The 52,036-nt window shown below is 48.6% G+C and overlaps 1 protein-coding gene and 1 long non-coding RNA gene across 8 annotated transcripts; one reads left to right on the top strand and one right to left on the bottom strand.

Moving 5' to 3' along the window:
• The first annotated feature begins 3,669 nt into the window (after window positions 1–3,669).
• On the top strand, window positions 3,670–51,775 carry Krt7 (keratin 7). Of its 7 annotated transcripts, none has more exons than XM_078014650.1 (12): window positions 3,670–3,840; window positions 36,811–36,904; window positions 37,442–37,507; window positions 38,326–38,443; window positions 38,994–39,205; window positions 41,080–41,140; window positions 41,931–42,026; window positions 44,155–44,319; window positions 45,460–45,585; window positions 48,330–48,550; window positions 51,082–51,116; window positions 51,483–51,775. In XM_078014650.1, exons 4-12 carry the CDS (start codon window positions 38,441–38,443, stop codon window positions 51,638–51,640), a joined length of 1,077 nt encoding a protein of 358 aa, XP_077870776.1. In that variant the 5' UTR covers window positions 3,670–3,840; window positions 36,811–36,904; window positions 37,442–37,507; window positions 38,326–38,440; the 3' UTR covers window positions 51,641–51,775. The 7 variants fall into 7 exon arrangements, with proteins under 7 accessions (XP_077870776.1, XP_077870775.1, XP_077870773.1 ...); XM_078014649.1 differs by having other exon boundaries at window positions 37,439–37,507; XM_078014647.1 differs by having other exon boundaries at window positions 36,750–36,904; window positions 37,439–37,507.
• On the bottom strand, window positions 48,339–50,565 carry LOC144364833 (uncharacterized). The gene is made up of 3 exons (XR_013422909.1): window positions 50,238–50,565; window positions 49,004–49,120; window positions 48,339–48,644 (listed from the first exon to the last, which is right to left on the bottom strand). It is a non-coding gene; the product is annotated as an uncharacterized LOC144364833 (long non-coding RNA).
• Window positions 51,776–52,036: the final 261 nt, after the last annotated feature.

Raw genomic sequence — 52,036 nt, 5'->3', positions numbered from 1 at the left:
GGGGCCGCCCAGGCTGGCTTGGTTCCCTGGGAAGTGCCACATCCTCTCATCTGCTTCTCTCAGAAAGAAATGCCAGTCCCAGCAACAGGGCCCCATGGAGCCCACTCTCTGTGCCACCCACTGTGCCTGGCTCATGTCCAGCCCCGGAGCATGATTTCTACAGCCTTTTTTTCTCTGGTCTCAGACAAACACTGAGCCTCTCCTTCCTCCTGTCTGCCTTTAAGCCTTCACTCTGGGCCTCAGCCCTCTATCTGCTCCTTCCCTCAGGCAGTCTCTCCAAAGAGCCCCCTCATTTGTGCTTTGAGTGGGGGAGCTATCACGAGCCACAGTCACCAGGGCAGGGACTTTGTGTTGCTCACACTTCTGTTGCTACTGGCACAGTCGGTGTGCCAGAAATACTTGTTGAATTATGCAGTGCATCCTCTACTATTTAGCACCAGTTTTTCTTTTCTTTCTTTTTTTTGGTTTTTGTACTGGGGATTGAACCCAAGGGCATTTAACCACTGAGATACATCCCCAGCCTTTTTTTTTTTTAAAGTTGTTGATAGACCCTTATTTTTATTTCTTTATATGCAGTGCTGAGAATAAAACCTAGCGCCTCACACATGCCAGGCAAGTGTGCTATTTGTGAGCTCCAGCCCCACCCCTCCAGCTTTTTAAAATATTTTATTTAGAGACAGTAACTCACTGAGTTGCTTAGTGCCTCACTAAGTTGCTGAGGCTGGCTTTGAACTCACAATCCTCCTGCCTCAGCCTCTTGAGCCTCTGGGATTACAGGTGTGTGCCACGACAGCTGGCTAGCACCAGTTTTGATGGCTGTCTTAGGTGAGAATCTCTTCCCTCCTTCCCCTCATTACACAGGGTCTGGGGCCCCGTCCCCCCAGCCCCCCAAGGCTGGAATCCAGGTTACTGGAGAACCAGCCATGTTCCCTACTCTGCTTTTTGGCCATTCATCCCAGAGATTCTGAGTCTTCTGGGGGCCTAGCCCTGCGCTGAGTAGTGGGATATATACGAAGGTAAGTAAGACAAGGCTGAGGCTGGGGTCCCCTCTCCCCAATTCCAGGGGGTGAGAATAACTCTCACTGCCCTGGAGAACCTCTTTCTGTCCAGCCCCTGCCTCTAGCTGCCCCTGCCCAGCTGGTTCCAGCCTCCTCGTCCTTCTTTTCCTGGCTCTGCACACGGCTATTTAGGAGGTGTCCCTGTCCCTGGGGCTGCTTTCAGAGAGGAACAAAGAGGGACTGGAAGGCTGGGTGGCTGACAAAGGAGGCCATGGGAGTGGTAGGACTTGTGGAGATGCTTATTTGTCAGCTCAGATCGCTCCCAGAGCTCCAGCTACTGCCTTTATCTGGGGTGATAATAGACCGAAACCATGTCCTGCTCCCTGCTGAGAGATCTGCGCACCTGCTAATGTGACAGCAGCCCAGGATGGCACTGGGCACTCCTCCAGCTGACAGGTTGGCTAACCACAACCAGTGGAAGCCCCTGGTCTTCAGGCTGCCCACCATGCAGAGATGTGCCACTCATCCAGGGAGGCTCTTAGGACCCATCTGGAGAACTGAAGCTTCATCTCTCTATTCCCAGCCTGGCCACAGTGCCCGGTGACAGTAGGAGTTCAATGGCTGAACTGTATGGATTCAGCACCTGCTTATTGGGAGCTACTATGTGCAGCCAGTGTTTCTCCCTCTCCCCTTCCCCATCCTTTGACTTCCTTCCTGTAGCATCTGTTGGGATCCCAGGATTCCGTGAGATGGGGCGTCTCCAACACAGCTGGTCTATGACAGACCAGCCTAAGCCAGCCCTGCGCACTGTCTCTCAAGAAGAAGGAGGTGTCCCTTACTTCAGCCCTGTCACTCACATCAGTGCCCAGGCTTATAAGTGCTCATGCATGTCACAGACGTCATCTTCCCACACTGCCAGGCAGGCCTGGTGCTGTTGCTCTCATTTTGCAGAGAGGAGCTGTTGCTCCTCCCACAAGGAGGAGGTCGGGGATTTACACCCAGATCTTCTGTTCCATGGTTTGGCACCCAGCCCAGCCCCCGCTCATGCTATTTAGGGGCTTAATCCCTGAGATAGACTCTGAATTTCTGTAGGGGAGGGTGGGACGAGAGCTGGGGCTGGCATGGGCCAAGGAGGGGTGGCAAAAGGTGACAAGGTGAGGTGCAGGCTGGAGGCCCAGGCCAAAGAGTGCAGCTGGGCTCAGGTCAGGGTCCCTGCTTGGGCTGCTGGATGAGGAGCAGCCAATGGGAATCTGATGATCTCAGCTTCTCTCTGAGGTGCCACAGGCTCCTCTCAAGTGGCAAACAGTGCTGGGCGAGATTGGGGACTAATGACTGTTTTCCAACATGTGATTCCTCTACGTGGGGAGCATCGTCCCAGGTCATCGTTCTGCAGTCTGCACTTACTGGGATAATAGCAGCCTGACTAGGGCCTCCAGCCCTCCCGCTGGCCCCAAGGCCCTGCAAACTTATGGCAGCAGAGGAGAGAGGAAGGCAGGAATAAACAGAAGCAGCAAGCCCCACCTGTGCCCTGCCCCTCTGTTCTAGGTCACTGCAGGTGTGCGGGGCAGTATCAGGGCATCTCCTCTCACAGAAGGATCTCACCCCTGCCAAGGATCTCTGCAGACACCTGTCCCCCACAAATATTGGCCCCTACCTAAGCCCACATGGACAGCTGGCTGCCCTCTAAGGTCCCTCACCCACCTTTCTCCTGGTACACTGCTTCCCATCCATCCTCCGGAAGCTGAAGCAGAAGACAGTGCTCTTGATGGAGGACAGCTTGGGTAGGAGGCCCTGGGCTTTGAGTCTTCTTGTGGCTTTTTAAATTCCCATGACCACACATGTTGTTGGAGCTATTTTTATTTTGCCTCTGAAGATGCTAGGCTCTGCATCTTTAAGTGACTTGCCTGGGGTTACCTAACATGGTAGGCAAGGTAATAGCATCCCAAAGATGTCCGAGTTCTAATCATGGCAAAAGAGACTTTTGTGATTAGATGAAGAAACAAGGATGGAGAGATTATTCTGGATTATCTGGGTGAAACCAATGTCATCACATGGGTCCTTTAAGTGGGAAAGAAAGAGGCAGAAGACTAATGGGACATGAGAAAGGCTCTACTGGCCAAGTGGCTTTGAAGATGGCAGGGGAGTCGAGGAATACTGGTAAAGGGAAGAAAGGGAAGAAAACTGGTAAACGAATTGTCTTCCAGAAGAATGCAGCTTAGCTGACACCATTTCAGACTTCTGACCCCCAGAGATGTGGTAATAGACAAAATTAAGAGAAGTAAGTACGTTTTTATTTTTTTGGTACTAGAGATTGAACTCAGGGGCATTAACCACTGAGCCACATCCCCAGTCCTTTTTGGTATTTTATTTAGAGACAGGGTCTTGCTGAGTTTCTTAGGGCCTCTCTAAGTTGCTGAGGCTGGCTTTGAACTTAAGATCCTCCTACCTCAGCCTCCTGAGCTGCTGGGCTTACAGGCTGATACCACTGCACCCAGCAACAGAAATAAAAAGTAAATAAAATCATGTTGTCTTAAGCCACCAAGTTTATGGTGATTTATTACAGCAGCCACAGGAAATCACGATCCCAGCTAGTGAGTGAGGAACTGGAACCAGAAGTCTGGGCCTCCACCCTGTTCCTTTTGGTCTCCCCTGCCTCACGCCCTGCAGCTTGACAGCTGAGTGCTTATGGGAGAGGACAGAAGATTCCAGACTGAAACAGAGGCTGGGGTTCCATGGCTGCCCCTCCTTGAATCCTCAGTCTCCCCTTCCTGTCTGTGCCCAGCTCTGGAGGTCAGAAGTTCCTAGAAACATGGCTACAACAGCCCATCCTGTGGGTGTTCAGGTGAGGCAGGGTCTGAGCTGGCCTTCGGCCTGGAAGGGCTGCAGTGCTAAAACCGACAGGGCTCCCCCAAAGCCCTTGCGGCACTGCTGCCTCCCTACTTTGCTTGCCTTCTCCTTCCTGGCTGCTGGGTTCTTAAATATATCTTTTAGTTGCCGATGGACACAATAGCTTTATTTTTAAATTTTTATGTGGTGCTGAGGATCGAACCCAGGGCCTCACATGTGCTAGGCAGATGCTCTACCACTGAGCTCCAGCCCCATGGCTGCTAGTTCTTTGAAGCAGGGGTGGGTGGGATGGGGTGTATGGGCCTCTCCTTTAGGGTGTTTTGTCTGCCTCAAGGCAGGGGGTAGCTGTGTGGCCAGTGCCTGCTTGTGGGAGGATCCCAGGGTCCTCTGGTGTGTGTGGGAGTGTGGCAGATGTTGAGGCCCTCCCAAGCAACATGTCTAATCAGCCCCTGTATGCAGGTGTGTGCACATGAGTGTGAGTGTGTGCATGTGAGTGTGCTTGTCATGGTCCTGTGTGTGCCTGTGCAATTGTGTGAACAAGTGTGGGACAAAGTGTGAACATGATTCTCTGTGTTACATGTATGTGTGAGTGTGTATGCTACTCTTACTGGTATGTGTGAACATGTGTATGGTGCCTGCTCACTGTGTGAACACGAGTGTGCACATGGAGGGTGTGTCTGCTCATGCTCCTCTACGTGAGCATGTGAGTGTGCAAATGTGTGCACTCGTGTCCTCACATGTGAATGTGAGTTCGTGGGAATGTGAATGTGTTCATGCTTCTAGGTGAGTGTGCAAGTAATGTCTGCTCACACATCTGCTTATGAGCATGTGAAAGTAAGTGTTCAGGTGTCTCCTTCCTCCTCTGTGTGTGAACCTGGGTATGTGAGTGTGCACAAGCTCCCTGCACCCAGCTCTGTCCTCTCCCCCTAGTTGGCATGGCCTCACCCTGTGACACAGCTGCTAATGACTGTTTGCCATTGTCTGTGCGTGGTGGCATCACCTGCTCTAATGACAGTCTCCCTGCCTAATGACCTGGCTCCTGCCCCATCATTTAGGAGCCACAGGGGCACTGGCCCCGTAGGGAGATGTTGACGAGCTCAACACATTTCCCGCTGGGTGTCAGTGGGGGTGGGGGAAGCACCATTGTACCCCTCCCCCCGCGGCCCTGGGGTGCCTGCTGCGTGGGCTGGGAATTTCAGCTGGCTTCCTGGGCAGGAAGCCCTGTCTCGGCAGGTCTGGGTGGCTGCTGTCTGGGCCTGAGGATGCTCCCTGCTGCCCCTCCCCACAAGTGTGCTGGACCCTGGCAGCAACTTGACTCCATCAGCTACCACACACAGGGTCTGCCTTCCCCCTCTGAAGCCCCAGGCCCTCTGACCTTTGCTAAGGAAGGGGGATGTCCCTTCTGAACAAGCCTCCTGCTGCTCTGATATGCTCTGGTCAGGGGCCACCTCTGGGGAGCAAGAGGGCCTGGAAATGCCAAGGACCCCCCAGGAGCTCACAGGGCTCAGGGTAAGCCACCCTGAGTTAAAAGTTCACACATACCAGTAAGAGTAGACATAAAAGTTAAAAATGGTCTTTGATTCTGAAGGAGGAACTAGAAGGTTCGCTGCTCGCTTTCTGGAGACTCACAGCCCTTCCTTCTGCTCTTACAGCTTTGAAGCTACTCCATCCGGCTGGTGGTCCCCAGTTATAGGTCTGCCTCCTCCTACCTGAAGTTTCCCTAGAGAGACCTACCACTCTCTCTGGTTCCAAGGGATCATTAGAGATTTTCCTGGTTAGGGATTCACGCCTGCAATTAGCTATGTGGCCTTGAGCAAGTGGTCCTCAGTGTCCTCTGCAAAGTGTGGATGCTGTCGCATCTGCTTCCCAGGTTGTCCTGGGAACCGAATAGCTATCTGCAGAGCCCTCTGGACATGGAGGGGCACAGAGCAAGCACACAGTCAATCTTTTTAAAGCCTCCCTATGCCTTCATTTGTTGTCTATAAAACCAGGAGGACGGCGGCTGGCTGCTGGTGCTCGGCTGTGGGGAGGACTGGGGAGCATTCATGGCAAGTGCCTATGGCAGAGGGGACAGTTCTTGGTGTTTCTCCAGGGTTCTCAGTCTTGGCACTTGTCTTCCTACCCATGAGGGGCCAAGCAAGGGAGGAAGAAGGAGCAAATGCACCAGTTGTCCCGTCTGCTGGCTCAGTGTCCCCGTCCTGCTGGGAGCACCAACTCCTTTGCCAGTGCAGGCTGCAGCTCCTCTAGGTCACTAGCAATAGGGTTTCTCTGCCTGTCATTTGTGACTCTCAAGAGGCTCATGAAGGCAGAAAAGCATCCTAACACATTATGAAGGACTGTTTTATGGAGATATGTATGTCTCTGAGTAAAATGTACTTGTCCTGTAGGGAGGTTAAGAAGCTGGAGACACTTGGCCCACTGTCCCTGGGCCGGGGCAAGACAATAAGGACCCCTGGGTTTTGCCTGGTTGCACTGCTCTACCATGAAGCCTGTGCTAAGGGCTCATGTGTGCTGTCTTGGAGTGACTGCTCTCCAAAATGGGCAGGCTCTGATCCATCTGGGGCATATCCCTTCCTGCCCCAGCTACCTTCTGGAAACTCTCTCAACCTTTGCCTGGATAAAGTCCTCGCTAGGCATTTAGGAGTGGCTCGAAGCAGGGAGTATGGGGTGGACATTGCAGGGGGCCCTGTTCTGTGGACCTGCTCTTGGGTCAGGATCCCTTCTTCTCCTATGACCCAGGGCCCTTTGCTAGCCAGACCCATAGTGGGGCAAGGGCATCAAAAAACACTTTCTACCAAAGCAGGCCAGTTGGGAGGGGCGGCAAAGAAATCTCAGCTTTAAAATTCAGGGATAGTCTCTTCTCTTTCCCCAACACCTGAGCTCAGGTCAGTGGTGGGTTAGAGTGGGGGATGCTATAGCACTGAAAACACCAAATTGCACTCGGCTTGCTGAATGATGAATTCATGCCAGCCACCGCACAGGTTGATTTACGTTTATCAGGTCCAATCTTTACCACCCTTGTAAAGAGTTCCTATTATTGTGATCGTTTCACAGATAGTGAAGTTGAGGTCCAGAGCAGTTAAGTCCACACAATTAGGAAGTGCCAGAGACGAGATTGCATCCTCCGCGTCCTGTTGTGGCTTCTGAAGAAGCTGTGTGTGTGCTGGTGGGGACACTGTATTGGCAAAGAGCCTGGTTCCTGAGGCCAGAAAGAGCAAACCCAGTCTTGGAAGGGTTTATAGTACTCTTGAGGAGAAGCTGACCTCTTCCAGGTAGCCTAGAAGATTCCTGCCCCTACATAAACTTATGTGGGGCCTCCCCAACAATCAAAGCAAGAACTTGAACGTGAGGAGAAGCTGCTCATTGTTGGGAGTTTCATCAAGTTTAATCAAGCATCAAGTGAGATTGTATGATTATCAAGAGGAAAAAATTGCAGCAAGAGAGATGTGGCTTAGATTCCAGAGCCTTCCTTGGCACTCCTTAAGGGCAGGGACTAATCCTCTAGTAAAATGGGCTTAATTAACACCGGGGACTCTCACAACTAGTGATGATCATGGAAGGTGTAACTCTGTGAGCACGTTTGCAAAGTAACACATAAATGAGGGCAAATGAGCACGAGGTATTTGGATCTAAGTACTGAGGGGACACAGAAGAAGCTGGTGGTAAGAGTTGGGTGGTGTCCACCAGGCTTCTAAGAGCAGGGGAGTGTGGAATGGGTTGGGGAGGGACAGGGCTTTCTTTGAGGCAGGGGCAGGCAGGGGGAGCAGCAGCCATCATTTTAAAACAAGCCAGTCCTTAAGGGGCCCCACCCCAGAGACCCAGCTCAGTGACCTGCTAGCCCAGGAATTTGTCCTTCCTCCTGTCCAGCCACTCTCCTGCCCAGCCAACTGGAAAAATGACAAGGAAATATCCTGTGGCCCTTAGCCAGGTCCTCCTCTCCAGGGATTTTGGACCCCTGAATATCCAAGAGTCTCCTCCGTGGGGCGTGGGGGGGGCACAGGGAGGAGAGCAGCTCCCTGAGATGGGGCTGAGGGAGATTCTAGGAAGTGAGTGGGGATGCTCAGCCGGCCAACAGCCTCCCTGGGATCCCAGGGCTCCCCTCCCCAAACCTCTGCTTGGCTGCTTCTAGAGCTGGAACCTGGGCCTGGGCTGTGGAGAGACACTCAGATTGCCAGAGCTCAGGAGCTGGAAGGGACTTGAGCCTGCCCCTTTGTGGGGAAGAATGGAGGCTGGGGTTGGGGAGGGGAGGGGATGCCTGTGTGAATGTGTGTGTGTGTGTGTGTGTGTGTGTGTGTGTGTGTGTGTGTGTGTGTGAATGTGTGGCAGGCTAGCATGTGAGGAAGAGATACTGCTGGTTTTCAGGGAGCTTCTGGAGGATGGGGGGGACCAACATATCCCTAGGCATTAATACTTGGAGGTGGGTGGGGAGGGAGAGCAAGTCTCATGGGCCCCTGTAAGAAGAGTGGCCCATGGAGTAGGGCTTTGGGGCTACAGGGGCAGGGTCTGGGCAGGGGCTTCCTGGTGGGCAGAGGAGCTGGGACATGCTAGCACTTGGCTTCTGGGAGGTGGAGAGTAGACCCGAAGGAGCTCTGGCCAGCCCAGATTTTTGCCTGAAAATGAGACCAGAGGACCACCCCGGGCTGGGCTGTCACCCAGGTCTTCTCATGCTGGGCTCAGGAATCGGCACCCTGTCCAACTAGGGCTTGAGGGAGGGGGTCTCTTGACCCCAGATGTAGATTTTGGGGTGGGTGAAGACGATTATTGGGGGATGTGCATCTAGGAGTTGATGGGGACAGAGAAGTTGAAGGTCAAGGCTCAGGAGGACTTTGGGACTGGGGTTGACTCCAGTTTGTCCTACCTCTAGGGACGCCCTGAAACTGGGGCAGAGGCATCTATTTGGGGATTCATAGTCATTTTATAACTGGCATTTAGGTGCATGCCTGCAGCAGTCTCAGGAATTTGGCTCTTCATCTCCTGCCCAGCAAACTCTTTGTGGCTTAAAACCAGGGCATCTCGTTCAAGGGCAGCAAAGAGGAATGGAGGGGAGGGTGCCCCTGGGGAAGGAGAGCGAGCTGTCCTTCCCTTACTCCTTGTCTTTGGAGAGAGGGCAGTAGTGGTGAGCACCAGGGGGCCTGGAGTAGGAGCGCTGGCCAAAGGCCACAGGTGGAGGCCAGAGGGACACCATATCTGAGCCCCGTGGGGATGGCTCTGCTGTTGGCTCTCGGCTGCCTCCCTGCCCCTCCATCCCCAGGCTCTGTGCCCAGTCCCTGTTGTCAGCACCTGCTCTCTGAGCCAGTGCCTGGCAGAGGCAGCCATGAGATCATGGGGTGGGGTAAGTTGGCAGGCCCCCGGATCTTCCCGGAGCCGTGGCAGGTGCATGTCGCAGCCCTGGGCCCGGCGCCTCCGTAATCTCCCTCCTGGCCCCATCTCCTTGCAGGGAGGTGGCTCCTTCAACCAGCCAGTTCGACTTCTTCTACCTCAGCCCTGGACTTCAGGAAAGTGGCATGAAGTCTTGGGATTAGACTCTGAGAAGGCATGAAAGGGGAAATGTGATATAGTTGGAAGAGCTGAGATTTGGGGAACCTGCTATGTCCCCCCCCAGCACACAGAGTCTGAGAATGTTAGACACACACAGAGTCTGAGGATGTCAGAGCTTGGCATGAAGTCTAAAGATGCGATGGTGGGACAAGGGAAGGGGGAAGTGAACATCAAGGGCAGGTGTTAATAATTAGCATAACTCTTGACACGGAGGGAGGGCTCATTCTGTGTCCCGCTGTGTGCGAAGGGCTTTGCAGGTGGTTCTCGTGTAATCTTCACGGCGGCCTGACAGAACTAAGGCTGAGCTTTCACAGCCAGTAAGCAGAGGAACTGGTGTCACAACTCAGCTGGAGTCCAGGGAGACTGGCCACTGGAGGACCACAGGGCCCCAGAGTGCTCACTCCCGCCCATGAGACAGCTTCTGGAAGGCACGAGCTGGAGGTCAAATGGGCAGGAGAGATAAGAACGGTCACGTTCCTGAGGGTGGAAGTCAGCCACCCGGAGTGGGTGGGCCTGTTTCTGTCTGGCACATCTTGAGTCAGAAGGGAAGCAGGGACATCAGAATTGCAGCAAGAGGGGCAAGGTGACAGCTAGACATTCCAACTCTTGAGACTACATGTCATGGGCAGGTGAAGGGTGTGTTTCCTGGAGAGAGAGCAGTGGAAGGGCCTCCATTTGGAAAAGGGGCAGGCAGCCCAAGTTGGGGGTCTGTGAAGGTGTGTGTGGGTGCCCGTGTGTGTGTGTGTGTGCATATGCCTGTATGCCTGTCATCTCTAATGATGTGTTTTGGCCCCACCAGCTCCAGACTCCCCATGGCATCTGTGTTGTACCACAGGCCTAGAGAGGACTGAGGGCCTGCGGGGTGCTCTGTATTTGGTGCAGCGCTGCCTTCATTGGGTTTCATTCTTGTACCACAAATGTTTCCCAACTTGTCAGACCACTTACTTCAATCTTGAAGCCTTGCCCTTACTTATTTCCAGAAGTTTCTCTGCTTCCTTTCTAAGGATGCCATCTCTCCCCCTTTCCCTGGGATTCTAGGCAGTGGTGGGCATGGTCCATTCCTCTCCCTTGAGCCCACAGCCCACCTTGTCCACGTTGTGTTCCAGCTTCCTTGGGACTGGACCCACTGTCTTGAGGCCATACATTTGCAGCACAGATGAATGGGAAGGAGGGACACAGATGGACCTGGGTGTGTAAATGGGACTAACCTTCAGGTTTCTCACTAGGGCTGCTGCCCCCGTTTGCCTCTGGTGTCCAAGCCTGTCCCCCTTATCAGGGGTCTCGTGTCAGATTCGATTTCAAGGCCCAGCCTTGACACACACAGAGTCTCAGGATGTCAGAGCTAGGTGGGACCTCAGAGACCACCCAGGCTCATCTATTGTTCATTCACAGACAAGCTATTGAAAGAGGGCAAGAGCCTTGCCCAGGGTCACTCAGCATGTTGGGAGGACATAGCAGGTTCCCTGAACCTCAGCTCTTCCAACCAAATCCCATTGTTTCCCTAATTAAAAAAAATTTTTTTTTGGTTGTAGATGAACAGAATGCCTTCATTTTATTTATTTATTTTTATGTGGTACTGAGGATCGAACCCCCACCAGCCCCTGCTTCCCTAATTTTGACAAGCCCTCCCCCATCGGTTTGCTCTTCTCCATACTTTTCTCATACTTCCCCTGCTCAAGTTCACCACCCAGACCTTGTCCACATCTCAAGACATAACTGGCTCTGGCCCATTCTGGAACCGTCAGTTTCTCTCCCTGCACTATTAGCAGCATGTCCTGCTAATTCCCATTCCCTAATTGTCTGTAACACAAATTAATGCTTTATTACTTGATGCTCTAATGACCTGGGTTCTACCCAGGTTCAATTGCTTCCCAGCTTCGTGACCTTGGGCTAGTGACCTCATCTTCTTAATCCTCTGTTTTCTTATCTGTAGAATGGGGCAGGCTGCGGCTGGTGAACAGCATGGGTCCTGCACGGCTCAGAGAGCCCACTGGGGAGATGGCAAGTTGAAATCTAAGATGTGGTGGGTGTGGGTGGGGATGGTGGTGGAACAGGTTATGGGGGAACCTCGACTGGGAGGGGTTATGTTACTAGTGGGGGAACCTTTAGAAGGGAAGGAACAAACCCCCTCCTAGAGTTTGGGGTGGCCACGAAGTGGGGTAGGCTTTGGAGTTGCCAAATTTGAATTTGAATCCCAGCTCTGCTACTGGCAAGCTGTGTGACATTGCACAAATTGCTATATCTCTCTGAGTCTCCATTTTCAGTCTATAAAACAAGGACTACCTACTCTATAAAGTTATGGGAAGGATTAAATGAGAAAATGTCTATAAATTACTTAGCTTGGATTTTTTTTTTTTTTTAAGTAAAGCGGATTGAACCCAGGGGTGCTTAACCACTGAGATAAATCCCAACCCCTTTTATTTTAAATTTTGAGATAGGCTCTCACTAAGTTGCCAGGCTGGCCTTGAACTTGTGATTCTCTTGCCTCAGCCTTCTGACTTACTGGATTAGCTCTGAGTCCTGCCTTTTGCAGTGCTTAATGAGGGGTAGCCAATGTCACTGTTGTCATCCCCCACCAGCGTGTGTCCACGGGCCTGTAGGCTGGCTTCGTGTCTGGGCCTTCCTTGGCTCTGGGTGTCAGGCCCGCTCCTCATTTTCCTATCTGGAAGCTTTCCAAGGGCAGGGCTCACAGGCATCATCTCTGTGCTCTAGCTACTGCTGAAAAACAGGTGATGTCACCCTTGGGGCCTCTGGGTGGTTCTGTTGGGGCCCCAGGGATCTGCAGTCAGGTAGGGGTAATTTAGAGTCCTCTAGGCCACCCACTGGCCTTACTGTGTCCAAGGGGATTGGGGAGCCCTGGGGAGCTCGGTGTGGACACGGCCTCTGCCCAGCTCTCTCCTGGACTGTCTAGCCTTCTCTCTCAGGGATAGTCTTGAGGGTCTCAGGTGCTCTGCTAGGCCTGCTGCTGCTCATGAACCCCATGGAGGGGACTATCCTAGCACCCAGAGAGGGAGTCCTGGGTGGGGAGTTTAGGGGATACTGACTGCTGGCTACCCTGCCCCTTGCTGGGAATCTTCTTGGCCCATGAAGACAGAGAGGGGATCCAGACATAACACCATCAATGAAATCATTAGTCTAATAATTATTAGAAAATATTTATAAGACACACATTAGGTGTTGAGGCAGGTGCCATGGATAATCATTTGCAGGTTGGCTGGATCCCTGCCTGTAGAGAGGTTACAGGTTAGAGGGACTCAGACAAGCATTCAGAATACAATCCATTCCCCAGGAAGGGGGTGGTGCCAGGGGCTGCGTGACTCCGAGGGTTACACTTTGGCCTGCCCAGAGTGGTGGGGTGTGGCTGTGTGCGGGAGATGTAACTGATCCCTATCAGCAGAGGGGCCTGAAAGCAGTTTTGTGATTTGAGAGCAGCCAGTGGCCTGGGAATGTCAGCTGGAGATGAAATCAGAAAAGTTCATGGGGGTCTTGAATGCCACATGGAGTTGTGTGCTCTCTGCCTTTAAGGGAAGTTGGGGGCCACTGAATGGTTTTTGAGGAGGGAGAGGTACGGTCAGATGCAGGGATATAGGAGCGGGGAAGGATCGGGTGGTCTGCCTTCAGGTTTCTGGAGGAGGCTGTGATGGGCAGTGGGGAGTATTGTGCTCCAGGGAGGGCTGAGGGGAAGGGCGGATCCTGCCCGCCACGGGGGTCTTACTGGAAGCTGTCCCTTTATGGTGTTAGGCAGGTGGCAGACTGGGTTGACAAGGTGCTGAGGCAGTGTACCCCCTCCAGGGGATTCCTGTGAGTGGAGGCTGGTGGAGGGGATCCTGCCTACCCCAGGAGAGGAGGAAGGGAGCTCCTGCGGACCCATGCATACACATGGGTCCCTGTTCCTGCAATGGAGCTCCAGCGGCTCACCCACACTTGCCCAGCGCCACCACCTTCCATGTGGGCTGGGGGAGCCCTACCTGCCTTCTGGGTCTCAAAATTCAGGGACACTTAGATCCTGGGTCTGGAGATGGGAGGGGGACAGGGGAAGCAGAGCCTGACTCATTCTGTTATGCCTGGGGCTGAGGCTGGTAGGGCAAGGAAGCCAGCTGGCCAGCTGCAGTGCCCTCCTCTTCCCTTCCCAGCTCCTCCACTCTTCGTCCCCACTAGACTCCCCGCTCCTGGAGTTCAAGCTGCCTCTTCTCCCTTCTTGGAGCCCCTGCCCATCCAGGCAGGAATCCAGGGCCATAAGGATGCCTCTCTCCTCCCTCCTCAAGGCTGGTTGGGTACTGGCATGAAGCCCAGAGGTGTCACCTGCTGCCCGCCTGGTTCTCAAGCAGAGGTGGGGTAGACTGTGCTGCAGAGCCCAGGGCTGGGGCTGTGGGCTTGACAGCGGCCCCCAGAGGTGAGGTGGGGGATTGCAGCCTCCTACTGGCCCATGGCCCCTCCCTGCTCATATCCTCATGGCCCCCTGCCCCACCCCCGTCTGCCTCCTGAAGGTTCTACCTGTCTGTCTAAGGGTGTGAACAAGTGTGTGAATGTTGTGTGGTCACTTGGGCAGAGTATGTCACTAGACATACACTTGTGTCTGGGGTAGGTGTGACTTGAGTGTGTTCATTCTTCTGGGCGTGGTGTCTGTGTGTCGGTGTCACTGTCCAGTGCACAGATGAGTGTGCTTGTGTGTGTGTGTTGGGGGGGCAGGGAAGACTATCTTCTACAGTCTTTGCACACCTGTGAGTGTGTACATGCAAGCAGTGGGACAGAACACAGGCATGTGTGTCTGTGGGCACTTGGAGGAAACTTGCCAAGTGTAGGCTCACCTGTGCTTGGGGACTCAGGGAGCGTGGGAGTCGCATGAAGACCTGTGGACACAAGAGGGAGTGAGGGGCTGTGGGTGCTCACCTGGACACATCTGTGCTGGGAGAGCCTGGCTGCCTGCCTGAATTAGGCTGATGTCCAGGGGGAGGGAGGCGAGACGACCCCCTGCCCAGAGGGTCTGTAGTGCCACAGGCACGCGTGAGCCGCAAGGCTGGAAGGAAGCTTTCGGTATGCTCCTGTGGTTTCTAGGCCTGGGTGTGGCTGGGATGAAAGGGGAAGTATTTAGAGATTTGTAAGCTTTTAAAGAAATGCCTCAGCCCCCAATTGGACCCCAGACACCATGAGTCCCCTGAGTCACTAGGCCCTGACTCAGTAGGCACCTGAAACCACAGGAATGAGGGGTGGCTGCCTTGGTCCCACCACCTCACCTGCCCACCCCCTGTAGGACTGAGGCCAGGAGAGAGCAAGGACACCTGCTCTGAAGTACCCACGGGGAGCAGGCCTGTGTGGCCCAACCAGAGACCCCTCCCCAGCCCCAAGGCCATGCTAGTTCTGCCCCTTAGCTGAGATAGGGGTATAGGGAACTTGGTGGACTAGGGGTCAGGGTAGTCCCTTTCCCAGCCAGACCTGGCTCCTTCAGGGGAGCTGGGTGGGCCTCCTGTCGGCTGTCATTTGGGATTGAGTGGCTATAAAGCAGCAGGGAGGGACCCTCAATAAATCTCAGTTGGGAGAATGAAAGAAATGGCAGTTCCTAAGGGGAAGGTACTAAGAGTAATTGGGTGGCTTTGTGCTGGGAGATCGGTCTCCGTATTCACCTCCGCCTGATCTTCTCTGAGCCTCACTTTCCTCCTTTCTAGGAAAGGGACCCCCTCTTTCCCAGGCTCATTATACCAATAAAATATGGCAGTGTGCCTGGTGCTGTGCATGTGGTAAATGTCAGGCAATGGCAGGTGTCTCCTCTGAGTGCTGACAGCCTGGCATTTCCTGAACTCCTTTCCTAGCTCCCCCTAGATCAGTCAGCTACTGCTGAGAAGCAGGACTCCTCGGGTTCCTATTTTGGAAGCATGAGTCAGGCCCGGGCTGAGGAGGGAGGTCACCCTGGGGTCAGATGCTGGACCCAGGCAGAGCAGACATATGTCCAGTTGCTACCTTAAAACTATGGCTGTAGCTAGTACCTGAATCTTAGGAGCTGGGAAGCAAGTCCCTGGGGTTGCACTGAGCACCCCAGCTCTGTGGGCTGAAGGTATGTTGAAATGGATTGCGTGCAGATATTTTTAAGAACACCTGGAAAGGTCCTTGACAAGCCCCAGAAAGCATTGCTTTCATGCTGCTGCTGGGGGCAGGGGCTTCAGCTTTGGGCTGGCCCAGCCTGGGAACTTCCTTACTTTAATCAGAGCCCCCAATTTAGCTTGCTAGTCCAGACCCCTGCCTCAAATTCCCTGACAGCTCAGTTCTTTATCTAGATCTGGCAAACTTCTGTCAGAACCCAGATGCATGTTCCCCAGGATTTTTTTTGTTTTTTTTTTGGTATCAGGAATTGAACTCAGGGGCACTCAACCACTGAGCCACATCCCCAGCCCTATTTTGTATTTTATTTGGAGACAGGGTCTCACTGAGTTGCTTAGTGCCTCACTGCTGAGACTGGCTTTGATCCTCCTGCCTCAGCCTCCTGAGCCATGGGGATTACAGGTGTGCTCTACTGCACTGGGCATTTCCCCAGGATTTGATGGACATCTAAAGGGTGGCTGTTCCTATTGTTAACCCTTTTTCCTCCATCCCTGATTCTGAGTAGAGACCTGTCATTCCCTGCTGTTGCAGACTATGCCCATTCATTACAATGGACAGTAACTACAGGTAGTTGGGGTGGGCAGGGGATGTCCTTGCAATAGGCATATTTTAGTCACATTACACATATTTCCGATGGGTAGCTTCTTGTTTCCAGGGGCTATTGTTTCTCTGGGGCCAAGAACTTGTTGATTTCTTATGGCAGGTCACTATGGCTTTTCCATCTTTCAGCTGCCATTCCAGTTATCTGCATATATGAATGAGCTTATTTAGGACGGGGTGTCTCAGAGAGAAACTGTGCAGGTTGAAAAATGGAGGGAAGCCATGTGGTGATGGGCTTTTCTCTTTGTCTTCCAGATGTGCAGATAAAGTGTGAATGCATACACATGGAGAGAAGCACAGCACTCATTGAGCATTTGCTATGGACCAGCTTTCATTAGGCACTGGGAGGGAGTGGACAAAGATGGCGGCATGAGGTTGATTGGCACAGGCCTTAAGGGACGGCAACTTGCAGTTGGACAGAGGACAGACACATGGCATCAGTAGAAATTGAATTCTTTTTCCATTTTTGACATCTGCAGGACTATTCCAGAAGGTTCAAACCTGTTAAGATATGCAAAAACAAAGCAGCAGCTTTGTTGGGAGGGAAAAAGCCAAACCTCATAAACCTTTGGTGACCAACCATTGAAACTCTGATCTCTAAGGCAACTCACTTTTGGTTCCAGTGGCTACACACCAGTTGGTTCCTGCCTACCCCTGCTGGGGAAGCAATGACAGGAACATGGCAGAGAGGTTCAAGGACAACAGGGTTTGCTGCTTTAAACAAAATCAATAAATACAGGGGCCGGGGTTGTGGCTCAGAGGCAGAGCGCTTGCCTAGCATGCGTGAGGCACTGGGTTTGATTCCCAGCACTACATAAAAAAATAAATAAACAAATAAGATGAAAAGGTATTGTGTCCATCTACAACTTAAAAATATTTAAAAGATCAATAAATATGTATTTATTGTAAACATATCTCCCTGAATAAGTGTATAACTATGTACAGGTATTTATGTAGATACACATATAAACAATTTAAATCTGTATGCATTTTGAATCTGTCTGCCTATCCATCTGACAATACCAGAAGTCAAAGGTTCTGCTGTCTTCATCCTGTCTTCCCTCTCTTCCCAAGCTCCACTTTCTCAGAGAGCTCAGGCTGGCCTGAGGAGAAGGTCCTGGTCCCAGTGGGGTATGGAAAAATTCTGGTTTGCTTCTCCTCCTACCCTAAGCCCCAGAGAATACAGGCTCCTGACCTACTCCCAAAGGGCTGAGGTTCCTCCCTTAAGCCTTAGCCTGTGGCCTCAGCTCAGTCCTCCCCTGCCCAGTCTGGGTCTGAACCCCTGGACAGAGAGGTGTTTGCCAGCCCACGCCTGGCACTCTGTTCCTGACAGTCAGGATGAGCAGGTTTGGCCACTTGAGCTGGCTACAGCCTTTGCTGTTAGTGAGATAAACCAAGAGTCAGATCTTGGCTGTAGCTGAGAAAAGGTTTTTGGACTTTCTTTTTGAAATCTTTTCTAATTTATGGAAAAATTCCAGTAAGAGTACAAGGAACTTTTTCTCCTTAGAACTGTTGGAGAGTAATTTGCTTACCTGACAGCCTTTAACCCCCAATATTTTTAAGTATTTACAAACAAGAGCATTCACTCTCTTACTTAACTATAATACAATCATTGGTATCAGGAATTTTTAAAAATATTTTTTTAGATGTTAATTAACCTTTATTTTATTCATTTATTTATATGTAGTGCTGAGAACAGAACCTAATGTCTCACACATGCTAGGCAAATGCTCTACCACTGAGCCACAACCTTAGCCCTGAAATCAGGAATTTAATATCAATATGGTACTTCCGTTTAATCTTTAAACTCCATTCAGATTTTACCAGTTGTTCCAATAATGTCCTTTATAGCAAAAGGACCCAGTCCAGAATCACATGTTATTGCATTTGATTATCATGGTTTTTTTTTTTTTTTTTTTGTGTGTGTGTGTAGGGATTGAACAATCCAGGGCCTTCAACATGCTAAGTGAACGCTCTACCGCTGAGTTGCATCTCCAGCCCATTGTTATCATGTCTTATTAATCATCTTTAACCTAAAAACAGATCCTCAGTTATGACTTTGTCACCTTTGAGGATGATTAGGCAGTTATTTTTTTACAATGTCTCTCAATTTGGGTTTCTCTGATGTTTCCTCATGATTAGATTCTGGTTATTCATTTTGGGTAGAAAATCACAGAAACCACGTCATATTTTACTATGGCATCCTCTCAGGCATTGTATGATGTCAATTTATTCTGCTACTGGAAGAGTTAATTTAATCACTTGAATTAAGATGTATTTGCCAGTTTCCTCCTTGGGTCAACTATAAAGAGGAAAGTCTTTGTAATTAAGAAGTACTTCATGGCAAGATACTCCGAGACCATGTAAATATCCTGATCCTCATCAAGCTTCCTTCTATTACTTTTAGCATCATTGACATTTCTTGGCTTAATTAATACTATATAGTTGCCAACTCCATTATCCCTATTACATTTATTACCTGGCATCTTCTGAATGGTAACACACCCCCTCCCCCAACCAACAACACAACGACTTTCTTTTTTATGTATTTAATAATAAATAAATTTCATTTATTTACATTAGTATAGACTAGACTAAGGGATCCCTACATTACTCAGTGTTTTCATTTTATTCATTGTTATTTTGGTGCTCAAAATCTTCCAACTTTGGCTGGAGGTGGGTGGCCTTTAAGCTGGCCTCTGTCCTTTTGATATTTCCCTTCCACTCTTTAAGCTCTTCCTAACTTTCTGAAAGGAGGAGTTCCTCTCTTCTTGGGTTTTCCTGTCCCAGCCCTGGAGCTAGACATTTCTCCAAGGAACATTCAATTCTTTCAGTGGAGAATGGTATTTAGATGCCAAGAACTGGGCACTAGCTGTGCTCATTGCCTTTGAGATTTTACTGTGGACCCCTGAGTCAGGAAGAAGGACACTGCTTTCAAGCTTTCACATTCTAGAACAGCAATTCTAAAATCTGTTCAGGTGGTGGACAACATGGAAATAAGGGGATTTTTAATAAAATATGATATACAACTCTCTCTCCATGTCCACAGGAGATTGGATCCACCAACCTCTTTATATGTCAAAAATCCAAGGATGCTCAAGTTCCTTGTCTAAAATGGTGGAATATTTTCATATAAATTCATATTACATCACTTCTAATATTTAATACAATGTAAATGCAATGTATATTGGTGACATTCTGTGTTGTTTGTGAACAATGACAAGAAAAATATCTGTACCACTTTCAGTACAGATGCAGTTCCCCCCCTCACCCACTGCCCAAGTATTTTCAATTCACAGTCGATTGAATCTGAGGATTCAGAACCTGTGATTAAGGAAATCTAGGCTGTATTGATTGAGTAAAAAAATATTTTGCAGGAAATAAAATCATCCCTGGAGGGTTAGGCAATACTGTAAATGTATCTTGCTGAATAAGTGTCTAACTATGTAAAGGTATTTATGTATATACACATATATACAATTTAAATCTGAGTGAATTTTTAATCTGTCTGCATACCCATCTGTTTTTTTTTTTTTTTTAGTGCCAGAGATTGAACCCATGGGCACTTAACCACTTGAGCCTCATCCCCAGCCCTTTTTCAAATTATTTTACTTGAGACAGGGTCTTGCTAATCTACTTAGGGCCTCCATAAGTTGTTGAGCAGTCTTTGAACTTGTGATCCTCCTTCTCAGCCTCCATAGCCACTGGGATTACAGGTGAGTGTCCCCGTGCCCGGCTACCTATCCATCTGGAAGGCCATGAGTTCACACTAATACCTCTACCTTCCAAACAAAATATCACATGGTTCACTCAGTTTTTCCTTTCCTTTCTTGTAAAGCCCTTCTGCCACAGAGAGAAACCTGTCTTTCATCATATGCAGGTGGAAAACCCATGTCTCCCTGAGCTCTTCTGTACTGGGACAAATGACCTTGTGTGCTGTGGTCTGGCATGGATGCCTGCCTTCTTAGGCTCCATCTAATTGCTCTGGGACTGAATGATTCAGAAAAGCAGGCAAGCAAGCAACATTTTAGATATTTTGCTAACCAATGACTCATGACATTTCTGATGTTGGGAATGTTTTGATCAAGAAGATGGCTTCCTGTTGGCTGGGGCCTGAGGGTATTGGGTCTTTCAAACTGAAGACATAAATCCAAGGCAAACCTCTGGCATTCATTGCCAGGGACTGCGATGGTGCCAGAAGAGAACGTGAAAGGTGCACACAGGATCCTAAACAGAGTTCTCATCATGGAGGAGCTCTTTGAGGATGCTATGTAGTGGCAATAGTATAAAAAGCCAGGGACAGTGGGCAGGCTGTGAAACCTGCCACTGATTTTTTAAAGTGCTTTTTATTTATTCTTTTTAGTTATACATGACTATAGTGAGTATTTTGACATATTATACATATTTGGAATATAACTTCCGATTTTTGTGGTTGTGCATGGTATGGAGGTATACCAGTCATGTATTCATATATGAACATAAGGAAGTTATGTCCGATTCATTCCACTGTCTTTCCTATTCCCATCCCCACCCTCTTTCCTTCATTCCCCTTTGTCTGACTCAATGAATTTCTATTTTCTCCACTGCCCCTTATTGTGCGTTAGCATTTGCATATCAGAGAGAACATTCAGCCTTTGGTTTTGTGGGATTGGCTTATTTCACTTAGCATGATAGTCTCGAATTCCATCCATTTACTGGTGAATGCCATGATTTCATTCTTCATCATTGCTGAGTAATAGTCCATTGTGTGTATATACCACTTTTTCTTTAGCCATTCATCTGTTGAAGGGCACCTAGGATGCTGCCACTGGATCTTCAACCTGGAAATGGCACGAAGATCAAATTCTTGATGTGAAAGAAAGGGTTACATCTGTGACAGGGTTGCAGGAGCCTGTGGATGGAAGGCCCTTTTCCAGTTTGTGTCTCCATCTCTTTTTTTCTCCAACTCCATTTTCTGTTACCTTTCCCCACAGTGAACTCAATCACATGAAGGCCACTTACACAGACACCACCCACAGTCAGCAATGGGCGCTCTCTTCTTAATCGAAAGTCCAAAAATAGAGCGGAGTGGTGGTTGCCGCCAGCCCCGGAGGGAACAATCGGAGTCAGCATTTAATGGGTGCCGAGTTGAAGCTTGCAAAGATGAAAACATCCTGCAGATGGATGGTGGTGAATGTGAATGTCCGTAGTAGTGCCACTGAACTTTATACCTCAGCGGTTGAAATGGCAAGTTTTATGAGTATTTAACCATGACTTGTTTTTTAGAGTCAAAGAATGTTTGACTCAAAATTTGTCTTAAAAATGATGCTTAAAAATGACGTTTTAAAAACCAGGTGCAGTGGTGCACACCTGTTATTCCAATGACTTGGGAGGCTGAGGCAGGAGGATCGAGAGTTCAAAGCCAGCCTGAGCAATAGCAAGGTGCTAAGTAACTCAGTGAGACCCTGTCTCTAAATAAAATACAAAAAAGGGCTGGGGATGTGGCTGTGGTTGAGTGCCTCCTGAGTTCAATCCCCAATACCCACCCTCTCAAAATAAAGATGTGTTTTGCCATTAGTAAAAGATCAAACTACAAGATTAATATTAGTAACGGAAAATTGTTTTTTTACTCACAACATTTTTGACACTAAGCTATGGTTTTTCTAAACTGAGCAACTGCACTTCTCTCGGAACAACAACTGGCTGTTCTATAAGTTAATGAAATTCTGATACTAAATACCTGGAGCTTGTGGAGACCCTGCAAGGCAAGAGTGTAGTTCCACAGACTACCCACACTTCAGATACCCGTCACAGGTATTGGGCCCAGGGTGCCCAACACCTGTGTCCAACTTGGCTAAAATTCAGGGGTCCCTACCACTCCTGTGGCAGTTTTGATAATTTAGTATCATGACTCACAGAACTAGAAATACTTCACTCATGTCTACCAGTTTATTATAAAAGAGGCTGAGGAGGTAGCTCAGAGGTGGACTGACAGTTTAACATGTGCGAGAAAGGCCTGAGTTAGATCACCAGTAACACACACACACACACACACACACACACACACACACACACACACACGATACAAATGAATAGTCATATGAAGAGGTACACAAGGAGATGACCAGAAGGGCCCTGAGCCCAGGAGCTTCTGTCCCATGGAGTTGGAGTCTGCCATCCTCCTGGCACGTGGCATTCACCCATCTGGAAGCCCTCCTATTCTGGTAGTTTAGGGATATTTATGGAGGTTTCATCATGTGGGTATGGTTGGTTATTAACCAATCTCCAGCCCCCTCCCCTCCCTGGAGCATGAGGGATGGGCAGAAAGTTCCAAACTTCTCATCCTGGCCTTTCTGCAACTAGCCCCCTTCCTGAAGCCATCGGGCAGCCCACAGGAGTGGCCTCAGTACAAAAGAAGCAGCTTGGATCACCCAGGAAATTCCAAGCTCTGTATCAGGAACCGGGGTCAAAGAATAAATATTAGAACAAAAGATTCTCCTAGCAACTCTGTCAGTCATGAAATTCCAAGGGTTTAGGAACTCTGTCCGGAACTTGGGGCAGAGAGCAAATATATACTGTGTGTTTTATTATGTATAATCTGTTGCACAGAGAAAGGGAAAAGTCATCCTTAATTTTACCTCTTGAATACAACAATCATTTGATATGTAAGGGTATTTCCTTTTTTTTTCTTTGTCCAGAGAATCTGTTTTTCTTCTAAGAACTACTATTACAAATGTGATGTTGCTACATCTTTCCATTCGCCTGTCTACTTAAGACGATGACAGCATATGCTACTTATGAAATACCAAGGACAGTCTGTGCCAGGCTCTGTGTGGATTGTTTTCTCTTTCTCTTTTAATCCTGACATAATCCTGCAGAGTAGGCATTTTCCTGATGTTAGAGATAGAGACTTGCTCTGCATTTGAAGTAAGTGGTAGAGCTAGCACTGGGACCTTGACTCTGGAATCTGCTCTCTGCCATGTGGTATCCAGCCTCTGCAAACCATAAATGTTGTTGTTTTGATAATAGAACATGATTCCCATGACTGATTCTAAATGCAGACATGATTAATCAATGAGGAACGGTTGCATAACTTACTCAATGACTCTCTATTGTAGAACTTGTGGCTGTTCTCTCTCTCTCTCTCTCTCTCTCTCTCTCTCTCTCTCTCTCTCTCTCTCTCAATAATACCCTGATAAACATCTTCATGGATGTTTTTATCAAATTGTTTTTCTAATAGGTTGTGCTAATTTAAATGCTAGATTCAAATCACAATGGCATATTGTTTTTTTTAAAAAAAACAGTTGATACTTTATTAGGCAGAAAACCTTGGCACAGCTTTCTTTTAATTTCAAGTGTACCTAGTAATGTGAGGCAGAGTGCCCTGGCCGGTGGGCTTGTGGCAGCTGCCATTTTGGCTGAAAAAGTGGGCCATTCCAGAACATTCTGAGTCTTTCTCATCAGGTCCAAAATAGGATGTGTCTGAATGGGCTGAGAATTGCTGAATGGAAAAAGTGAAGCTAGGATGTTTGGCAGCTGTAGGTTCCATCAAGTCAAGGATATCTCTTGGAGATGGGAGTCCACTTAACCATAGTCTTTCTTGATAAACCCACACAAATGGTTTATTGTTTATTACACTAAATAGCCACAGAACAATTTCATATTAACCATATTCATCAGTTATTAGTGAGCACTTAAGAAGGGATAGATACTGTGTTGACTGTGGAGATTTGGAGGTCTAGTTACCAGTCCTTGTGTGGAAGGTTCCACTGTCCCTCAGGGGTATACATATGTGAGGAAATGAATAATGGCTTCCATTTCAATATGGCAGGTGGAACACACATATTAGTCTTCTGCTTTTTGAAACCCATGAAAACTGCAGCGAGGTTTACTTACTTATTTAGATATATTCAGTTGAAAACAGAAATTGGTTTCAATACGATTGATAACATTATGGAACAATTTGAGCATAATGTGAATTTCACAATTTCTGATTTACAGTTTTGTCTGTGAGCAAAACTGGAACGCAGAGAACCATATCATGCATAATCGAGCCCTGCGGGACTACACAAAAACACACACCTTAAACATCTTCAATTTGCTGTTTTCATTTGCTATCCATATCCCTCTACATCAGGGGTGTTCTCAGATTTTGGGTAATTTTTCTGCCACTTCACAAAGCTGTAGCCTTCTAATTGCCCCCTTCTGCAAGCAAATTTCAGATATTTTCAAGGTAAAATATCTTATTTATTGCAGTAGTTATGCATTTCTTAACCACTTAGTAAAACAGCTACTATTTTTATTAAATTCTTATTTTTGTGTGTGTGTGTGTCACTGATGAAGTTTTTGAGTGTTACGCTCCTAACCCCATTTCCCCCTTTAAGTTTTGTTTTTTCTCCCAATATTTTTTGTGTATCAAGGTGCTTTTTAGGAATGCATCTGTAAAATTATATAGCACACCACTGACTGAACGTGAAGACAACATTTTCACCTGTCAGCATGTACAACAGACAAAGAAAACAGCAAGGGAGATGATTGCAGAACTCTTTTGAAATTAGAAAGTAGAACAAGTTGTAACTTAGGCCCAAGAATGCTGAATCTTAAGCCAGCTATGGGAAACCAGGGAGCTATGCAGGAGAACTCCAGCAATCTGCTGGGCTCCTTGAGTTTACTGCTGAATGGTGCATTGCATCTGTATAGTGCAAAACTCTGTCAGGCCAGGCAAAGAATAATGACTGAGGGAGCTGTAGGCTGAACAATTTCCAGAACTCAGGCGGGGTTCTAAGACATGTTAAGTTTCAACCAGTCCAAGAGGAGAGTCCTTATTGAACACTCGGGGCATTCAGCAGAGACCCCAGCAAGGTAGTGTTCAGTGGGAGACTTAGGCTTCCCAGAAGGATTACTCTAAACTCACCCTACCAAAGCTTACTGTTGAATTAAGACTCTCATGTTCTTAATTCAAAACTTGATAAAAAAGTACAGTAATCAAGACAAGTGTGATACCAACAAAAGAATAGACATATAAATCAAAGAACAGAATAGAACCCAGAACAACATATATGTGGTCAGCTGATACTTGACAAACGTGACCAAGCAACTCCATGCAAGCAAAACAGTCTTTTCAACAAATGATCTTGGGAGAACTGGATATTCATATAAAAAAAATTTACAAAAATTTACTGAATATGGATCATATACTGCAGTAGAAAATCTAAAATTATAAAACATCTAGAAGAAAACCAGAGGAAAATCTTTACAATCTTGAGGGGCAGAGAGATATTTTTTAGCTAAAACACAAATACATGGAGCATAAAAGGAAAAATAATAACCAACTTAGACTTAATTAAAATAAAAAATTTTGCCTTCTTGAAAGACACCATCAAAAAATGAAAAGGCAGAGCCATAGACTTGAATAAAATATTCATAATTTTAAATATTTGATAATAGACTTGGCTGTAGAATATGTAAAAAGCACTTACAACCAAATGAGAAGACAAATAGATTTAAAAATGGGCAAAATATTTGATCATATATGTAACAGAGTAAGACATATATGGCCAATAAGCACATAAAATATGCTTTTTATTAATCATTAAGAAAATTAAATCACAACTATCATGCACTATCACTATAGCTCCCATTGCAAGTACTCAAAATATCAAGAGTTCAATATGTCGAACAACTAGACTTTTCATATGCTGCAGTAGAAAAGTAAAATGGTACAGCCACTTTGGAAAACAGCATCATGATTTCTTTTAAAGTTAAAAATTCACTTACTATATAACCCAGAAAATTTGCTTGTAGGTACTCATTTATTCAAGAGAAATGAAAATTTGTGCTATAACAATACTTGCACAAAAGTGTTTACATCAGCTTTATTCATTTAATAACCCAAACTGGAAATACCTTAAATGTTTGTTACAGATGGATTTATAAAAATAATTGTTCTATCTGAACAATGAATGCTGCTCAGCTATAATAAGGAATGGAAATTGATACGTATTGTAATATGGATGAGTCTCCAAAAATTTGTGTTAGCAGAAGAAGCCAGATGGTCAGTAGTACTTACTGTATAATTTCATTTATGTTAAATGTTAGGGAAGACAATCTATTCTATAGTGACAGAAAGCAGTGAGGGTGTGCTTGGATCCTGGGTCGTGGGGATTGATTGTCAAGAGCACAAGGGAATCATCTGGAAGTGATGGGAATATTCTCTCTCTTTATTTTGGTGATGGTTACAGAAGTGTGTACATTTATCAGAACAGCTTCAAATGCATATTGAAAATAGATGCACCTGATTGTATACAAATTGTACCTCAACCATATTGGTTTAAAAAGCCCTGGGAGATTGATTAAATTTGTTTAATAAGCCATCGGACTTTTGAATCTCTGCTTAGAACAAGTAGATTCTGTCCCTTCCCACCTCAGCAGGGACTGTAGCTTGTTCTCTGGAATGGTTAAGTAGAGGGTCTTTGTGACAAAGCCTGGTGAGCCCTTTTGTGGGTATAGTCATCTTGCTGAAAAGATGGAAGTAAATGAAAGTTTTCAGTCAAATGCAGAAACCTTTAGCCTTCTTGTCCTCCAGCACTCTGGAAGCCTGGTCTCTATGTTCCCAGCAGAAATTTGGAAGATTCTTCACTGGGCGTGACCAGATGAAAAGAAAAACCTCTAGAACACTCTAGAACATATGAGAACAGTTCAGCCAGCTTACCTAGGGTAGACGGGCTGCCTCCGTGATCCTGGAGCACCCAGCCAGTCTTTTAGTGACACCCCCTAACTTGTGAGTTGGCCTTGGGTCATTGGTCATCTGAGAAGGGGTTCCCTCAAAAACCGAAGCTCAGACTATGCATAGGAATGAACAAACAAAACACCAAATGAACAAAACAGAATCCCTAAAACAAGAAAATAAAAAAATAAAAAAAACCACAAAATGCCGTAAGAAAGCAGAGATAAAGTAGGAAGATGGAAAAATACTGAAAGTGAAAACTCTTTTCCTTTTACTAATATTCTCAGAGAAAAAGAGAAAGTATTTCATTCATGAAATACGAACAGAATGCAATAACAATGGCAGTCGGAAAACAAAATAATATTGGCCCTTGGAAATCGATGATAGCAGAACTGAAAAATTTAGAAAAGTCTTTGAAGATAATCTGAAGGAAATCTAAAATGCAATTTAAAAGGACAAGGAGATAGGAAGAGGGACAACAAAGATAAGAAAACTAAAGAATCCAGCAACTGAATAAGAAGAGTTCCAGAAAGAGTTTTTGGAGACTCATCCATATTGCGACAAGCATCATGGAAATAATCCCAAGGGAATTTTCAGAACAGAAAGGCATGAATTTGCAAATTGAAATAGCTCACTAAATTCCAACAGATCTCATCCAATCATTTCACTGGGACAGGGAAGATTTTATAAACTTATGGTGGGGGTTTCTATAAGAAATCTAAACCAAAATGGGACTTCTCAGCAGGGATACTGGTAGCTAATAGTCAATAGATACTTGCAAAAAATTGAGGGAAAATATTTTCACAGCTCAGAATTCTGCAACTGTACAAGCTAGGATTAGTTTTGAGAATGAGGGTGCATTTCCTTAGCACACCACTATCGTGTGTATAATTTACCAGAAAGCTATCAAATAATATACTCTACCAAAAGCAGGCAGTAAACTAAGAGGAAGAAAAAGAATGTAGAAGATGGGGAGCCAGGGGCCAGATATAAAGAAGAGAGTCCCCTGGGAGATGGTGAAGGAGATGCCAAGGTGAGAGCACGTGATAGGCTTGGGGAACAGGGGAGAGAATTTGGGAGAAATGGCTCTAGGCAGTGAAACTGACCCGAAAACTGCCATGTTTGAACAGACTGAGAGGTTTACACAAGTGGGGGAGATTCTGGGGGTAATTTATGAACCCTGGGAAAATCAGATTAAGAAGGTATATTGATCACATGGTCCAAAAGGGAAATGAAGTCGAAGCCAGGTGCAGTGGCGTACAACCTGTAATCTCAGTGGCTCAGGAGGCTGAGGTAGGAGGATCTCAAGTTCAAAACCAGCCTCAGCAACTTAATGAGGCCCTAAGCAACATAGCAAGACCCTGTCTCAGTATCTCCAAATGAAAAAATAAAAAGGGCTAGGAAGGTGGCTCAATGGTTAAGTGTTCCTGGGTTCAATCCCTGGTACCCAAAAGAAGAGAGAGAGAGAGAGAGAGAGAGAGAGAGAGAGAGAGAGAGAGAGAGAGAGAGAGAGAGAGAACTATACTCTATGGTTCTGCTGTGAATATGAATTAATGGAACAACTCTATCAGGATGAGGGGAAGGTGGGAAATGTGGTGGCCTGGGGGGACAGTTGTGAAAGAGATGAATTCTTACTTTCCAAGGTGACAAGTCAATAGTTAATGCCTAATCCCAAAGAGTGGAGTAGTAGCAGTGTAAACATATTATTTAGAAATGTGGATATTAAAAATTAAAAAATTAAAGGTAAAAGGCTAAAACTTGAATGTGGTTGCCTTTTGGGAATTAAGGATGTGTGTGGCTGAGAGCTGTTATTTTTCATCACAAGCCTTATAATTTGCCTCTTCAAATCACATGCATGCATAACTTTGGTAAATTTATATTTCTATACCTATATCCATCTGTCTGTCTGTCCATCATCCATCTATCTCTAGGGCATATTGGGGAAATGGTGGATAAATTTCCCCAATATGCCCTAGAGAAGGGTAACTTCGTTTCTCATTGTCCTGCTGGCTCAAATGCTCAAATGACAGGAAAAAATGCTCTTCAGCTAATGAGGGTGGGTGTGGAAATTTGGTTTCATATTGGAGCCCAGAGCAGATATACATGTGAGAAGGGAAATGAGGTGACCGTGGTTGTGTGTGAGGGTGAAGACAGATACTTTCAGATACACAAAGACACCCCCCACGAACCATTTCTAAGGAAACTATTCAAGAAAGTAGTCTAGGCAAATAAAAATTAAATTTTAAAAATGAATAAACAAACCAATCCAAAACTTGCAATCGGGGAAAACAAGTACCCCAAGAAATAGGAAAAGGGGGATGTGTATAAGGAGTACCCAGAATGATAAAGCTAGTAAAGCTTATAGTAAATAAATGGATGATGATAAAGGGTTTTGAAGTGAGTATAAATTCAAAAGGAGTTTTGAAATAAAAGATAAGGGAGGAACTGGGGTTGTGGTTTTGTGGTAGAGCACTTGCCTAGCCCATGTGAGGCACTGGGTTCCATCCTCAGCACCACATAAAAATAAACAAATAAAATAAAGGTGTTGTATCCATCTACAACAATACATACATACATACATACAAGGGAGAATAATCCTTAAGTAGTAGGTTGGAACTAAAATTATAGATTATTTCAACCAAAGCCAGGATTGAGGATGGAGGTTTGTGGGGTTGAGAGAAGAAGAGATGAAGATAGGAAATAAAAAGGGCTAATGTGCTATAGGGTCTGGTCCAAGTTAAGGGGGTCAGGCCCTAATTCTTTTGATGGAGCAACCTGGGCTCAAATGTAACTTGAAAAATGAAAGTAACAGTAGAGAAAGAAAAACCTTCAAATCTCAGGGAGGGGAAACTTGCCTATGGGACAGGTAAGGAGAGTGGGATTTAGGGAAGGAAAAGGAGAACTTTTGATTTCCTCCAATTCTTCTTTAGTTTTGAGTTCTTTTTTTTTTTTTTTTAAACAAAGACTCTGCATTGATTCATGACCTTTATAATTAAAAAGAATGATGTAAGAAATACTGAGAAGGAAACAGCATTCCAAGATGCAAGGGGATAACCATGAGAAAAGTCTCTGGAGAAGCTTTGCTTCCCACCACCACTTCCTGTCTTTCCCAGCATGCTTTTCTTCTTCTTCTCAGAAACAATGAATAATGACTGTCACTAGGGAAAAGCGCTAGAGAATGGTATGTAGATAACCCTGGGAGGCCCAAAAGTCAAACCAAAGAACATATGACATAAGTAAAGATGGGTATCTGTGTGCTCACAAGTTCTCATTTGCCGGAGGAGGGCGATGTTCTAGCATGCCCCACAGGGGATTCGTTGTTCTCTTTTGTGAACATTGGCCTTTGTGATGGGATTTAGAAGACGAAAGGTTGGAGGCCAACAGGGGAGCAGCAGGTGAGAAGCTCTCTGGCCTGGAAGTTAAGGCGCCTGCCTGTGTTTTAGTTGTGTCTCTGCCATTTTTTGTGAGCTATGTGTCATTGTGCAAATTATTTGTTCTCTCAGAGACTGATTTTATCTTCCCAGAAATGCTGTATTGCTGCACACAGTCAGCACTGGCTAAATGTCTGTTAAATTAATACTCAATAAATGAGCGATTAAAGTGACTTGCCCAAGGTCAACCTCAGGGTGAGCTGTTCCAGAGCCCTCAGGGGTCCCGATGGAGCCCGATGCTCTGCCCGGCTTAACATGTAGTAAGGAAGGGCTTCTCTTATTTCCCTGTGCTTCACTTACCAGCCTCAGCAATCTGCACACTTCACGGAGGATCTGTTTTCGGTTCTTCATGGAGCATAGCACCATGGTGCAGACTATCACAGCCACAAAACTGTCAGCCACCTGATGCGTGTTCTCCCTGGTAGCCACCAAGAAGCACTAAAATTGAAGTGTCAGTTCTCAGCACTACTTTTGAATAAGAGATTCTCAAAGTTGGGGTTGGGATCATCAGTACAGGTCATCTGCCAGGTGGATAGAACTTGAAGTTCATCCCAGTGCCAGAGCCTACCTCTAGCAGAGAGAGGTTCCCAGAGGGCCCCACAAAGTCCTGCAGGTTGCCTAAGAGGCCATCTGGTCTTTGTACTTCACAGAGAACCTTACCAAGAAGTAGGGAAACCATTTTTTGGATATCTAGTTCCACAAGCCCAGAAAGTTCAGGCAGGACATGGAAAAGCCAGCATGCAGATGACCAGAAAGGGAAAAGAGGGATGTATACAACAAGTACCCAGAATCATGGGGATGAGGAAGAGGCCAGGGGTGGTAGAATCTCCTACCCCCAGGACCATATAGTTGTCAAATGGGGGACAAATCAAGGGCAGTGGTGTCCTGAGTCCTGTTTTCCTTGGACCCTGTTATGGTTTGGAAGTGAGGTGTCCCCCAGAAGCTCATGTGAGAGAATGTGAGAGGTTCACGCCAGTCTTAATCCAATCAGTGAATTGATGGTTGATAGGATTAACTGGGTAATGATTGGAGGCAGGTGGAGTATGGCTGGAGGAGGTGGGAATTGGAAGCGTGCCTTTGGAGCATATATTTTGTATCTGGCCAGTGGGGTCTCTCTGCTTTCTGATCATCATGTGAGTCACTTCCCTCACCACACATCTTCCACCATGATGTTCTGCCTTACCTCAAGCCTCGAGGAATGGCACCTGCTGTCTAAGACCTCTGATACTGTGAGCCCCCAAATAAAATTTTCCTCCTCTACAGTTATCTGGTTAAGTTTTTTAGTCACAGTAATGAAAAAGCTGACTAAAACAGTCCCTCAACAGTAAAGAGAGGTCCACAGCATGGCACAAGTTCCAATGATTGGCAGCTACAGTAATAACTTCAGTAACAGCTCCCATTCATTGAGTCTTGGTGATGCGTTCAGGGTTTTAAGTACATTGTATGCATTATCTTCTCCAATACTTAAGCCTATGAGAAAGACATTGATTCCTCATTTTATTAATAAAAAATCTGAGTCTCTCAGAGGTCAGCTATAAGGTCATGTAGCTAGAAAGAGGCAGTTTGAGTCAAAGCGGAGTCCAACCTACCATTAGGGTGTTGTGTGGTTTCACTAGACTTCAGATCTTTTACAGGCTATAACTGCCATGTGGACTGAGACCAGAAGAAGTCCATGGGCAGGATGATCTGGTATAAAGGACTCGGTAAAACTGGCCCACAAAATGTGTCTATCTTCTCCAGAAGCAGAAATAGCTGTTGTCAGAATTTCTAGAAGCTTCTCTAATCTGGCCTCTGCCCACTTGTGACTATCTATACCTTGTCCACCCTTGGTTCCTTCCTCCTGCCATGGACATGGAGGCATTTCTTCTGGGCACTATGACTGACCCCACCTGGACTCAGACCCAGCCCTCTAGACCTTGTTCCATTAATTAGCTTTAATCTCTCATATTTATGAGAGATTTTTATCATGTCTCTGCCTCCCCTCTGTCACCCCCAGTTACTCAGGTCTCACTGGTCATAATCATTCTTCACTTAAGCTGGCTTTCTGTTCAAGCTAACTTCCCGTCTCACTTTCCCTTCCTGCCAAACATTTTTGGAAATGGCGCTCAGCACTTCAAATTTCCACTTCTGCACCCCATTGAAACTGGGGCCTGCTGACATCTGACTTCTTCCCCCACAGCTTCAACTAAAGTGAAGGCTGATAACTCTGCCAGGAAGCTTGGCTGTGAGAAGGGAGAGGGAGCCAGAAAAGGAGGGTTTGACAGCATTAGGAAGGAAGGTAATCAAAAGAGCAGAATACCTTAGGAGGTGAGAGAGGCAGGTGTCCAGGACACAGGTGGAAGGATGGTGTGCCGCAGTCTGGAGAGAGGGAGAGAGGTGGAATGGAGGGGTTAGTTTGGGTGTGGGCAGGAAGGCAAAATTTTTATCAGCTCAACTTAATGTTCTCAGTGAAGAAGAATGCAGTGATTCTTTGTTGAAGGGGGAAGAGTATGGGGGTATCGGGGGGGGGGGTACAATGAAGGTCTGGAGGTTTTGCAGTAGCAATCGGGAGGCCTGGGAGAGGCTGCCAACCAAAGGCAGAGATGGATGCCCAGTAGCAAAGAGGCCATGGCTGAGCTATAGAATGTGTGTTGTGGTGACACTGATGAAGTTTTCTTCCCTGGGCAATCCACAGTTTAGAGCTGCAGGAGGGAAGTTCAGTGTTCAGGCTGAAGAGGGCTGGAGGTTTATCCAGGTGGAGGAGACTGTAGATAAGAGGTCAGAGAGTGAGGTCATAATCAAAATGTCCAAGTTGCAAGGAAGAGGGTGGTGGGTGGGGAGGAAATGAACAACCAGGCTCAGGGCTGAGGTGCTGGTGTAGTAAATGAGCCCATCTGCTGACACTGAGAGACTTCTGAATGGTCCTGCAGTTAAGAACTCAGAGATGGCGCTGTTTAGGATCTAGAGTGTTGACTATAGGCAGTCAGAAGAAGAAGGGAGAAAATGAAACTTACTGGAATTGAGTGCCTCAAGGAACCCTGAGAGTGAGATGTGGGTGGGTCTGTGTGGAAAATGAGGGTGTCTGGGGTGGAGGGGAGTGGCAGGACTCAGGTGCCAGGGTCCTGGGTGAACATGAGGTCAGGAGATGGCTGTGAGCCAGCAGGGATCAGTCACAGTGGAGGGAGGCATAGTTTAGCTGGACTGCCTGAGCCCAGGAGGAAGTTTTAAAATTACAGATTTTACAATCAATATGTAAAAGTTAAAAACTCAGCTGGGTGTGATGGTGCACGCCTGTAATCCTAATGGCTCATGAGGCTGATGCAGGAGGATTGAGAGTTCGAAGCCAGCCTTAGCAACTTAGCGAGGTCCTAAGCAACTCAACAAGACCCTGTCTGTAAATAAAATATAAAAAAGGGCTGGGAATGTGGCTCAGTGGTTAAGGACTTCTGAGTTCATTCAGACAAACACACACACACACACACACACACACACACATGTATACACACACACCAACCACAACAAAAACCCCTCTATCAGTATATAAAAAGAATTTATTCATTTCAATAAATAATTGTTGAATGCATAATGTAGCTCAATTCATTTATTCAGTTTCCTATAGACAGACATAAAAGTTCCCAGTTTTTCAGGAATATAAAATAGCAGCAGAGAGCATGTGTATATATATATATATATATATATATATATATATATACACACATTTGTTGTGAACATCTGCAGGATAAGAACCTGGCAGTGGAACTACTTGTTGAAAAGACTAGTACATTCATTTTTATTTGCTTTACTTATTCATGTAAGGGATAATGTCTTTGTAAATTTGAGACCTTTTGCCAACTTGTCCTCCAAAGAGTATGTACCAATCCATAATCTTCCAACAAAGGACAAGGCTTTCTGTTAAGCATACAGCCATCAACCGGAAAGCTGTCATTAAATATTTCAGTCTTTGATAATTTGACAGGCAAAGAAAAATGGCTTTTTTGTTTCTATTCTTGTTGTATATCTTTGAGTGAAGTTGAACTTTTTTGTTTCGTATTTGCTTATTGATTTCCTTTTTTTTTTTTTGATGCTGGGGATGGAACGCAGGGCCTCGCACCCACCTGCCTGGTAAGGACTCTACTTCTGAGCTATACCCCCAGCCCATTTTCTGCTTTTATTTTTTTCCCCCCAAGTAATCTGGTGATTCCAACTACCAAGGTTCAATCAAATCTTAGCTTTTCTACATCCTACTTGTGTGAGTTTGGGTAATTAAGTTCTTTGTACCCCAGTTTCTTAAAACCTGGATAATAATATTACATACCTGCATCATAGGATTATTGTGAGAACTAAATGGCTCAGTAAGACAGGACCAGGCACATGTGCAGGAGGCACATGTGTAGGAGGCACATGTATGGCATGTAAGCTGTAACTCCTAGGATTCACATCTGTTGCTCTTTTCTTTTGGGTCATTTATCTTTTTCTTATTGATTCATGTTTTCAGGAAAGTAGCCTGCTGCCTGTCACAGGTGTTGCTTCTTGTCCTTTATCATTTGACTTTTTTCTTTTAAAGTATTATATTCCATGAAGGAAGTTAAATGGCTTTTATTACGATTATATGCATTCACATTCCAAGATAATGAAAAAAAATTATTCTTTTTTTTTTTCCTTAAGAATGAGAAGATACGTTTTTTGGGACTGTACAGTGAGTAATAGTTCTGAACAGGAGGAAGCCAGAAAGAACCGCTCCCAATGAGGGCAGAACAAGAAGTTCCACTTGGAGCCTGGGCTGCAGGGGCCCTGGTGTCTAGGTCAGGTTTAGTGGAGCTGGGCAGGGCTGAGAACCTGGTGCTGCTGTTCACTGCTGGGTTCCAGAGGATGCAGAGGGACCGAAGAAGGAGGGTGGGAGGATAGCAAGTGTGTGCCTGGCTTGGTGTCTGTGCGGGGGAGGGAGGGGGAGAGAGAGGATGCCTTTGGGTGGGCAGAGGACTACTGGCTTTGTGGGATTAATTTATTAAAATACTGTCCAGGATCTTGAAAGGTGGTCTGCCAGCAGACAGAGGTATGTGGGATATGCGCATGCACACATGCAAAGCCTGAGTTTGGGTGCGAACTAGACTGCGAACCCCTGCGGGGCAGGAATTTGATCTGAGGCCTTGTGGTATTGGCAGCTTCTCAAGAAGCCCTCCAGAGGCTGCTGTGTTCAGGGCTGCCTGGCACTGAGTGGGCTCCTGGAAATGGCTGGGAATGTAGCAATCTGGCGAGGGCTAGAGCCTGCAGGAATGCTTCCAGAAGGGACGAGAGCCCCAGGGTGGGTGTGGGGCAGGACCTGGAATGGGGAAGTGTTGCTGGAGCGTGGAAAGGAGCTCAGGCCTGAAGAGCCCAGACACCTCGTCTCCTCTGTAGAACCCTCTCACAGTTCCCATTAGGTGTGGAACCCAAGGATTTGGTGAAGGAACTGTGGGCCAGGGAAGGTCAGTGACTTTGTCTAGGGTCACAGTGCACCAGCAGAACCCTATCAAGTCTTCTCAGCCAGGTTCTAGGAGGCAGGGAGGGACCCATGGGACAGAGAGGTGAGAGAAGTGGGGAGGGGTGAGAGAGGCCAGGATTTGGAGTTGAGGATGAGCCCTTAGGGTAAGGAAGTTGGAGTGTGTGTGTGTAAATTAACAGTTGGTCTCTTTTGCACGCCTAGGGTTTCTAACTGAAATGGAAAACCAGGAAGGACATTCCATTCCACCCTCCTCCATCCAAGAGCCTCCAGCCTGGCCAGCTCATTGTGTGGGGCTAGAGGTGGAGTAAAAGCCAAGGGGGGGGGTATGACAGGGAGTGAGTGAGGTGTCTGGGAAAGATGGAGGAGGGTCCTAGAGGAGGGGAGGTGAGCAACTGACTGGGACCCGAGATTTCCTCTTCCAGCACAGTGCCTGCAGCTCTCTCCACCAGGTTGAAACTACTGGAAATTGTCTGGTGGTGACTTTAGGTGAGGAGACATGGGAGGTCCAGGGCTTATAACAGGAAAATTGGGGTGGGGATGGGAAGGAGTATTTGAATGTGAATAGAAGCATCTGCTTCTATTCAGATGCGTGTACAAATATGTGCAACGGTGTATGCAGACCCTCCATGCACACACAGACTCCCACTTGTATAAATACACTCACAGATGTATCTATTCAGGGATGTGGGCACCCAGAAGTGCACACATAGCCACAAAGTGTCAGAGATATACACAAGCATCCACAGATAAAATATGTGTGGAACACTGGGGAAATGTGAGTAGGGGGTGGAGGAGATGGGCTTCTAGGGTGCAAATGCCCAATGGGAAGGAGAGGGGCCAGAAGTGGATCCATCTAGTTTCTATGTGGAAATGTGATGTGTCATCTTGGATGCAGCTGAGGAAACCAGCTAGGTCAGGTCCATCCTGGGGTCAGATTATGCAAGACTTGAGCTGATCTTTCCAGGAGCAGCTGGACTTGGGGGGAGGGCGTGACAGGAAATGCCTTTCTTGCTTGTGGTAGGGGGTTTTGGACTCTGACTTCTGAGCTGGAGCATTTTTGTCCACCTCTTCCCTAGTCCATTACCACCTGGTGTTTGTGCTGGCCTCGGGAATCTGGATGCTCTTACCCCTTTGCAGAAACCTTCCCTGATACGCTGTAGATGGTCTCTGTGAAGTCAAGAGAGCGCTCTGCCTGCTGTTCCCTACTGTTCTCTGTGGCCACCTGCAGAAGGTAAGGGTGTCTACGGATGGCGTTTCTGCTTACTGCAGATCAACCCTGCTTGGATCCAGAGCCCGGCCGCCTTGGGGTGGGCGGTGCGGAGGGCGGAAGTTGGCGGAGGGGCCTGGCGGCGGAGGAGAAAGGTGCCTGGCGGCCAGCCCTGCCCCGCCCCGCCCCTACCTGGGAAAGCCCAGCACCCGCGCGGAACCATAAAAGGGACACAGTGTGCTCGAGGTCAGCGAGTTCGCGCACCTCCTCGTTCACCGCAAGGTCCAGCGGGGTCCGGCCACTATGTCCGTCCACTTCAGCTCACAGGTGTTCAGCTCGCGCTCGGCCGCCCTCCCTAGCCGCGGAGGCCAGGTGCGCCTGAGCTCGGGTCGCCCAGGCAGCCTAGGCAGCAGCAGCTTCTATGGCTTGAGCGCCTCGCGGCCGCGGGTGGCGATGCGCTCCGCCTATGGGGGTCCAGTGGGCGCCGGCTTTCGCGAAGTCACCATCAATCAGAGCCTGTTGGCCCCTCTGCGGGTGGACATCGACCCCTCCATCCAGCAGGTGCGCCAGGAGGAGCGAGAGCAGATCAAGACCCTCAACGACAAGTTTGCTTCCTTCATTGACAAGGTGAGCCAGACAGGACCCTGCCCAGAGGCACACTGCCGGCCTCACCAGCCACCCTAACCAACCCTGCCCACGTGTAGGCCGGCACTGGGAAGCTGGCGTCCTTCTCTCTGTCCACCAATGTTTGGAGAATAGCTCGGTGGCTTTTTCCGCCCCCTTGAACTCTGTTGTTGTTAGTCTCCAAGCCCTCTCTCTCTTACATCCAGAGTCTCCAAGCCCCTCCCTTACCTGCAGGAATGTGTCCCCAGGTTCTGTCCAGATGGCCTGGAAGGCTGTTATCTCCAGTTCTATGGGGCTCTTGGGCCAGCTTTGTCAGACATCAGATTAGGAGATACAGAAGACAAGGCCAGGAGTTCTTTGCTCTCTAGGTCCCTTTCCCTGAGTGGAGGCTGTGTAGCATCAGGCCTGGGGGGGGTGTGTGACACTCCCTTTCCAGCTGAGGAGACACTGGCTCCTTGAGATGCTGGAAATAAAGGCCTGGAGGGAGGAAGGCTCCTGGCCCCACCCACCTGCCTGGTCCTGGTGGTAGGAGGTGAGGTTACACCTGCCTTTGGAGATAGCCCAGTTGGGGACAAGAAGTGGCACTGAGGGACCCTGGGAAGGAGATATTTGGGAGATGTTTTTCCTGGTTGTCTATTGTTGCCACACACATGAGCTTCTGTGGGTGAGAGGGAGGACCACTGGAGGGTCTGAGCGAAGGGGGCTTCAAGTGAAGCTGGACCTAGGAACCAAGTGCTGTGGCCCTGCTAGACCCTCCCGGCAAGACCCCCTCCCTTGGGCGTAGACTAAGTGTGCCCTCCCTTGCCTTTGTGTACTTCCAGGCTCCTCCACCCCCATGTCCTCCTTGCCTTTACCTTTTGGACCTACATATCCTTCAAGTTCTACTGAAGCCTCCCAGGCCCAGGTTCCTTCCTTGCTATTGAGCAGCACTGTCTTATGGTAAACATTCAGGTCCTGGTAGCCCCAGTGGCTGATTTGGAGGAGGCCTTTCCTGCCCCCCCCCCCTCCCTAGGCATGTTAAGTGCTTCTTAAGGACCTTTTGGGCCCCAGGGTTGGGCATATGGGAGGTGCTCCTTTCACATTGGATTGATTATAGGCCCCTGCCCAAGGCCTTGCTGGAGGAGACAGGAAACTGAGAGGTCCCAGCCTGAAGGGAGGAGTGGCTTGGTCATCCCCAGGCCCCAAATACAGGAAGCATGCCCTTCAGAGACAGGAGGTAGAGAATGCAAAGGGAGTAAAGGAAAGCAGAGACTCTGAGACATCAGTGAGGTAGTCTCACCTGGCTCACACTTGAAGACACTTGAGAATCTTAGAGGGGAGGGCCAAGTCACCCAACAGAGCCCATGTTCCCATCACTGGTCCCCTAACCAGTGCCAGGGTCCCTGTTGGTGGGAACATGGACTCTGTTGGGTGACTTGAAACTCTCTTCAACCATGCTGTGGTGGCCTGGTCAGCCCCTTGAGAGTCTCCTCTTCCACGATTCTTTCAGGTGCGCTTCCTGGAGCAGCAGAACAAGATGCTGGAGACCAAGTGGGCGCTGCTGCAGGAATCAAAATCAGCTAAGAGCAGCCGCCTCTCTGGCCTCTTTGAGGCCCAGATTGCTGGCCTTCGGCGGCAGCTGGAAGCACTACAGATGGATGGAGGCCGCCTGGAGGTGGAGCTTCGGAGCATGCAGGATGTCGTAGAAGACTTCAAGAATAAGTAATGCTCCTGGAGTCACCTGCTCCTGGGTCCCTGAGCTTCTGCATAATCCTCTGGTTCAGGAGTCAGAGTGTGCAGTTGCTTAGTATGATATTCCCTGAAGGACCGGGTCCTTACCAACACATTCCCTGCCTCTTCTCTCCCCCTTTCTCCCTCCCCAGCCTCTGGAGCTGTTGGATGTTCTAGTCTTTTTCTCTTGACTCAGTCTGGGGGAAATAGCTCAGTCTACCCTCCCCTGCATGGTCGGGTGCTTGAAGAAGTTCTCAGGGGAGGGCAGAAAAGGTATCCTAGGAGTGGGGTGCTTCAAACTTGCATGATACTCACAGGTCATTCTAGAACAGTTCCCTTTTATGCAGGTAGGGAATTTGGAAACCTGAGAAGTTCAAGGACTTGGTCAAGATCACAGAGTAGGTCACTGGGATCTGGGACTTGAATTTTGGGTCCCTGACTCCCAGAAGTGGACAAAAGGTGGGAAGTAAAGAAGCAAGGAGGGAGGATGATCATCCTGAACAATGAGTGGGGTTCAGGGGCTGAGGCAATTTGGTCAGGGCAGAGCCAGGAAGGAGGCTAGAAGGGGAGGGCAGGAAGGTTTGGAGGTCTTTGAATGCTCACTGAGCCCTTCTTTCTCCTTGAACAGAAACCAATGCCTGAGGCTTGGGTGGGGCCCCACCCCCAGCCCCACCCCCTAGCCCCACCCTGGCATACCTGCCAGTGGGCACTGGGGGCAGTGATTTGTGTTCTGTGCTCTCCTGTGGTCCTGTGACTAAGCAGGAGCAGGTATCTTGACTCTGATTGGAGGAGAGCAAACAAGGCTCTGCAGAGGGTCCCCCACCTGCTACTTCCCTGGGGCAAAAGTCAACAGATGAATCCCACAGCAGGTGGAATCACACCAGGCTGGGCTGGGAGGGCATGGTAACCAGCCCCTGCACACCCATCTTCCCCTACTCCAAAGCCCTCAGGTTACCTTCCTATGGGGCTGGTCTGGGCTCCAAAGATTCAGGGAAGGGCCCCTGAGTACCACTGCTCCCAGACCCTCAGTCTGCACACCCTCCAGGCTCAGCAGTGCAGCACCAAGGCCTGGGTGGACAGAGGGCCTGGCAGAGATTTCCATAACTTTTTTTAGAACTTAAGTACAACTTTGGGACTGTGGATCCCCTGAGCCTCCTGGAGGGGCTGGACTCGCCCAGAGGTTTTGTTTCCCATCAAAGCTGCTTCGGGCTATCCTCACCTCTCCCTGCCACTGTTGGATGCTGCTGAGCTCTTGTTTCTAGACCTTTTTTTGAGTCCCCAAATAACTTCTGGGTTAGGTCCTATTTGTAGAGATTCTCCTAAGGAGAAGGGGCTGCTCCTTAGGAGGAGGAGGGATTGGAGGGCTGCTGTGGGAGTAGAAGGGGGGCTGAGGACTCTATATAGCTTCCTCCCTTTAGACCCTTCTTCTCTCCTCAGGGTGGGCTGAACCAGTGGTTAAGGCCTGGGCTATGGAGCCTCCAGGGCTCACATCTGGGGTTTGCCACTAAGTAGCTCAGTACCTGCCTCTCTGTGTCTTCATTCTCTTCTCTGAAAACCACAGTACCATCCTTCTAGGACTGTTGGGAGGGTGGAATGAGTTAGTGCGCAGAGAGCACCTGCAGTCCATAAGCATGGCTATTATATGCCGTCATTGTCCTTTAATTCACATGTATTTGCTGTCCCTCCCCCTCCACACCAAGACTCAAAGCCCTGGGAATAGCCATGCTCAGACACCTGTTTTTTTTTTTTTTTTTTTCCAGATGTGTCATTAGTAGAGGGTAAGAGAGCAGGGTGGGTTTCACACCTGTTTGTGAGGGCACTGGAGGTAAAGCTGTGCCGACACTGTGTCCCCTCCCCTGCTGTAGGTATGAGGAGGAGATCAACCATCGCACGGCTGCTGAGAATGAGTTTGTGGTGCTGAAGAAGGTGAGCGGGTGGACAGGCTGGAGGGGGATCATCTGTAAGCACAAGGGACAGGGGATCATGGGATCTCTTACCTGAATGGCTGGTGGGGACTGGTAGCCAAGATCCAGCCTGGAGTAGAAGCCAGGCCAGAGTGGCCAGAGTAGCACGGCCTGCCCTGTGGGTGTGTATGTGTCTGGTGAGTGACAAGACTTACTTCTAGCCCTCCAGGGTTAGAGCTAAGACCAAAGGATGGAGGTTAAGGAGGGAGGTTTCAACCTCGAAAAATGCTCTATTGTAGCTTGAATGTTTTGTTCCAGGCAAGGGTGGTGGCACCTGCCTGCCTCAGAGCCACCGCACTGCCATTTCACAGGCTGCTGGACCTGTCCCTTCTGTAGGAGGGGACCTGGGAGTTGAAAGATGATAAACTCTCCCATGCATTAAGGAGTCTTGCAGAGTAGGAGTGATTTTGTTCCAGGTCACAGAGTTGGTGGCAGAGCCAAGGGGGTATCCACACCATAAAGACTTAAGGAACTGGTCAAGGGCTAGGTCTGGGGCTTCAGGCTGCTCTGGGTTGCCAGTGCTGGGAAGCCAGCTCTGGTCCTGGGGCCCTGTGGAGACTATGCCCAGCCAGAGGCCTGGAAGGCCTGGGGAGGGAGCGTCCCACCAGTCATGTTAGTGACCTGGAAAAACTGAGTTTCTTACTAGGCCAGTGGTGTTTGGCCCTGGGGGTTGGACAGGTTGATCCTATCATTATTAAATGTTCCTGTTGCTATGGATATGGTGTCCTTTTGCCCTGTCCTTTTACCCCCAGGATGTGGATGCTGCCTACATGAACAAGGTGGAGCTGGAGGCCAAGGTGGATGCTCTGAATGATGAGATCAGCTTCCTCAGGACCCTCAATGAGACGGTGAGAATCTTGGGTGGCTGACATTTCTCCTTCTGTGCCCTAGGCAGGGAGCCATCTGGTCCAGCACCCTGCCTATGGACCACTAGGTGTGTGTTGAGGGTGATGGTATCATCCTGTTCTTTATTTTTTCATTAGGGTAGGAGGAGGGGGCTGGTAGCAGAAGGGGTATGGTCTATCAGGACTTGGGATGACTTTGGTAATTTGTCAGGTTGGGGGATTGGGTGGGGCTGAAAGGAACCAGAGGAGGCCAGGCTCTGACACAGTTCACAGGTGCATTGAATGGGACAGGCTGGGGATCCCAGGAGAGGAGGGAACGAGTGTCTGAGAGTTTATTCCCAGAGGGACAAGGTGGGCGTCTGCCCACCACCAGCCACCCTTCTGTGATTTTCTCATTCTCTCTCTCTCACCTATGTCCTGCCTGGGCTTCCAGCTCTTTACCTTTGTGGGAATTTAAAAACATTTCCATTGCTCTCAGCGTGAGTTGCTGACCTTAGGCAGAGGGACAGAGGATGGGCAGGAGCATAATTAACATGTGGGGCTAAGAACAGACCAAGTTCTCAGTTCTCTTCAGTCTAGTCTTTGCCTGAACATCCAGCCTTTAAATGTCAGTATGTTTGTTCATTTCAGGGGCTGGGTCCTTGAGGCTACTTCAGGCAATCTAAGTTCAGTGAACCTCGTTGTCTCTTCTACCTTTCTCCTTGTCCTCCTCCTCCCCCACTCCTCCTCCCCTCCCCCTCCCCCTCCCCCTCCTCCTCTTCTCTTTCTCCTCCTCCTCCTCCTTCTTCTTCCTCTTTTCCTTCCTCTTCCTCCTTTTTCTTCCTCTTCTCCTCCTTCCTTTCCTTCTCCCTCTCCCTCTCCTTCTCCCCTCTTTTTTCTTTGAATTCTTTTTAGATATCTATGAGAGTAGAGTGTATTTTGACATATTATACACACTGGAGTATAACCTCCCATTTTCGTGGTTGAACTGATGTGGAGTTTCACTGGTTGTGTATTCATATATGAACAGAGGAAAGTGATGTCCAGTTTATTCTCCTGTCATGCAGGTCTTCTTACGTGTGGCACATGTTATATATATGTATGCCATCTGTACCTATATGCACGTTCACATGTACACTGTGTTTATATTAATATGTAATTGTTTCTTCTTATTGCAAAAGTAATGCATGCTCATTGCAAAGAAGAACAGAAAATTAAGTGAGGCATAACATGGAGAACAGATCACTTCTGCCTGTTGTAAAAACCCGGTGCTTGTCCTTGGGCTGATTCAAATAACAGAAACAAGGTTTTTGAGAAAAAATTTAAAAAAAAAATAGACTTATTGATATGCTAGCAGTGGGGAAGTCAGTGGATTAAGGTCCTAAAAGGTTGCTGTCCTCCTCACAAGGAGAAATAAAGGCTTTTAAAGGGGGGAGGGGGCTCAAGAATTGGGCTGCACATATAATTGTTGGTGGATGTAATGAATGTCCAGCTGGTGGCCTTGAGTGAGATGTTGCTCAGACTCACTGGCACTGATTCCCAGGTCTGAATTTTCTTTGTTCTTGTGGTCAGCGAAGGACATAATAACTTGGCATAGGATGGGAAAAAGGTTAACCTTGCTTCCCCTGCTGTTATGGAGGTAGGGGAGAAGAAAAAGAAGAGAAAAAAAGGAAAATAACAAAGCCAAAAAAGAACAACTCCCTCAATATAAAGTTTATACCCAAATCATGAAATGCACCCTGTTACATTACCATCTTTGTATTGACATTTCCAGACTGTTTGGTGCATGTATACACATGGAGAAAGAGAGAAATATTTTTCGCATTACAGCCTACTCCTGACATCCTTCCCCGTTGTAAACACAGCTCATCACCAGTTTTAAAGGCTGTGGTGCATCCCATGGGAATGTGATAGGATCTGTTTCGTCATCCTCCACTAGTGCTGTGCCCTGAGGGGACCGAGCACCACACTGTCCTGTTACCTCCTTTGATTCCACCAGATCTGCTTTGAGACTCTAGGAGCCAAGGGTGGGCAGGCCCACTCCAGCCTCCCTTTTTTTTTCCCCCTTTTGCTTGTGCAGGGAGTCCCAGGGCAGGTGTGGGCATAGGGATGTGTCCTGCCTCAAGTCCACCATTCTGTCTTGTCCCTCCAGGAGTTGGCAGAGCTGCAGTCCCAGATCTCAGACACATCTGTGGTTCTGTCCATGGATAACAGCCGCTCCCTGGACCTGGACAGTATCATCGCTGAAGTGAAGGCTCAGTATGAGGAGATGGCCAAGCGCAGTCGGGCTGAGGCTGAAGCCTGGTACCAGACCAAGGTGTGCCACCCCTGGGGGCGTCTTTCCTCTTCCTGCCAGGGCCCTTGGTGGCAGCCTCCCTCCTCCCCACCTCATCTGGAGCCTTCAGGGCTGGGGGCCCCACTGTCTTGGAGGGCATCAGTGGTTAAATCTGTGGTGCTCTCTGGAGTCCAGGGAAGAGGACATGGGCCAGGTCTCTGCTCTGAGGGAGATCCTAGCCCAATGCAGGGACCTGTCAGAGGAAGTAGACATGCATTACTAATAATGAGAATTTGTTAAGTGCATAATGCTCGGCATAGTTTCAGAACTTACACAGGCACGGCGTGCTTACATAGTGCTAGGTGATATTTCCAGTATTTTTCCTCTGTTGACTTAATCCACAGAACAGCTCTATTGTGTGTACCATTATTATTACTATTGTAAAGATGAGGTAACCGAGGCACAGAGAGTTGAAGTGATTTGCCTAACTCCACACCGCTAGTAGATGGAAAAGCAGGCTCTAGATTCTGAATGCCAGGGCTTCTGATCTGGGAGGCTTCATCCTGACACATACTTCATGGAGCCAGGGCAGCTGATGGTGTGGGGGCTGAAGGAATGGGAGCTGATACGGGGGTAAGCTAGTGCTACTAGAGGCCGGAGCCCAAGGCAAGTCTTAAAAAGCAGCATAGAGGAAGTCTCTGCAGTGGTAAAGAGTCATCCATGGTGCAGGGTTGAGAGCCTAGGGATGCCAACAAGGGGACTTGAGTTCTGGCCTCCATGTTGTCATCGATTTGCTGTGTGATTCCTGGACAGTTCCTCCCCTACACTGGGACTCAGGCTCTGCATCTGTGAAATGGATGGTACTGGGAGGTGAACGTTGAATAATGTCTTAGGCTTTCAGTTATTGTCCAGCAGTAGGCCAGGGTAGGAGTGGGAAGAGCCCCAAGGTCAAAGGGAAGGGCCCTGGGAACCTTCTGTGTCCTTGCTAAGAGGTGGCTCAACCCCTTCCCCACCCCACTGCCCAATACTCTGGCCTCCTAGCATTGAGTGCAGATGGTTGGTTTTCTGATTGTTCTTCCCTGGAAATAGAAGTGGGGAGGGGCTCTCCTTGGTTGGGTAGAGAGACCAATCACCTATAATCATGGCCCACCCCTACAATACTTGTATCTGTGGCCCCTCCAGTTTGAGACCCTCCAGGCCCAGGCTGGAAAGCATGGGGAAGACCTCCGGAACACCCGAAACGAGATTGCGGAGATGAACCGGGCCATCCAGAGGCTGCAGGCTGAGATCGACAGCATCAAGAACCAGGTGGGGCTGGGCTCTCATCCCTCCTTCCTCTCTGCTCCTTGGGGCATGTGAGAGGCAGCCATCTGAGGCCAAGTTCTGGGTGAGGAGCAGAAAGGTGGAGGGGAGACTGTCATCCTGTCTCCCCTGGGCCTACGCTCTGCAGCTCACTTCTCAGGGCTGCTGGTGAGACCTTCAGGATAGAATGCTCTTGGCCAGATGCTGGCTTGGGGCCAGAGCGGGAAGAGTGCTGGCTGGCCACAGAGCCGGTGGACAGAAGCCTGGGCTGGTGAGCGAAGAGCCACCATCAGTTACGCCATTGGTACTGAGCGCTCTGCTTGCACCCAGCTCTGGGGCAGTATGAACATTTGGGAACCCACAGTTCATTACCAAGGCTCACAAGTCCCTTCTCACCCTGACCTTGCTTCCCAACTCACTCTGCTTGGGCCACACTGGCCTGCTTCCTGTATCTTGCATTTGCCAAGAGTGTTCACGATGCAGGGCTTTTGTACTGGGCCTCTCTCTGCCTGGAATGTGGTTCTCCCAGCTCTGTCAATGGCTGTCTCTTTCTCAACCTTGGGTTTAGGACAAAAGACCCCCTTCTTGGAGGTGACTTCCTCAAACACCTAGCCACTATATCAGCAGCTTGTCTGAAGTTCTTTGAAGCACCTGTCACTCTGAAATGTTCTGAATTATTATTAAGTGATCGACTGTCCCCATCCCCACTGGTTTATACAAATGCCTTGAGAGCAGGGACCCCATCTGCCCGCTTCTCTGTCCCTTTCTTCCAGCACCTGGCACACGATAGGGGTACAGATCTCCAACAAGAGACTGACTGAAAACTGGAAGCTAGGTTCGGGGTGGGGGTTTGAGGAGGGAAGGGTCCCCAATCCCTGGTGGAGGTGTGGGTGTGGTCGGGCAGCTCAGCTGGAGCAGAGTCTCAAGGGGGAAAAGGGGCGGGGCGGGAGAGTGCAACATCTTCAGAAATCTTATCTCCAGACGAGCTGGGGAATGGGAAGTGAGGGTGAGTTACACAGAAACGTCCTCACCTCAGAGCCCTGAAGGCCTGTTTATACAGGGGTGGAGGCTGCCTCCTGGCACAGATGTTGGGTCATGAATCACCTCGTGAAGTGGGCCAGTTTCCAGGCCAGGAGGGGAGGCACAGAATCATGAATGGCGGTTTCCCAAATCTTATATCCTCTACCACATCCAGTTCTTCTCCACACAACAGGGCAGAACCAGGGCTCAGAGTCAAGTATCTCTCATCACTAAGGGGCCTTGAGAGGATCTGGGAGGGGCCTCCAGAGGCAGGGGCGTATGGTCTGTGGTTGAGGGGACACCAGTCAGACAAGACAGGGCACTGAGAGGTAGTCCAGGGACAGAGAATCAGGGGGGTGGGGCTTCAGCTGAGGGAAGACAACACAAGGGTAGGGGATGGTTGATGAGAAGTGAGAAGAAGGAGTCAGTCCTGAGCTAGGGAATGGGGGTAGCAGCTCACTGAGCTGAACAAGATGCCTGGGGCTAGACAGACTTCCAGTAATAGCTGTTTTAATCAGCTTTCTGTCACTGTGACAAAATACCTGAGGAAAGTCAACTTAAAGGAGGAAAGCTTTATATTGGCTCAGTTTCAAAGGCTTAAGTCCATGGTTGCATGGTTGTTTGGGCCTACGGCAAGGCAGAGCATTATGGCAGGAAGCTTGTGGTAGAGCAAAACTGCCCATCTCGTGGCAATCGGGAAGCAGAGTTGAAGGGGCAAGAGTCCCCATCTCCTCTTCAAGGGCATGCCCCCAATAACCTAACTTCCTTCCACTAGGCCCCACCTCCTAAAGGTTTAACCACTTCCTGAATAGCACCATTAGCTGGGGACAAAGCCTTCAATACATGAGCCTTTGGGGGACAATCAAGATCTAAACTGTAACAGTGGGGGAAGAGCCCAAAGCAGGGGAACATTAAGGCCAGGTAGCAAGTGGCAGTTGCTCAAGGCAGACACAGGTACACCAAACTCTCCCTACCCAAACCCATGACCTATGGATATGGTATATGGAATGAGGGTCCCTCTGCCCCAAGTTCCCCTCTTCTGGGCTTGTTCCCAGCTGATTTTTATTTTGAAGGTTGTTTCTGGTTCTTGTCAATTGCCTGGCATTTGGAGACTCAACCCAGAAATCCATGGCCTTGGAACTCCTCTAGTTGGGGACTGGGGGACTGAGGATTTTGCAAATCTAATAACATTTATTAATACTAGCAATCATAGCAGCATTTTGTGTGTGTGTGTGTGTGTGTGTGTGTGTGTGTGTGTGTGTATGTATGTGGTGCTAAGGATGAAACCCAGGGCTTTGCACATGCTAAGGAGATGTTCTACCACTAAGACACCCCACCCAGCCCTCATAATAACATTTATTAGGCGCCTGCAGTTTGCTAGACATTGTGATAAGAGTTCTTGTGTTTTATTTCTTTTTATCCTCTAGGATCCCTATGAAATAGATACTATGATATTGCTCTTTCAGGAAAGGGGAAGCTTTGGCTTGGAAAGGTTGATTCTTCCAAGCCCAGATAGCTAGTAAGTGGCAGAGCCAGGATGGGAACCCGGGCTTTGGAGAGCCAAGTCCACAAGTGTTTAACTCTTGGGATTCTCTGGTGCTTCGGGGAGACAGCAGTTCAAGGAATCCACCTTAAGCAAGTCACCGAGGTGCTCACAGTTGGATGGGTAGGCAGGAAAGCAGTGGCTGGTGACTCTGTCCTCCAGCTCATAGTCCCACCACTGCCCGCAGCGAGCCAAGTTGGAGGCTACCATTGCAGAGGCCGAGGAGCATGGGGAGCTGGCCGTCAGGGATGCTCGCGCCAAGCAGGAGGAGATGGAGGCCGCCCTGCAGCAGGCCAAGCAGGACATGGCGCGGCAGCTGCGAGACTACCAGGAGCTCCTGAACGTCAAGCTGGCCCTGGACATTGAGATCGCCACCTACCGCAAGCTGCTGGAGGGCGAGGAGAGCCGGTGAGGAATGGGAAGCGAGGCCGGGGATCCGGGGCTCAGTGGGATCTGGGCCTGATGTTCAGCTATGTACCAGCATTTTCTGTGTGTCCTTTGTCTGCAAGGCACAGGGGTGGGAGGTACAAGGAAGGATGGATGCTGCTTTGCCTTAAATGAAACACCCTTCTAGAAGGAAAGGTCACTTAGCATAAAGCCCCTTTGCATGTATGGGCATTCATGGGGTATCTTATTTGATTCTCAGAACACAGGGAAGCAGATCAGATATTACTGACTCCCTAGTCTACTGTTATTAATTGATCAGTCGGCGCATAGTCAAGGAGTGCTGATTCCTGGTCCGGCATCTTCCATGATAGCAGGCTGCTTCTCATGACGTTACTCAGCTAAATCAATGTGGTACTGTCAGAGTGTGCTAGACAGGGAGAATTCCTCTGTCCCCAGACATATGTGCATACTCACCTACAGTGGGAGAGGAAGCTGGGATGGGTTAGTCTTGAAGGATATTCTTCAAGAAAGACCAGGTGCCTCTAACAATGGAGTTGGGCCTTTGTTTTCTCCTGGTTGGATTGGTTGAGCCTGTCAACAGATAAGGCTTTACAGTGGGCCTCGGGGGGGAAGTTAGGATTTGGAGAAGTAAGAAATAACAGCCTGGCAAAGGCTGAGGCTCATCATGTTTGGCTTTGGCTTGTTAGAACCCGGCATGCAGATGGATAACGTGTAGACACGCTTCTGCCCTCAGGGAGGTGGCACATCTGCTGAAGAGATAAAACATCCTCAAAGGAAGTAGTGAATAGTACCTTGTATTTTAATTGCTAAATTTATTTAAAAAAAAAAAAGAAAACAGCAAACTTTCTTTTCAGAGCAGCATTCCTGAGGGGTTGGGGAGGAGGCTGGAGGATGAACAGAGTGGAAGGAAGGGAAGGGAGAATGAGGGTGTGTAGGAGCAGAGAGCCTGGAGAGAGGGGAAACCGTGGCAGCAGGTATAAGCTGGGAGGCAGGAAGGAGGAGGAAGGGCTCCGCCCCGGCCCTTGACCTGTCCCTCCCTAGGTGGGCACTCAGTCTTTGTGAGAAGAGAGATGCTGACCAGGGCACAGAGCAGCTCCAAATAAGATGCCTCTCTCTGCACCCTCTTCCTCCATGGGCATGGGGGGACCTCAGTTTCTTGAGAACTCTCATGCTGGGCCTCTTTTCCTTATAGAAGTCAGAGCTGGGGGACCCTTAGAGTAGGACCTGAACCAGCTTCCTTCCATGGGCAGATGAGGGGACTGAAGTTCAAAAATGATTAATGGCATACCCAAGGTCACACAGCAAGTGGAGACGCCCTCTTCTGAAGGCCTAATCTCAGTTCAAATTGCTCTCATCAGGCTTAGATCTTGGTGCTTGGAGAGGAGACTGGCCTTCCCTATCCTTGGGGCACGTGGAGATGGACACCTTCCTTTTATCTCTTAGCCTGTCAGCTTTTTTGGGGCAGATCCAGGGTCATGATCCCCAAACTCTTACAATTTTGGGGGGGTGCTTCTTTGAGAACACAAAGTTAAAAATATAAAACTAGGCACAAAAATACTTAGAATGAGAAAAGAAAATCACCCAAATCTCTAAGGTTTGGACATGCAGCTCTCTTCCCTCTGAGCCCTCTAGGTGTTGTACCAGAAATTCTTAACACAGGATTGTTGCTTGGTGGCAGGCAACTCACCCTGTTCTCTGCTTCTGGCAACTCCAAGCACTTGCAGGGGTTATATGAACAACCATCCTGGAAGCTTCCAGAAAACACATCCCTTGTCCCCTTCTTGGGCTTGAGGCTGCTGAGACCTACCGAGCTCCCCTCACTTCCTCTGCTAAAGCAAGGTGCCCCTCCCTCCTGCAGAGCAAACTGATCCCCAAGGCCAAGGGCTTGGTGACAATGGGGCTGTGAGTCACAAAACAAACACACCCAGCTGTCTCAGATGGATTTTTAATTTCCACTGCAAGACCTGTTTCAGCCCCACAGGCTGCTTAAAGCCACCCCACCTACCTCACCGCCCTCCTAGGTCCTGGCTGGAGCTGCATTCAATCAGTCAACAATTCACTAATTATTTCAACACATAGTAAGTAATTATTGTGTTCCGGGCCTCGTGCTAGGGGCTGAGACATGGGAATGAATAGGCAACAACCCACTTTTAGGACTTTATGATCTGGTGAGGGAAGGCAAACATGTACATATATAATAAGTGCGGCTACCATTTACCAAATCCTGGGTGTGCAGGGCTTTAGATAACTTCTGTAACTTAACCTTCACCAACAAATCTCTGACCTTGGTCCTATGTTAGATCCAATTTATAAGTGGGCAACAAGAGGTTGTGCAACTTTGCCCCTGAGCATGTGGCATGTGAACCTCCCCCACCCCTCCACCCATTTTGCAACAAAGTGGAAGGCCAGCTGGAGGTGTGGGGACAGGAAGGAAAGAACAGGGATCCTGCTGGGGTCTGGAGGGGGTGCCTGGGAGTGCTCCTCCAGTGTTGAGAGCAGAGCTGTTCTCATGGTTTGTCCTCTGTCCCCAGGTTGGTTGGAGATGGAGCAGGAGCGGTGAACATCTGTAAGTTTCCGGCCACCACTCTGTGCTGTGCAGACTTGCTGGGTCACTAGAATGACAGTTTGTCCTGCGGGCCCTGCTTGTGGGGCTGGGAACCTCCTTTCCTTCTACCCTGGCAGGTTCCCTGCAGCTCATATCCAGCTCAGTGGCCTCAGTGTGAGAGGTCAGGGGGAGACAGAGGGGCAGAGTGGGGGAGGGGAGGGGAGGGCAGTGAACCCCTGGAGTGCAGCCCCTGGTTAGAGACTCCCTTTGGGTTGTCCAGTGGAGGGGTCAGGGAGGGAGGCAGCTGAGCTGGAGGGTGGGCTGGGGTGAAGGGATGGAGTCCCTGTGGAGGGCTTTACCAATGGCGCCCTCCTTTGTCTCCCCCAGCTGTGGTGAGTTCTACTGGTGGCAGTGGCAGAGGGCTGGTCTTCGGAGGAACCATGGGCAGCAATGCCCTGAGCTTCTCGAGCAGCGGGGGACCTGGAGCCCTCAAGGCCTATTCCATCAGGACCTCATCTGCCACCCGAAGGAACCTCCGCAACTAAGCTGTGGGCACAGACAACACATCCCCTGCCCACAGTCATGGGACGACTCGGCCTCCCACCCCCGGCCCTGAGAGTGAAACATAGTCTGAAAACTAATGTCAGAGAAGCTTCAATAAAGAGAATTTCTGAGCCCTGGGTGAGCCCCATGCCCATGCCTGACGTCGGGATTTCATTAGACTGGGCATGGAAGGGGATGGGGAGTAGGGACAGAGGACTAGGCAGGACAGAGTCTGGATGACCATGGTGGTGTGGAGGTGCTGTTCTAAGGGACTGGACTCTTATTGAGGGTGATGCCTTGGCTTCCTCCCAGGGCTGGGCCTGATTCTAGCTCAGGAAACTGGGGAAGAACATAAAGAACTTCAGGCCCCAAGTGGGCACAGAGTCCTCCCCAGTCCA

This window comes from Ictidomys tridecemlineatus, chromosome 6, assembly GCF_052094955.1.
Source record: "Ictidomys tridecemlineatus isolate mIctTri1 chromosome 6, mIctTri1.hap1, whole genome shotgun sequence".
Lineage (NCBI taxonomy): Eukaryota > Metazoa > Chordata > Mammalia > Rodentia > Sciuridae > Ictidomys > Ictidomys tridecemlineatus.
This window is presented reverse-complemented; position numbering and strand designations above follow the sequence as displayed.

What these genes read in the sequence shown, in the direction of transcription:
- Krt7 (XM_005324984.5), top strand. Translation starts at nt 37,184, where the DNA reads ATGTCCGTCCACTTCAGCTCACAGGTGTTCAGCTCGCGCTCGGCCGCC. An exon ending in CTGGAGGGCGAGGAGAGCCG is followed by an intron (nt 48,551 to 51,081) that starts GTGAGGAATGGG and finishes CTCTGTCCCCAG; the next exon opens with GTTGGTTGGAGATGGAGCAG. An exon ending in AGCAGGAGCGGTGAACATCT is followed by an intron (nt 51,117 to 51,482) that starts GTAAGTTTCCGG and finishes TGTCTCCCCCAG; the next exon opens with CTGTGGTGAGTTCTACTGGT.